Source organism: Patiria miniata, unplaced genomic scaffold (genome assembly GCF_015706575.1).
Source record: "Patiria miniata isolate m_02_andy unplaced genomic scaffold, ASM1570657v1 HiC_scaffold_13, whole genome shotgun sequence".
NCBI lineage: Eukaryota > Metazoa > Echinodermata > Asteroidea > Valvatida > Asterinidae > Patiria > Patiria miniata.
Genome location: NW_024037051.1, coordinates 14206058 through 14278146, shown reverse-complemented (window position 1 = coordinate 14278146; position 72089 = coordinate 14206058). Strand labels below are relative to the sequence as shown.

The following is a 72089-nucleotide window of genomic DNA, read 5'->3' as shown; positions in this document are numbered from 1 at the left end:
TTCATCCGCTTCAAAATGGTACCGAGTTTGTCCAGATCCATCCAGGTTAAGGTACCTTCAGGCTGCGATACATGGGAGCCATGTGGGTTGGCGATGACAGGCCTCCCTATGGGACTTACTGCACAAAAGCGAACGAAGGGCCATCCGCTGCTACTTCTGGGATTTTCTCCAAAATTGTCGGGTCTATCGACCTGCCGATCTGCATGCCGGTTGGCCCATTCATCCGCTTCAAAATGGTACCGAGTTTGTCCAGATCCATCCAGGTTAAGGTACCTTCAGGCTGCGATACATGGGAGCCATGCGGGTTGGCGCTGACAGGCCTCCCTATGGGACTTACTGCACAAAAGCGAACGAAGGGGCATCCGCTGCTACTTCTAGAATTTTCTCCAGAAGTTTCGGGTCTATCGACCTGCCGATTTGTATGCGGGTTGGCCCATTCATCCGCTTCAAAATGGTACCGAGTTTGTCCAGATCCATCGAGGTAAAGGTACCTTCAGGCTGCGATACATGGGAGCCATGCGGGTTGGCGCTGACAGGCCTCCCTATGGGACTTACTGCACAAAAGCGAACGAAGGGGCATCCGCTGCTACTTCTTGAATTTTCTCCAAAAGTTTCGGGTCTATCGACCTGCCGATTTGCATGCGGGTTGGCCCATTCATCCGCTTCAAAATGGTACCGAGTTTGTCCAGATCCATCCATGTTAAGGTACCTTCAGGCTGCGATACATGGGAGCCATGCTGGTTGGCGCTGACAGGCCTCCCTATGGGACTTACTGCACAAAGCGAACGAAGGGGCATCCGCTGCTACTTCTGGGATTTTCTCCAAAAGTTTCGGGTCTATCGACCTGCCGATTTGCATGCCGGTTGGCCCATTCATCCGCTTCAAAATGGTACCGAGTTTGTCCAGATCCATCCAGGTTAAGGTACCTTCAGGCTGCGATACATGGGAGCCATGCGGGTTGGCGCTGACAGGCCTCCCTATGGGACTTACTGCACAAAAGCGAAAGAAGGGGCATTCGCTGCTACTTCTAGGATTTTCTCCATAAGTTTCGGGTCTATCGACCTTCCGATTTGCATGCGGGTTGGCCCATTCATCCGCTTCAAAATGGTACCGAGTTTGTCCATATCCATCCAGGTTAAGGTACCTTCAGGCTGCGATACATGGCAGCCATGCGGGTTGGCGCTGACAGGCCTCCCTATGGGACTTACTGCACAAAAGCGAACGAAGGGGCATCCGCTGCTACTTCTGGAATTTTCTCCAAAAGTTTCGGGTCTATCGACCTGCCGATCTGCATGCCGGTTGGCCCATTCATCCGCTTCAAAATGGTACCGAGTTTGTCCAGATCCATCCAGGTTAAGGTACCTTCAGGCTGCGATACATGGGAGCCATGCGGGTTGGCGCTGACAGGCCTCCCTATGGGACTTACTGCACAAAAGCGAACGAAGGGGCATCCGCTGCTACTTCTAGAATTTTCTCCAGAAGTTTCGGGTCTATCGACCTGTCGATTTGTATGCGGGTTGGCCCATTCATCCGCTTCAAAATGGTACCGAGTTTGTCCAGATCCATCGAGGTAAAGGTACCTTCAGGCTGCGATACATGGGAGCCATGCGGGTTGGCGCTGACAGGCCTCCCTATGGGACTTACTGCACAAAAGCGAACGAAGGGGCATCCGCTGCTACTTCTTGAATTTTCTCCAAAAGTTTCGGGTCTATCGACCTGCCGATTTGCATGCGGGTTGGCCCATTCATCCGCTTCAAAATGGTACCGAGTTTGTCCAGATCCATCCATGTTAAGGTACCTTCAGGCTGCGATACATGGGAGCCATGCTGGTTGGCGCTGACAGGCCTCCCTATGGGACTTACTGCACAAAGCGAACGAAGGGGTATCCGCTGCTACTTCTGGGATTTTCTCCAAAAGTTTCGGGTCTATCGACCTGCCGATTTGCATGCCGGTTGGCCCATTCATCCGCTTCAAAATGGTACCGAGTTTGTCCAGATCCATCCAGGTTAAGGTACCTTCAGGCTGCGATACATGGGAGCCATGCGGGTTGGCGCTGACAGGCCTCCCTATGGGACTTACTGCACAAAAGCGAAAGAAGGGGCATCCGCTGCTACTTCTAGGATTTTCTCCATAAGTTTCGGGTCTATCGACCTTCCGATTTGCATGCGGGTTGGCCCATTCATCCGCTTCAAAATGGTACCGAGTTTGTCCAGATCCATCCAGGTTAAGGTACCTTCAGGCTGCGATACATGGCAGCCATGCGGGTTGGCGCTGACAGGCCTCCCTATGGGACTTACTGCACAAAAGCGAACGAAGGGGCATCCGCTGCTACTTCTGGATTTTCTCCAAAAGTTTCGGGTCTATCGACCTGCCGATCTGCATGCGGGTTGGCCCATTCATCTGCTTCAAAATGGTACCGAGTTTGTCCAGATCCATCCAGGTTAAGGTACCTTCAGGCTGCGATACATGGGAGCCATGCGGGTTGGCGCTGACAGGCCTCCCTATGGGACTTCCTGCACAAAAGCGAACGAAGGGGCATCCGCTGCTACTTCTGGGATTTTCTCCCAAAGTTTCGGGTCTATCGACCTGCCGATTTGCATGCGGGTTGGCCCATTCATCCGCTTCAAAATGGTACCGAGTTTGTCCAGATCCATCCAGGTTAAGGTACCTTCAGGCTGCGATACATGGGAGCCATGTGGGTTGGCGCTGACAGGCCTCCCTATGGGACTTACTGCACAAAAGCGAAAGAAGGGGCATCCGCTGCTACTTCTGGGATTTTCTCCAAAAGTTTCAAGTCTATCGACCTGCCGATTTGCATGCGGGTTGGCCCATTCATCCGCTTCAAAATGGTACCGAGTTTGTCCAGATCCATCTATGTTAAGGTACCTTCAGGCTGCGATACATGGGAGCCATGCGGGTTGGCGCTGACAGGCCTACCTATGGGACTTACTGCACAAAAGCGAAAGAAGGGGCATCCGCTGCTACTTCTGGGATTTTCTCCAAAAGTTTCGGGTCTATCGACCTGCCGATTTGCATGCGGGTTGGCCCATTCATCCGCTTCAAAATAGTACCGAGTTTGTCCAGATCCATCCAGGTTAAGGTATCTTCAGGCTGCGATACATGGGAGCCATGCGGGTTGGCGCTGACAGGCCTCCCTATGGGACTTACTGCACAAAAGCGAAAGAGGGGCATCCGCTGCTACTTCTGAAATTTTCTTCAAAAGTTTCGGGTCTATCGACCTGCCGATTTGCATGCGGGTTGGCCCATTCATCCGCTTCAAAATAGTACCGAGTTTGTCCAGATCCATCCAGGTTAAGGTACCTTCAGGCTGAGATACATGGGAGCCATGCGGGTTGGCGCTGACAGGCCTCCCTATGGGACTTACTGCACAAAAGCGAAAGAGGGGCATCCGCTGCTACTTCTGGGATTTTCTCCAAAATTTTCGGGTCTATCGACCTGCCGATTTGCATGCGGGTTGGCCAATTCATCCGCTTCAAAATGGTACCGAGTTTGTCGAGATCCATCCAGGTTAAGGTACCTTCAGGCTGCGATACATGGGAGCCATGCGGGTTGGCGATGACAGGACTCCCTATGGGACTTACTGTACAAAAGCGAACGAAGGGGCATCCGCTGCTACCTCTTGGATTTTCTCCAAAATTTTCGGGTCTATCCACCTGCCGATCTGCATGCCGCCTGGCCCATTCATCCGCTTCAAAATGGTACCGAGTTTGTCCAGATCCATCCAGGTTAAGGTACCTTCAGGCTGCGATACATGGGAGCCATGCGGGTTGGCGCTGACAGGCCTCCCTATGGGACTTACTGCACAAAAGCGAAAGAAGGGGCATCCGCTGCTACTTCTGGGATTTTCTCCAAAATTTTCGGGTCTATCGACCTGCCGATTTGCATGCCGGTTGGCCCATTCATCCGCTTCAAAATGGTACCGAGTTTGTCCAGATCCATCCATGTTAAGGTACCTTCAGGCTGCGATACATGGGAGCCATGCGGGTTGGCGCTGACAGGCCTCCCTATGGGACTTACTGCACAAAAGCGAACGAAGGGGCATCCGCTGCTACTTCTAGAATTTTCTCCAAAAGTTTCGGGTCTATCGACCTGTCGATTTGTATGCGGGTTGGCCCATTCATCCGCTTCAAAATGGTACCGAGTTTGTCCAGATCCATCGAGGTAAAGGTACCTTCAGGCTGCGATACATGGGAGCCATGCGGGTTGGCGCTGACAGGCCTCCCTATGGGACTTACTGCACAAAAGCGAACGAAGGGGCATGCGCTGCTACTTCTAGAATTTTCTCCATAAGTTTCGGGTCTATCGACCTGTCGATTTGTATGCGGGTTGGCCCATTCATCCGCTTCAAAATGGTACCGAGTTTGTCCAGATCCACCGAGGTAAAGGTACCTTCAGGCTGCGATACATGGGAGCCATGCGGGTTGGCGCTGACAGGCCTCCCTATGGGACTTACTGCACAAAAGCGAACGAAGGGGCATCCGCTGCTACTTCTGGAATTTTCTCCAAAAGTTTCGGGTCTATCGACCTGCCGATTTGCATGCAGGTTGGCCCATTCATCCGCTTCAAAATGGTACCGAGTTTGTCCAGATCCATCCATGTTAAGGTACCTTCAGGCTGCGATACATGGCAGCCATGCGGGTTGGCGCTGACAGGCCTCCCTATGGGACTTACTGCACAAAAGCGAAAGATGGGGCATCCGCTGCTACTTCTGAAATTTTCTCCAAAAGTTTCGGGTCTATCGACCTGTCGATTTGTATGCGGGTTGGCCCATTCATCCGCTTCAAAATGGTACCGAGTTTGTCCAGATCCATCGAGGTAAAGGTACCTTCAGGCTGCGATACATGGGAGCCATGCGGGTTGGCGCTGACAGGCCTCCCTATTGGACTTACTGCACAAAAGCGAACGAAGGGGCATCCGCTGCTACTTCTGGAATTTTCTCCAAAAGTTTCGGGTCTATCGACCTGCCGATTTGCATGCAGGTTGGCCCATTCATCCGCTTCAAAATGGTACCGAGTTTGTCCAGATCCATCCATGTTAAGGTACCTTCAGGCTGCGATACATGGGAGCCATGCGGGTTGGCGCTGACAGGCCTCCCTATGGGACTTACTGCACAAAAGCGAACGAAGGGGCATCCGCTGCTACTTCTAGAATTTTCTCCATAAGTTTCGGGTCTATCGACCTGCCCATTTGCATGCCGGTTGGCCCATTCATCCGCTTCAAAATGGTACCGAGTTTGGCCAGATCCAACCAGGTTAAGGTACCTTCAGGCTGAGATACATGGGAGCCATGCGGGTTGGCGCTGACAGGCCTCCCTATGGGACTTACTGCACAAAAGCGAACGAAGGGGCATCCGCTGCTACTTCTGGGATTTTCTCCAAAAGTTTTGGGTCTATCGACCTGCCGATTTGCATGCCGATTGGCCCATTCATCCGCTTCAAAATGGTACCGAGTTTGTCCAGATCCATAAAGGTTAAGGTACCTTCAGGCTGCGATACATGGCAGCCATGCGGGTTGGCGCTGACAGGCCTCCCTATGGGACTTACTGCACAAAAGCGAACGAAGGGGCATCCGCTGCTACTTCTGGGATTTTCTCCAAAAGTTTCGGGTCTATCGACCTGCCGATTTGCATGCCGGTTAGCCCATTCATCCGCTTCAAAATGGTACCGAGTTTGTCCAGATCCATAAAGGGTTAAGGTACCTTCAGGCTGCGATACATGGGAGCCATGTGGGTTGGCGCTGACAGGCCTCCCTATGGGACTTACTGCACAAAAGCGAACGAAGGGGCATCCGCTGCTACTTCTGGGATTTTCTCCAAAAGTTTCGGGTCTATCGACCTGCCGATTTGCATGCCGGTTGGCCCATTCATCCGCTTCAAAATGGTAACGAGTTTGTCCCGATCCATCCAGGTTAAGGTACCTTCAGGCTGCGATACATGGGAGCCATGCGGGTTGGCGCTGACAGGCCTCCCTATGGTTATAGTTTGTTGAAATCCATCTATGTTAAGGTACCTTTAGACCGCGACATATGAGAGCCATGTCGGCTGGAGCCGATAGCCCTTGCTATGGGACTTACTGCACAATAACAAAACTGGGGGCATCATGTACCTACGTCTGGAGCTCACTCCAAAAGTTTCAAGTCTGAATCCTTGCCGATTTGTCAGCTTGTTGGCCTATTCATCTGCTATCCAACAAGCTATAGTTTGTAAAAATCCATCTATGATAAGGTACCTTTAGACCGAGACACATGAGAGCCATGTCGGCTGGCGCAAACAGCCCTTGTTATAGGACTTACTGCACAAAAACGAAACTGGCGGCATCATGTACCTACGTCTGGGGCTCACTCCAAAAGTTTCGGGTTTGATGCCTTATGGACTTATGGGGGCATCATGTACCTACGTCTGGGGCTCATCCCAAAAGTTTCAAGTCTGAATCATTGGCGATTTGTCAGCTTGTTGGCCTATTCATCCGCTATCCAACAAGCTATAGTTTGTCAAAATCCATCTACGCTAAGGTACCTTTAGACCGAGACACATGAGAGCCATGTCGGCTGGCGCAAACAGCCCTTGTTATAGGACTTATTGCACAAAAACGAAACTGGGGGCATCATGTACCTACGTCTTGAACTCACTCCAAAAGTTTTAGGCCTGAAGCCTTGCCGACTTGTCAGCTTGTTGGCCTATTCATTCGCTATCTCACAAGCTATAGTTTGTCCAATTCCATCTATGTTAAGGTAGCATCAGACCGAGACACTTGAGAGCCATGTCGGCTGGCGCTGACAGCCCTTGCTATGTGACTTACTGCACAAAAACGAAACTGGGGGCATCATGTACCTACGTCTGGGGCTCACTCCAAAAGTTTCGGGTTTGATGCCTTGCCGATTTGTCAGCTTGTTGGCCTATTCATCCGCTATCCAACAAGCTATAGTTTGTCAAAATCCATCTACGCTAAGGTACCTTTAGACCGAGACACATGAGAGCCATGTCGGCTGGCGCTGACAGCCCTTGCTGTGGGACTTATTGCACAAAAACGAAACTGGGGGCATCATGTACCTACGTCTGGAGCTCACTCCAAAAGTTTCAAGTCTGAATCCTTGCCGATTTGTCAGCTTGTTGGCCTATTCATCTGCTATCCAACAAGCTATAGTTTGTAAAAATCCATCTATGCTAAGGTACCTTTAGACCGAGACACATGAGAGCCATGTCGGCTGGCGCAGACAGCCCTTGTTATAGGACTTACTGCACAAAAACGAAACTCTCGGCATCATGTACCTACGTCTGGGGCTCACTCCAAAAGTTTTGGGTTTGATGCCTTATGGACTTATGGGGGCATCATGTACCTACGTCTGGGGCTCATCCCAAAAGTTTCAAGTCTGAATCATTGGCGATTTGTCAGCTTGTTGGCCTATTCATCCGCTATCCAACAAGCTATAGTTTGTCAAAATCCATCTACGCTAAGGTAACTTTAGACCGAGACACATGAGAGCCATGTCGGCTGGCGCTGACAGCCCTTGCTGTGGGACTTATTGCACAAAAACAAAACTGGGGGCATCATGTACCTACGTCTGGAACTCACTCCAAAAGTTTTAGGTCTGAAGCCTTGCCGACTTGTCAGCTTGTTGGCCTATTCATTCGCTATCTCACAAGCTATAGTTTGTCCAAGTCCATCTATGTTTAGGTAGCATCAGACCGAGACACTTGAGAGCCATGTCGGCTGGCGCTGACAGCCCTTGCTATGTGACTTACTGCACAAAAACGAAACTGGGGGCATCATGTACCTACGTCTGGGGCTCACTCCAAAAGTTTCGGGTTTGATGCCTTGCCGATTTGTCAGCTTGTTGGCCTATTCATCCGCTATCGAACAAGCTATAGTTTGTCAAAATCCATCCATGTAAAGGTACCTTTATACCGCAACACATGAAAGCCATGTCGGCTGGCGCTGATAGCCCTTGCTATGGGACTTACTGCACAAAAACGAAACTGGTGGCATCATGTACGTATGTCTGGGGCTCACTCCAAAAGTTTCAAGTCTGAAGCCTTGCCGATTTGTCAGCTTGTTGGCCTATTCATCCGCCATCCAACAAGTTATAGTTTGTCCAAATCCATCCATGTTAAGGTACCTTTAGACCGCGACACATGAGAGCCATGTCGGCTGGCGCTGACACCCCTTGCTTTGGGACTTACTGCACAAAAACGAAACTGGGGGCATCATGTACATATGTCTGGGGCTTACTCCAATAGTTTTAAATCTGAACCCTTGCCGATTTGTCAGCTTGTTGGCCTATTCATCCGGTATATAACAAGTTATAGTTTGTCAAAATCCATCTATGTTAAGGTACCTTTAGAACGAGACACACGAGAGCAATGTCGTCTGGCGCTGACAGCCCTTGCTTTGTGACTTACTGCACAAAAACGAAACTGGGGGCATCATGTACCTACGTCTGCGGCTCACTCAAAAAGTTTCGGGTTTGATGCCTTATGGACTTATGGGGGCATCATGTACCTACGTCTGGGGCTCATCCCAAAAGTTTTAGGTCTGAAGCCTTGCCGACTTGTCAGCTTGTTGGCCTATTCATTCGCTATCTCACAAGCTATAGTTTGTCCAAATCCATCTATGTTAAGGTAGCATCAGACCGAGACACTTGAGAGCCATGTCGGCTGGCGCTGACAGCCCTTGCTATGTGACTTACTGCACAAAAACGAAACTGGGGGCATCATGTACCTACGTCTGGGGCTCACTCCAAAAGTTTCGGGTTTGATGCCTTGCCGATTTGTCAGCTTGTTGGCCTATTCATCCGCTATCCAACAAGCTATAGTTTGTCAAAATCCATCTACGCTAAGGTACCTTTAGACCGAGACACATGAGAGCCATGTCGGCTGGCGCTGACAGCCCTTGCTGTGGGACGTATTGCACAAAAACGAAACTGGGGGCATCATGTACCTACGTCTGGAGCTCACTCCAAAAGTTTCAAGTCTGAATCCTTGCCGATTTGTCAGCTTGTTGGCCTATTCATCTGCTATCCAACAAGCTATAGTTTGTAAAAATCCATCTATGCTAAGGTACCTTTAGACCGAGACACATGAGAGCCATGTCGGCTGGCGCAGACAGCCCTTGTTATAGGACTTACTGCACAAAAACGAAACTGGCGGCATCATGTACCTACGTCTGGGGCTCACTCAAAAAGTTTCGGGTTTGATGCCTTATGGACTTATGGGGGCATCATGTACCTACGTCTGGGGCTCATCCCAAAAGTTTCAAGTCTGAATCATTGGCGATTTGTCAGCTTGTTGGCCTATTCATCCGCTATCCAACAAGCTATAGTTTGTCAAAATCCATCTACGCTAAGGTACCTTTAGACCGAGACACATGAGAGCCATGTCGGCTGGCGCTGACAGCCCTTGCTGTGGGACTTATTGCACAAAAACAAAACTGGGGGCATCATGTACCTACGTCTGGAACTCACTCCAAAAGTTTTAGGTCTGAAGCCTTGCCGACTTGTCAGCTTGTTGGCCTATTCATTCGCTATCTCACAAGCTATAGTTTGTCCAAGTCCATCTATGTTAAGGTAGCATCAGACCGAGACACTTGAGAGCCATGTCGGCTGGCGCTGACAGCCCTTGCTATGTGACTTACTGCACAAAAACGAAACTGGGGGCATCATGTACCTACGTCTGGGGCTCACTCCAAAAGTTTCGGGTTTGATGCCTTGCCGATTTGTCAGCTTGTTGGCCTATTCATCCGCTATCGAACAAGCTATAGTTTGTCAAAATCCATCCATGTAAAGGTACCTTTATACCGCGACACATGAAAGCCATGTCAGCTGGCGCTGATAGCCCTTGCTATGGGACTTACTGCACAAAAACGAAACTGGGGGCATCATGTACGTATGTCTGGGGCTCACTCCAAAAGTTTCAAGTCTGAAGCCTTGCCGATTTGTCAGCTTGTTGGCCTATTCATCCGCTATATAACAAGTTATAGTTTGTCAAAATCCATCTATGTTAAGGTACCTTTAGACCGCGACACATGAGAGCCATGTCGGCTGGCGCTGACACCCCTTGCTATGGGACTTACTGCACAAAAACGAAACTGGGGGCATCATGTACATATGTCTGGGGCTTACTCCAATAGTTTTAAATCTGAACCCTTGCCGATTTGTCAGCTTGTTGGCCTATTCATCCGCTATATAACAAGTTATAGTTTGTCAAAATCCATCTATGTTAAGGTACCTTTAGACCGAGACACACGAGAGCAATGTCGTCTGGCGCTGACAGCCCTTGCTTTGTGACTTACTGCACAAAAACGAAACTGGGGGCATCATGTACCTACGTCTGGGGATCACTCCAAAATTTTCAAATCTGAAGCCTTGCCGATTAGTCAGCTTGTTGGCCTATTCATCCGCTATCCAACAAGCTATAGTCTGTCAAAATCTATTCATGTTAAGGTACCTTTAGACCAAGACACACGAGAGCCATGTCGGCTGGCGCTGACAGCCCTTGCTATGTGACTTACTGCACAAAAACGAAACTGGGGGCATCATGTACATACGTCTGAGGCTCACTCCGAAAGTTTCAAGTCTGAAGCCCTGCCGTTTTGAAAGCTTGTTGGGCTATTCATCCGCTATCCAACAAGCTATAGTTTGTCAAAATCCATTTATGTTAAGATACCTTTAGACCAAGACATATGAGAGCAATGTCGGCTGGCGCAGACAGCCCTTGCTAGGGGACTTACTGCACAAAAACGAAACTGGGGGCATCATGTACCTATGTCTGGGGCTCACTCCAAAAGTTTCAAGTCTGAAGCCTTGCCGATTTGTCAGCTTGTTGACCTATTAAACCGCTATCCAACAAACTATAGTTTGTCCAAATCCATCTATGCTAAGGTACCTTTAGACCGAGACATATGAGAGCCATGTCGGCTGGCGCAGACAGCCCTTGCTATAGGACTTACTGCACAAAAACGAAACTGGGGGCATCATGTACATACGTCTGGGGCTCACTCCGAAAGTTTCAAGTCTGAAGCCCTGCCGTTTTGAAAGCTTGTTGGGCTATTCATCCGCTATCCAACAAGCTATAGTTTGTCAAAATCCATTTATGTTAAGATACCTTTAGACCAAGACATATGAGAGCAATGTCGGCTGGCGCAGACAGCCCTTGCTAGGGGACTTACTGCACAAAAACGAAACTGGGAGCATCATGTACCTACGTCTGGGGCTCACTCCAAAATTTTCAAATCTGAAGCCTTGCCGATTTGTCAGCTTGTTGGCCTATTCATCCGCTATCCAACAAGCTATAGTCTGTCAAAATCTATTCATGTTAAGGTACCTTTAGACCAAGACACACGAGAGCCATGTCGGCTGGTGCTGATAGCCCTTGCTATGGGACTTACTGCACAAAAACGAAACTGGGGGCATCATGTACATACGTCTGGGGCTCACTCCGAAAGTTTCAAGTCTGAAGCCTTGCCGATTTGTCAGCTTGTTGGGCTATTCATCCGCTATCCAACAAGCTATAGTTTGTCAAAATCCATTTATGTTAAGATACCTTTAGACCAAGACATATGAGAGCAATGTCGGCTGGCGCAGACAGCCCTTGCTATAGGACTTACTGCACAAAAACGAAACTAGGGGCATCATGTACCTACGTCTGGGTCTCACTCCAATAGTTTTAAATCTGAACCCTTGCCGATTTGTCAGCTTGCTGGCCTATTCATCCGCTATATAACCAGCTATAGTTTGTCAAAATAAATCTATGTTAAGGTACCTTTAGACCGAGACACATGAGAGCCATGTCGGCTGGCGCTGAGAGCAATTGCTAAGGGACTTACTGCACAAAAACGAAACTGGGGGCATCATGTACCTACGTCTGGGGCTCACTCCACAAGTTTCAAGTCTGAAGCCATGCCGATTTGTCATCTTGGAGGCCTATTCATCCGCTATCCAACAAGCTATAGTTTGTCAAAATCCATCCATGTTAAGGTACCTTTAGACCAAACACATGAGAGCCAAGTCGACTGGCGCTGACAGCCGTTGCTATGTGAAAAACTGCACAAAAACGAAACTAGGGGCATCATGTACCTACGTCTGGGGCTCACTCCAAAAGTTTTAGGTCTGAAGCCTTGCCGACTTGTCAGCTTGTTGGCCTATTCATTCGCTATCTCACAAGCTATAGTTTGTCCAAATCCATCTATGTTAAGGTAGCATCAGACCGAGACACTTGAGAGCCATGTCGGCTGGCGCTGACAGCCCTTGCTGTGTGACTTACTGCACAAAAACGAAACTGGGGGCATCATGTACCTACGTCTGGGGCTCACTCCAAAAGTTTCGGGTTTGAGGCCTTGCCGATTTGTCAGCTTGTTGGCCTATTCATCCGCTATCGAACAAGCTATAGTTTGTCCAAATCCATCCATGTTAAGGTACCTTTATACCGCGACACATGAAAGCCATGTCGGCTGGCACTGATAGCCCTTGCTATGGGACTTACTGCACAAAAACGAAACTGGGGGCATCATGTACGTATGTCTGGGGCTCACTCCAAAAGTTTCAAGTCTGAAGCCTTGCCGATTTGTCAGCTTGTTGGCCTATTCATCCGCCATCCAACAAGTTATAGTTTGTCCAAATCCATCCATGTTAAGGTACCTTTATACCGCGACACATGAAAGCCATGTCGGCTGGCACTGATAGCCCTTGCTATGGGACTTACTGCACAAAAACGAAACTGGGGGCATCATGTACATATGTCTGGGGCTTACTCCAATAGTTTTAAATCTGAACCCTTGCCGATTTGTCAGCTTGTTGGCCTATTCATCCGCTATATAACAAGTTATAGTTTGTCAAAATCCATCTATGTTAAGTTACCTTTAGACCGAGACACACGAGAGCAATGTCGTCTGGCGCTGACAGCCCTTGCTATGGGACTTACTGCACAAAAACGAAACTGGGAGCATCATGTACCTACGTCTGGGGCTCACTCCAAAATTTTCAAATCTAAAGCCTTGCCGATTTGTCAGCTTGTTGGCCTATTCATCCGCTATCCAATAAGCTATAGTCTGTCAAAATCTATTCATGTTAAGGTACCTTTAGACCAAGACACACGAGAGCCATGTCGGCTGGTGCTGACAGCCCTCGCTATGGGACTTACTGCACAAAAGCGAAAGAAGGGGCATCCGCTGCTACTTCTGGGATTTTCTCCAAAAGTTTCGAGTCTATCGACCTGCCGATTTGCATGCGGGTTGGCCCATTCATCCGCTTCAAAATGGTACCGAGTTTGTCCAGATCCATCTATGTTAAGGTACCTTCAGGCTGCGATACATGGGAGCCATGCGGGTTGGCGCTGACAGGCCTCCCTATGGGACTTACTGCACAAAAGCGAAAGAGGGGGCATCCGCTGCTACTTCTGAAATTTTCTTCAAAATTTTCGGGTCTATCGACCTGCCGATTTGCATGCGGGTTGGCCCATTCATCCGCTTCAAAATAGTACCGAGTTTGTCCAGATCCATCCAGGTTAAGGTACCTTCAGGCTGAGATACATGGGAGCCATGCGGGTTGGCGCTGACAGGCCTCCCTATGTGACTTACTGCACAAAAGCGAAAGAGGGGGCATCCGCTGCTACTTCTGGGATTTTCTCCAAAATTTTCGGGTCTATCGACCTGCCGATTTGCATGCGGGTTGGCCCATTCATCCGCTTCAAAATGGTACCGAGTTTGTCGAGATCCATCCAGGTTAAGGTACCTTCAGGCTGCGATACATGGGAGCCATGCGGGTTGGCGATGTCAGGACTCCCTATGGGACTTACTGTACAAAAGCGAACGAAGGGGCATCCGCTGCTACCTCTTGGATTTTCTCCAAAATTTTCGGGTCTATCCACCTGCCGATCTGCATGCCGGCTGGCCCATTCATCCGCTTCAAAATGGTACCGAGTTTGTCCAGATCCATCCAGGTTAAGGTACCTTCAGGCTGCGATACATGGGAGCCATGCGGGTTGGCGCTGACAGGCCTCCCTATGGGACTTACTGCACAAAAGCGAAAGAAGGGGCATCCGCTGCTACTTCTGGGATTTTCTCCAAAATTTTCGGGTCTATCGACCTGCCGATTTGCATGCCGGTTGGCCCATTCATCCGCTTCAAAATGGTACCGAGTTTGTCCAGATCCATCCATGTTAAGGTACCTTCAGGCTGCGATACATGGGAGCCATGCGGGTTGGCGCTGACAGGCCTCCCTATGGGACTTACTGCACAAAAGCGAACGAAGGGGCATCCGCTGCTACTTCTAGAATTTTCTCCATAAGTTTCGGGTCTATCGACCTGTCGATTTGTATGCGGGTTGGCCCATTCATCCGCTTCAAAATGGTACCGAGTTTGTCCAGATCCACCGAGGTAAAGGTACCTTCAGGCTGCGATACATGAGAGCCATGCGGGTTGGCGCTGACAGGCCTCCCTATGGGACTTACTGCACAAAAGCGAACGAAGGGGCATCCGCTGCTACTTCTGGAATTTTCTCCAAAAGTTTCGGGTCTATCGACCTGCCGATTTGCATGCGGGTTGGCCCATTCATCCGCTTCAAAATGGTACCGAGTTTGTCCAGATCCATCCATGTTAAGGTACCTTCAGGCTGCGATACATGGCAGCCATGCGGGTTGGCGCTGACAGGCCTCCCTATGGGACTTACTGCACAAAAGCGAAAGATGGGGCATCCGCTGCTACTTCTGAAATTTTCTCCAAAAGTTTCGGGTCCATCGACCTGTCGATTTTTATGCGGGTTGGCCCATTCATCCGCTTCAAAATGGTACCGAGTTTGTCCAGATCCATCGAGGTAAAGGTACCTTCAGGCTGCGATACATGGGAGCCATGCGGGTTGGCGCTGACTGGCCTCCCTATGGGACTTACTGCACAAAAGCGAAAGAAGGGGCATCCGCTGCTACTTCTGGAATTTTCTCCAAAAGTTTCGGGTCTATCGACCTGCCGATTTGCATGCAGGTTGGCCCATTCATCCGCTTCAAAATGGTACCGAGTTTGTCCAGATCCATCCATGTAAAGGTACCTTCAGGCTGCGATACATGGGAGCCATGCGGGTTGGCGCTGACAGGCCTCCCTATGGGACTTACTGCACAAAGCGAACGAAGGGGCATCCGCTGCTACTTCTGGGATTTTCTCCAAAAGTTTCGGGTCTATCGACCTGCCGATTTGCATGCCGGTTGGCCCATTCATCCGCTTCAAAATGGTACCGAGTTTGTCCAGATCCATCCAGGTTAAGGTACCTTCAGGCTGCGATACATGGGAGCCATGCGGGTTGGCGCTGACATGCCTCCCTATGGGACTTACTGCACAAAAGCGAAAGAAGTGGCATCCGCTGCTACTTCTGGGATTTTCTCCAAAAGTTTCGGGTCTATCGACCTGCCGATTTGCATGCGGGTTGGCCCATTCATCCGCTTCAAAATAGTACCGAGTTTGTCCAGATCCATCCAGGTTAAGGTACCTTCAGTCTGCGATACATGGGAGCCATGCGGGTTGGCGCTGACAGGCCTCCCTATGGGACTTACTGCACAAAAGCGAAAGAGGGGGCATCCGCTGCTACTTCTAAAATTTTCTTCAAAAGTTTTGGGTCTATCGACCTGCCGATTTGCATGCGGGTTGGCCCATTCATCCGCTTCAAAATAGTACCGAGTTTGTCCAGATCCATCCAGGTTAAGGTACCTTCAGGCTGAGATACATGGGAGCCATGCGGGTTGGCGCTGACAGGCCTCCCTATGGGACTTACTGCACAAAAGCGAAAGAGGGGGCATCCGCTGCTACTTCTGGGATTTTCTCCAAAAGTTTCGGGTCTATCGACCTGCCGATTTGCATGCGGGTTGGCCCATTCATCCGCTTCAAAATGGTACCGAGTTTGTCCAGATCCATCCAGGTTAAGGTACCTTCAGGCTGCGATACATGGGAGCCATGCGGGTTGGCGATGACAGGACTCCCTATGGGACTTACTGTACAAAAGCGAAAGAAGGGGCATCCGCTGCTACCTCTGGGATTTTCTCCAAAAGTTTCGGGTCTATCGACCTGCCGATTTGCATGCCGGTTAGCCCATTCATCCGCTTCAAAATGGTACCGAGTTTGTCCAGATCCATAAAGGGTTAAGGTACCTTCAGGCTGCGATACATGGGAGCCATGTGGGTTGGCGCTGACAGGCCTCCCTATGGGACTTACTGCACAAAAGCGAACGAAGGGGCATCCGCTGCTACTTCTGGGATTTTCTCCAAAAGTTTCGGGTCTATCGACCTGCCGATTTGCATGCCGGTTGGCCCATTCATCCGCTTCAAAATGGTAACGAGTTTGTCCCGATCCATCCAGGTTAAGGTACCTTCAGGCTGCGATAAATGGGAGCCATGCGGGTTAGCGCTGACAGGCCTCCCTATGGTTATAGTTTGTTGAAATCCATCTATGTTAAGGTACCTTTAGACCGCGACATATGAGAGCCATGTCGGCTGGAGCCGATAGCCCTTGCTATGGGACTTACTGCACAATAACAAAACTGGGGGCATCAGGTACATATGTCTGGCGCTCACTCCAAAAGTTTCACGTCTGAAACCTTGCCGATTTGTCAGCTTGTTGGCCTATTCATCCGCAATCCAACAAGTTATAGTTTGTCAAAATCCATCCATGTTAAGGTACCTTTAGACCGCGACACATGAGAGCCATGTCGGCTGGCGCTGACAGCCCTTGCTATTGGACTTACTGCACAAAAACGAAACTGGGGGCATCATGTACCTTTGTCTGGAGCTCACTCCAAAAGTTTCAAGTCTGAAGCCTTGCCGATTTGTCAGCTTGTTGGCCTATTCATCCGCCATCCAACTGGTTATAGTTTGTCAAAATCCATGCATGTTAAGGTACCTTTAGACCGCGACACATGAGAGCCATGTCGGGTAGCGCTGACAGCCCTTGCTATGGGACCTACTGCACAAAAACGAAACTGGGGGCATCATGTACATATGTCTGGACCTCACTCCAAAAGTTTCAAGTCTGAAGCCTTGCAGATTTGTCAGCTTGTTGGCCTATTCATCCGCCATCCAACAAGTTATAGTTTGTCAAAATCTATCCATGTTAAGGTACCTTTAGACCGCGACACATGAGAGCCATGTCGGCTGGCGCTGACAGCCCTTGCTATGGGACTTACTGCACAAAAACGAAACTGGGCGCATCATGTACCTATGTCTGCGGCTCACTCCGAAAATTTCACGTCTAAAGACTTGCCGATTTGTCAGCTTGTTGGCCTATTCATCCACCATCCAACAAGTTATAGTTTGTCAAAATCCATCCATGTTAAGGTACCTTTAGACCGCGACACATGAGAGCCATGTCGGCTGGCGCTGACAGCCCTTGCTATGGGACTTACTGCACAAAAACGAAACTGGGGGAATCATGTACCTATGTCTGCGGCTCACTCCGAAAATTTCACGTCTGAAGCCTTGCCGATTTGTCAGCTTGTTAGGCCAATTCATCCGCCATCCAACAAGTTATAGTTTGTCAAAATCCATCCATGTTAAGATACCTTTAGACCGCGACACATGAGAGCCATGTCGGCTGGCGCTGACAGCCCTTGCTGGGGGACTTACTGCACAAAAACGAAACTGGGGGCATCATGTACCTATGTCTGCGGCTAACTCCGAAAATTTCACGTCTGAAGCCTTGCCGATTTGTCAGCTTTTTGGCCTATTCATTCGCCATCCAACAAGTTATAGTTTGTCAAAATCCATCTATGTTAAGGTACCTTTAGACCGCGACACATGAGAGCCATGTCGGCTGGCGCTGACAGCAATTGCTATGGGACCTACTGCACAAAAACGAAACTCAGGGCATCATGTCCGGACCTCACTCCAAAAGTTTCAAGTCTGAAGCCTTGCCGATTGTTCAGCTTGTTGGCCTATTCATCCGCCATCCAACTAGTTATAGTTTGTCAAAATCCATGCATGTTAAGGTACCTTTAGACCGCGACACATGAGAGCCATGTCGGCTGGCGCTGACAGCCCTTGCTATGGGACTTACTGCACAAAAACGAAACTTGGGGCATCATGTACCTATGTCTGGGGCTCACTCCAAAAGTTTCACGTCTGAAGCCTTGCCGATTTGTCAGCTTGTTGGCCTATTCATCCGCCATCCAACAAGTTATAGTTTGTCAAAATCCATGCATGTTAAGGTACCTTTAGACCGCGACACATGAGAGCCATGTCGGCTGGCGCTGACAGCCCTTGCTATGGGACTTACTGCACAAAAACGAAACTTGGGGCATCATGTACCTATGTCTGGGGCTCACTCCAAAAGTTTCACGTCTGAAGCCTTGCCGATTTGTCAGCTTGTTGGCCTATTCATCCGCCATCCAACAAGTTATAGTTTGTCAAAATCAATCCATGTTAAGGTACCTTTAGACCGCGACACATGAGAGCCATGTCGGGTGGCGCTGACAGCCCTTGCTATGGGACTTACGGCAAAAAAACGAAAACGGGAGCACCATGTCTGGACCTCACTCCAAAAGTTTCAAGTCTAAAGCCTTGCCGATTTGTCAGCTTGTTGGCCTATTCATCCGCCATCCAACTAGTTATAGTTTGTCAAAATCCATCCATGTTAAGGTACCTTTAGACCGCGACACATGAGAGCCATGACGGCTGGCGCTGACAGCCCTTGCTATGGGACTTACTACACAAAAACGAAACTGGGGGCATCATGTACCTATGTCTGGGGCTCACTCCAAAAGTTTCAAGTCTGAAGCCTTGCCGATTTGTCAGCTTGTTGGCCTATTCATCCGCCATCCAACAAGTTATAGTTTGTCAAAATCAATCCATGTTAAGGTACCTTTAGACAGCGACACATGAGAGCCATGTCGGGTGGCGCCTACAGCCCTTGCTATGGGACTAACTGGACAAAAACGAAACTGGGGGCATCATGTACCTATGTCTGAAACCCACTCCAAAAGTTTCAAGTCTGAAGCCTTGCAGATTTGTCAGCTTGTTGGCCTATTCATCCGCCATCCAACAAGTTATAGTTTGTCAAAATCCATCCATGTTAAGGTACCTTTAGACCGCGACACATGAGAGCCATGTCGGCTGGCGCTGACAGCCCTTGCTATGGGACTTACTGCACAAAAACGTAACTGGGGGCATCATGTACCTATGTCTGCGGCTCACTACGAAAATTTCAAGTATGAAGCTTTGCCGGTTTGTCAGCTTTTTGGCCTATTCATTCGCCATCCAACAAGTTATAGTTTGTCAAAATCCATCCATGTTAAGGTACCTTTAGACCGCGACACATGAGAGCCATGTCGGCTGGAGCTGACAGCCCTTGCTATGGGATTTACTGCACAAAAACGAAACTGGGGGCATCATGTACCTATGTCTGGAGCTCACTCCAAAAGTTTCAAGTCTGAAGCCTTGCCGATTTGTCAGCTTGTTGGCCTATTCATTCGCCATCCAACAAGTTATAGTTTGTCAAAATCCATCCATGTTAAGGTACCTTTAGACCGCGACACATGAGAGCCATGTCGGCTGGCGCTGACAGCCCTTGCTATGGGACTTACTGCACAAAAACGAAACTGGGGGCATCATGTACCTATGTCTGGAGCTCACTCAAAAAGTTTCAAGTCTGAAGCCTTGCCGATTTGTCAGCTTGTTGGCCTATTCATCCGCCATCCAACAAGTTATAGTTTGTCAAAATCAATCTTTGTTAAGGTACCTTTAGACCGCGACACATGAGAGCCATGTCGGCTGGCGCTGACAGCCCTTGCTATGGGACTTACTGCACAAAAACGTAACTGGGGGAATCATGTACCTATGTCTGCGGCTCACTCCGACAATTTCACGTCTGAAGCCTTGCCGATTTGTCAGCTTGTTGGCCTATTCATCTGCCATCCAACAAGTTATAGTTTGTCAAAATCCATCTATGTTAAGGTACCTTTAGACCGCGACACATGAGAGCCATGTCGGCTGGCGCTGACAGCCCTTGCTATGGGACTTACTACACAAAAACGAAACTGGGGGCATCATGTACCTATGCCTGGGGCTCACTCCAAAAGTTTCAAGTCTGAAGCCTTGCCGATTTGTCAGCTTGTTGGCCTATTCATCCGCCATCCAACAATTAATAGTTTGTCAAAATCAATCCATGTTAAGGTACCTTTAGACAGCGACACATGAGAGCCATGTCGGGTGGCGCCTACAGCCCTTGCTATGGGACTAACTGCACTAAAACGAAACTGGGGGCATCATGTACCTATGTCTGAAACTCACATCAAAAGTTTCATGTCTGAAGCCTTGCAGATTTGTCAGCTTGTTGGCCTATTCATCCGCCATCCAACAAGTTATAGTTTGTCAAAATCCATCTATGTGAAGGTACCTTTAGACCGCGACACATGAGAGCCATGTCGGCTGGCGCTGACAGCCCTTGCTATGGGACTTACTGCACAAAAACGTAACTGGGGGCATCATGTACCTATGTCTGCGGCTCACTCCGAAAATTTCACGTATGAAGCCTTGCCGATTTGTCAGCTTTTTGGCCTATTCATTCGCCATCCAACAAGTTATAGTTTGTCAAAATCCATCCATGTTAAGGTACCTTTAGACCGCGACACATGAGAGCCATGTCGGCTGGCGCTGACAGCCCTTGCTATGGGACTTACTACACAAAAACGAAACTGGGGGCATCATGTACCTATGTCTGGGGCTCACTCCAAAAGTTTCAAGTCTGAAGCCTTGCCGATTTGTCAGCTTGTTGGCCTATTCATCCGCCATCCAACAAGTTATAGTTTGTCAAAATCAATCCATGTTAAGGTACCTTTAGACAGCGACACATGAGAGCCATGTCGGGTGGCGCCTACAGCCCTTGCTATGGGACTTACTGCACAAAAACGAAACTGGGGGCATCATGTACCTATGTCTGAAACTCACTCCAAAAGTTTCAAGTCTGAAGCCTTGCAGATTTGTAAGCTTGTTGGCCTATTCATCCGCCATCCAACAAGTTATAGTTTGTCAAAATCCATCTATGTTAAGGTACCTTTAGACCGCGACACATGAGAGCCATGTCGGCTGGCGCTGACAGCCCTTGCTATGGGACTTACTGCACAAAAACGTAAATGGGGGCATCATGTACCTATGTCTGCGGCTCACTACGAAAATTTCAAGTATGAAGCCTTGCCGATTTGTCAGCTTTTTGGCCTATTCATTCGCCATCCAACAAGTTATAGTTTGTCAAAATCCATCCATGTTAAGGTACCTTCAGACCGCGACACATGAGAGCCATGTCGGCTGGAGCTGACAGCCCTTGCTATGGGACTTACTGCACAAAAACGAAACTGGGGGCATCATGTACCTATGTCTGGAGCTCACTCCAAAAGTTTCAAGTCTGAAGCCTTGCCGATTTGTCAGCTTGTTGGCCTTTTCATCCGCCATCCAACAAGTTATAGTTTGTCAAAATCCATCTATGTTAAGGTACCTTTAGACCGCGACACATGAGAGCCATGTCGGCTGGCGCTGACAGCCCTTGCTATGTGACTTACTGCACAAAAACGAAACTGGGGGAATCATGTACCTATGTCTGCGGCTCACTCAAAAAGTTTCATGTCTGAAGCCTTGCCGATTTGTCAGCTTGTTGGCCTATTCATCCGCCATCCAACAAGTTATAGTTTGTCAAAATCCATCCATGTTAAGGTACCTTTAGACCGCGACACATGAGAGCCATGTCGGCTGGCGCTGACAGCCCTTGCTATTGGACTTACTGCACAAAAACGAAACTGGGGGCATCATGTACCTTTGTCTGGAGCTCACTCCAAAAGTTTCAAGTCTGAAGCCTTGCCGATTTGTCAGCTTGTTGGCCTATTCATCCGCCATCCAACTGGTTATAGTTTGTCAAAATCCATGCATGTTAAGGTACCTTTAGACCGCGACACATGAGAGCCATGTCGGGTAGCGCTGACAGCCCTTGCTATGGGACCTACTGCACAAAAACGAAACTGGGGGCATCATGTACATATGTCTGGACCTCACTACAAAAGTTTCAAGTCTGAAGCCTTGCAGATTTGTCAGCTTGTTGGCCTATTCATCCGCCATCCAACAAGTTATAGTTTGTCAAAATCTATCCATGTTAAGGTACCTTTAGACCGCGACACATGAGAGCCATGTCGGCTGGCGCTGACAGCCCTTGCTATGGGACTTACTGCACAAAAACGAAACTGGGCGCATCATGTACCTATGTCTGCGGCTCACTCCGAAAATTTCACGTCTAAAGACTTGCCGATTTGTCAGCTTGTTGGCCTATTCATCCACCATCCAACAAGTTATAGTTTGTCAAAATCCATCCATGTTAAGGTACCTTTAGACCGCGACACATGAGAGCCATGTCGGCTGGCGCTGACAGCCCTTGCTATGGGACTTACTGCACAAAAACGAAACTGGGGGAATCATGTACCTATGTCTGCGGCTCACTCCGAAAATTTCACGTCTGAAGCCTTGCCGATTTGTCAGCTTGTTAGGCCAATTCATCCGCCATCCAACAAGTTATAGTTTGTCAAAATCCATCCATGTTAAGATACCTTTAGACCGCGACACATGAGTGCCATGTCGGCTGGCGCTGACAGCCCTTGCTGGGGGACTTACTGCACAAAAACGAAACTGGGGGCATCATGTACCTATGTCTGCGGCTAACTCCGAAAATTTCACGTCTGAAGCCTTGCCGATTTGTCAGCTTTTTGGCCTATTCATTCGCCATCCAACAAGTTATAGTTTGTCAAAATCCATCTATGTTAAGGTACCTTTAGACCGCGACACATGAGAGCCATGTCGGCTGGCGCTGACTGCAATTGCTATGGGACCTACTGCACAAAAACGAAACTCAGGGCATCATGTCCGGACCTCACTCCAAAAGTTTCAAGTCTGAAGCCTTGCCGATTGTTCAGCTTGTTGGCCTATTCATCCGCCATCCAACTAGTTATAGTTTGTCAAAATCCATGCATGTTAAGGTACCTTTAGACCGCGACACATGAGAGCCATGTCGGCTGGCGCTGACAGCCCTTGCTATGGGACTTACTGCACAAAAACGAAACTGGGGGCATCATGTACCTATGTCTGGGGCTCACTCCAAAAGTTTCACGTCTGAAGCCTTGCCGATTTGTCAGCTTGTTGGCCTATTCATCCGCCATCCAACAAGTTATAGTTTGTCAAAATCAATCCATGTTAAGGTACCTTTAGACAGCGACACATGAGAGCCATGTCGGGTGGCGCTGACAGCCCTTGCTATGGGACTTACGGCAAAAAAACGAAAACGGGAGCATCATGTCTGGACCTCACTCCAAAAGTTTCAAGTCTAAAGCCTTGCCGATTTGTCAGCTTGTTGGCCTATTCATCCGCCATCCAACTAGTTATAGTTTGTCAAAATCCATCCATGTTAAGGTACCTTTAGACCGCGACACATGAGAGCCATGACGGCTGGCGCTGACAGCCCTTGCTATGGGACTTACTACACAAAAACGAAACTGGGGGCATCATGTACCTATGTCTGGGGCTCACTCCAAAAGTTTCAAGTCTGAAGCCTTGCCGATTTGTCAGCTTGTTGGCCTATTCATCCGCCATCCAACAAGTTATAGTTTGTCAAAATCAATCCATGTTAAGGTACCTTTAGACAGCGACACATGAGAGCCATGTCGGGTGGCGCCTACAGCCCTTGCTATGGGACTAACTGGACAAAAACGAAACTGGGGGCATCATGTACCTATGTCTGAAACCCACTCCAAAAGTTTCAAGTCTGAAGCCTTGCAGATTTGTCAGCTTGTTGGCCTATTCATCCGCCATCCAACAAGTTATAGTTTGTCAAAATCCATCCATGTTAAGGTACCTTTAGACCGCGACACATGAGAGCCATGTCGGCTGGCGCTGACAGCCCTTGCTATGGGACTTACTGCACAAAAACGTAACTGGGGGCATCATGTACCTATGTCTGCGGCTCACTACGAAAATTTCAAGTATGAAGCTTTGCCGGTTTGTCAGCTTTTTGGCCTATTCATTCGCCATCCAACAAGTTATAGTTTGTCAAAATCCATCCATGTTAAGGTACCTTTAGACCGCGACACATGAGAGCCATGTCGGCTGGAGCTGACAGCCCTTGCTATGGGATTTACTGCACAAAAACGAAACTGGGGGCATCATGTACCTATGTCTGGAGCTCACTCCAAAAGTTTCAAGTCTGAAGCCTTGCCGATTTGTCAGCTTGTTGGCCTATTCATTCGCCATCCAACAAGTTATAGTTTGTCAAAATCCATCCATGTTAAGGTACCTTTAGACCGCGACACATGAGAGCCATGTCGGCTGGAGCTGACAGCCCTTGCTATGGGACTTACTGCACAAAAACGAAACTGGGGGCATCATGTACCTATGTCTGGAGCTCACTCCAAAAGTTTCAAGTCTGAAGCCTTGCCGATTTGTCAGCTTGTTGGCCTATTCATCCGCCATCCAACAAGTTATAGTTTGTCAAAATCCATCTATGTTAAGGTACCTTTAGACCGCGACACATGAGAGCCATGTCGGCTGGCGCTGACAGCCCTTGCTATGGGACTTACTGCACAAAAACGAAACTGGGGGAATCATGTACCTATGTCTGCGGCTCACTCAAAAAGTTTCATGTCTGAAGCCTTGCCGATTTGTCAGCTTGTTGGCCTATTCATCCGCCATCCAACAAGTTATAGTTTGTCCAAATCAATCTTTGTTAAGGTACCTTTAGACCGCGACACATGAGAGCCTTGTCGGCTGGCGCTGACAGCCCTTGCTATGGGACTTACTGCACAAAAACGTAACTGGGGGAATCATGTACCTATGTCTGCGGCTCACTCCGACAATTTCACGTCTGAAGCCTTGCCGATTTGTCAGCTTGTTGGCCTATTCATCTGCCATCCAACAAGTTATAGTTTGTCAAAATCCATCTATGTTAAGGTACCTTTAGACCGCGACACATGAGAGCCATGTCGGCTGGCGCTGACAGCCCTTGCTATGGGACTTACTACACAAAAACGAAACTGGGGGCATCATGTACCTATGCCTGGGGCTCACTCCAAAAGTTTCAAGTCTGAAGCCTTGCCGATTTGTCAGCTTGTTGGCCTATTCATCCGCCATCCAACAAGTTATAGTTTGTCAAAATCAATCCATGTTAAGGTACCTTTAGACAGCGACACATGAGAGCCATGTCGGGTGGCGCCTACAGCCCTTGCTATGGGACTAACTGCACTAAAACGAAACTGGGGGCATCATGTACCTATGTCTGAAACTCACTCCAAAAGTTTCAAGTCTGAAGCCTTGCAGATTTGTTAGCTTGTTGGCCTATTCATCCGCCATCCAACAAGTTATAGTTTGTCAAAATCCATCCATGTTAAGGTACCTTTAGACCGCGACACATGAGAGCCATGTCGGCTGGCGCTGACAGCCCTTGCTATGGGACTTACTGCACAAAAACGTATCTGGGGGCATCATGTACCTATGTCTGCGGCTCACTCCGAAAATTTCACGTATGAAGCCTTGCCGATTTGTCAGCTTTTTGGCCTATTCATTCGCCATCCAACAAGTTATAGTTTGTCAAAATCCATCCATGTTAAGGTACCTTTAGACCGCGACACATGAGAGCCATGTCGGCTGGAGCTGACAGCCCTTGCTATGGGACTTACTGCACAAAAACGAAACTGGGGGCATCATGTACCTATGTCTGGGGCTCACTACAAAAGTTTCAAGTCTGAAGCCTTGCCGATTTGTCAGCTTGTTGGCCTATTCATCTGCCATCCAACAAGTTATAGTTTGTCAAAATCCATCCATGTTAAGTTACCTTTAGACCGCGACACATGAGAGCCATTTCGGCTGGCGCTGACAGCCCTTGCTATGGGACTTACTGCACAAAAACGAAACTGGGGGAATCATGTACCTATGTCTGCAGCTCACTCCGAAAATTTCACGTCTGAAGCCTTGCCGATTTGTCAGCTTGTTGGCCTATTCATCCGCCATCCAACAAGTTATAGTTTGTCAAAATCCATCCATGTTAAGGTACCTTTAGACCGCGACACATGAGAGCCATGTCGGCTGACGCTGACAGCCCTTGCTATGGGACTTACTGCACAAAAACGAAACTGGGGGCATCATGTACCTATGTCTGGGGCTCACTCTTAAAGTTTCAAGTCTGAAGCCTTGCCGATTTGTCAGCTTGTTGGCCTATTCATCCGCCATCCAACAAGTTATAGTTTGTCAAAATCAATCCATGTTAAGGTACCTTTAGACAGCGACACATGAGAGCCATGTCGGGTGGCGCTGACAGCCCTTGCTAAGGGACTTACGGCACAAAAATGAAAACGGGGGCATCATGTCTGGACCTCACTCCAAAAGTTTCAAGTCTAAAGCCTTGCCGACTTGTCAGCTTGTTGGCCTATTCATCCGCCATCAACTAGTTATAGTTTGTCAAAATCCATCTATGTTAAGGTACCTTTAGACCGCGACACATGAGAGCCATGTCTGCTGGCGCTGACAGCCCTTGCTAGGGGACTTACTGCACAAAAACGAAACTGGGGGCATCATGTACCTATGTCTGGGGCTCACTCCAAAAGTTTCAAGTCTGAAGCCTTGCCGATTTGTCAGCTTGTTGGCCTATTCATCCGCCATCCAACAAGTTATAGTTTGTCAAAATCAATCCATGTTAAGGTACCTTTAGACAGCGACACATGAGAGCCATGTAGGGTGGCGCTGACAGCCCTTGCTATGGGACTAACTGCACAAAAACGAAACTGGGGGCATCATGTACCTATGTCTGAAACTCACTCCAAAAGTTTCAAGTCCAAAGCCTTGCTGATTTGTCAGCTTGTTGGCCTATTCATCCGCCATCCAACAAGTTATAGTTTGTCAAAATCAATCCATGTTAAGGTACCTTTAGACAGCGACACATGAGAGCCATGTCGGGTGGCGCCTACAGCCCTTGCTATGGGACTAACTGCACAAAAACGAAACTGGGGGCATCATGTACCTATGTCTGAAACTCACTCCAAAAGTTTCAAGTCTGAAGCCTTGCAGATTTGTAAGCTTGTTGGCCTATTCATCCGCCATCCAACAAGTTATAGTTTGTCAAAATCCATCTATGTTAAGGTACCTTTAGACCGCGACACATGAGAGCCATGTCGGCTGGCGCTGACAGCCCTTGCTATGGGACTTACTGCACAAAAACGTAAATGGGGGCATCATGTACCTATGTCTGCGGCTCACTACGAAAATTTCAAGTATGAAGCCTTGCCGATTTGTCAGCTTTTTGGCCTATTCATTCGCCATCCAACAAGTTATAGTTTGTCAAAATCCATCCATGTTAAGGTACCTTTAGACCGCGACACATGAGAGCCATGTCGGCTGGAGCTGACAGCCCTTGCTATGGGACTTACTGCACAAAAACGAAACTGGGGGCATCATGTACCTATGTCTGGAGCTCACTCCAAAAGTTTCAAGTCTGAAGCCTTGCCGATTTGTCAGCTTGTTGGCCTTTTCATCCGCCATCCAACAAGTTATAGTTTGTCAAAATCCATCTATGTTAAGGTACCTTTAGACCGCGACACATGAGAGCCATGTCGGCTGGCGCTGACAGCCCTTGCTATGTGACTTACTGCACAAAAACGAAACTGGGGGAATCATGTACCTATGTCTGCGGCTCACTCAAAAAGTTTCATGTCTGAAGCCTTGCCGATTTGTCAGCTTGTTGGCCTATTCATCCGCCATCCAACAAGTTATAGTTTGTCAAAATCCATCCATGTTAAGGTACCTTTAGACCGCGACACATGAGAGCCATGTCGGCTGGCGCTGACAGCCCTTGCTATTGGACTTACTGCACAAACACGAAACTGGGGGAATCATGTACCTTTGTCTGGAGCTCACTCCAAAAGTTTCAAGTCTGAAGCCTTGCCGATTTGTCAGCTTGTTGGCCTATTCATCCGCCATCCAACTGGTTATAGTTTGTCAAAATCCATGCATGTTAAGGTACCTTTAGACCGCGACACATGAGAGCCATGTCGGGTAGCGCTGACAGCCCTTGCTATGGGACCTACTGCACAAAAACGAAACTGGGGGCATCATGTACATATGTCTGGACCTCACTACAAAAGTTTCAAGTCTGAAGCCTTGCAGATTTGTCAGCTTGTTGGCCTATTCATCCGCCATCCAACAAGTTATAGTTTGTCAAAATCTATCCATGTTAAGGTACCTTTAGACCGCGACACATGAGAGCCATGTCGGCTGGCGCTGACAGCCCTTGCTATGGGACTTACTGCACAAAAACGAAACTGGGCGCATCATGTACCTATGTCTGCGGCTCACTCCGAAAATTTCACGTCTAAAGACTTGCCGATTTGTCAGCTTGTTGGCCTATTCATCCACCATCCAACAAGTTATAGTTTGTCAAAATCCATCCATGTTAAGGTACCTTTAGACCGCGACACATGAGAGCCATGTCGGCTGGCGCTGACAGCCCTTGCTATGGGACTTACTGCACAAAAACGAAACTGGGGGAATCATGTACCTATGTCTGCGGCTCACTCCGAAAATTTCACGTCTGAAGCCTTGCCGATTTGTCAGCTTGTTAGGCCAATTCATCCGCCATCCAACAAGTTATAGTTTGTCAAAATCCATCCATGTTAAGATACCTTTAGACCGCGACACATGAGAGCCATGTCGGCTGGCGCTGACAGCCCTTGCTGGGGGACTTACTGCACAAAAACGAAACTGGGGGCATCATGTACCTATGTCTGCGGCTAACTCCGAAAATTTCACGTCTGAAGCCTTGCCGATTTGTCAGCTTTTTGGCCTATTCATTCGCCATCCAACAAGTTATAGTTTGTCAAAATCCATCTATGTTAAGGTACCTTTAGACCGCGACACATGAGAGCCATGTCGGCTGGCGCTGACAGCAATTGCTATGGGACCTACTGCACAAAAACGAAACTCAGGGCATCATGTCCGGACCTCACTCCAAAAGTTTCAAGTCTGAAGCCTTGCCGATTGTTCAGCTTGTTGGCATATTCATCCGCCATCCAACTAGTTATAGTTTGTCAAAATCCATGCATGTTAAGGTACCTTTAGACCGCGACACATGAGAGCCATGTCGGCTGGCGCTGACAGCCCTTGCTATGGGACTTACTGCACAAAAACGAAACTGGGGGCATCATGTACCTATGTCTGGGGCTCACTCCAAAAGTTTCACGTCTGAAGCCTTGCCGATTTGTCAGCTTGTTGGCCTATTCATCCGCCATCCAACAAGTTATAGTTTGTCAAAATCAATCCATGTTAAGGTACCTTTAGACAGCGACACATGAGAGCCATGTCGGGTGGCGCTGACAGCCCTTGCTATGGGACTTACGGCAAAAAAACGAAAACGGGAGCATCATGTCTGGACCTCACTCCAAAAGTTTCAAGTCTAAAGCCTTGCCGATTTGTCAGCTTGTTGGCCTATTCATCCGCCATCCAACTAGTTATAGTTTGTCAAAATCCATCCATGTTAAGGTACCTTTAGACCGCGACACATGAGAGCCATGACGGCTGGCGCTGACAGCCCTTGCTATGGGACTTACTACACAAAAACGAAACTGGGGGCATCATGTACCTATGTCTGGGGCTCACTCCAAAAGTTTCAAGTCTGAAGCCTTGCCGATTTGTCAGCTTGTTGGCCTATTCATCCGCCATCCAACAAGTTATAGTTTGTCAAAATCAATCCATGTTAAGGTACCTTTAGACAGCGACACATGAGAGCCATGTCGGGTGGCGCCTACAGCCCTTGCTATGGGACTAACTGGACAAAAACGAAACTGGGGGCATCATGTACCTATGTCTGAAACCCACTCCAAAAGTTTCAAGTCTGAAGCCTTGCAGATTTGTCAGCTTGTTGGCCTATTCATCCGCCATCCAACAAGTTATAGTTTGTCAAAATCCATCCATGTTAAGGTACCTTTAGACCGCGACACATGAGAGCCATGTCGGCTGGCGCTGACAGCCCTTGCTATGGGACTTACTGCACAAAAACGTAACTGGGGGCATCATGTACCTATGTCTTCGGCTCACTACGAAAATTTCAAGTATGAAGCTTTGCCGGTTTGTCAGCTTTTTGGCCTATTCATTCGCCATCCAACAAGTTATAGTTTGTCAAAATCCATCCATGTTAAGGTACCTTTAGACCGCGACACATGAGAGCCATGTCGGCTGGAGCTGACAGCCCTTGCTATGGGATTTACTGCACAAAAACGAAACTGGGGGCATCATGTACCTATGTCTGGAGCTCACTCCAAAAGTTTCAAGTCTGAAGCCTTGCCGATTTGTCAGCTTGTTGGCCTATTCATTCGCCATCCAACAAGTTATAGTTTGTCAAAATCCATCCATGTTAAGGTACCTTTAGACCGCGACACATGAGAGCCATGTCGGCTGGAGCTGACAGCCCTTGCTATGGGACTTACTGCACAAAAACGAAACTGGGGGCATCATGTACCTATGTCTGGAGCTCACTCCAAAAGTTTCAAGTCTGAAGCCTTGCCGATTTGTCAGCTTGTTGGCCTATTCATCCGCCATCCAACAAGTTATAGTTTGTCAAAATCCATCTATGTTAAGGTACCTTTAGACCGCGACACATGAGAGCCATGTCGGCTGGCGCTGACAGCCCTTGCTATGGGACTTACTGCACAAAAACGAAACTGGGGGAATCATGTACCTATGTCTGCGGCTCACTCAAAAAGTTTCATGTCTGAAGCCTTGCCGATTTGTCAGCTTGTTGGCCTATTCATCCGCCATCCAACAAGTTATAGTTTGTCCAAATCAATCTTTGTTAAGGTACCTTTAGACCGCGACACATGAGAGCCTTGTCGGCTGGCGCTGACAGCCCTTGCTATGGGACTTACTGCACAAAAACGTAACTGGGGGAATCATGTACCTATGTCTGCGGCTCACTCCGACAATTTCACGTCTGAAGCCTTGCCGATTTGTCAGCTTGTTGGCCTATTCATCTGCCATCCAACAAGTTATAGTTTGTCAAAATCCATCTATGTTAAGGTACCTTTAGACCGCGACACATGAGAGCCATGTCGGCTGGCGCTGACAGCCCTTGCTATGGGACTTACTACACAAAAACGAAACTGGGGGCATCATGTACCTATGCCTGGGGCTCACTCCAAAAGTTTCAAGTCTGAAGCCTTGCCGATTTGTCAGCTTGTTGGCCTATTCATCCGCCATCCAACAAGTTATAGTTTGTCAAAATCAATCCATGTTAAGGTACCTTTAGACAGCGACACATGAGAGCCATGTCGGGTGGCGCCTACAGCCCTTGCTATGGGACTAACTGCACTAAAACGAAACTGGGGGCATCATGTACCTATGTCTGAAACTCACTCCAAAAGTTTCAAGTCTGAAGCCTTGCAGATTTGTTAGCTTGTTGGCCTATTCATCCGCCATCCAACAAGTTATAGTTTGTCAAAATCCATCCATGTTAAGGTACCTTTAGACCGCGACACATGAGAGCCATGTCGGCTGGCGCTGACAGCCCTTGCTATGGGACTTACTGCACAAAAACGTATCTGGGGGCATCATGTACCTATGTCTGCGGCTCACTCCGAAAATTTCACGTATGAAGCCTTGCCGATTTGTCAGCTTTTTGGCCTATTCATTCGCCATCCAACAAGTTATAGTTTGTCAAAATCCATCCATGTTAAGGTACCTTTAGACCGCGACACATGAGAGCCATGTCGGCTGGAGCTGACAGCCCTTGCTATGGGACTTACTGCACAAAAACGAAACTGGGGGCATCATGTACCTATGTCTGGGGCTCACTACAAAAGTTTCAAGTCTGAAGCCTTGCCGATTTGTCAGCTTGTTGGCCTATTCATCTGCCATCCAACAAGTTATAGTTTGTCAAAATCCATCCATGTTAAGTTACCTTTAGACCGCGACACATGAGAGCCATGTCGGCTGGCGCTGACAGCCCTTGCTATGGGACTTACTGCACAAAAACGAAACTGGGGGAATCATGTACCTATGTCTGCAGCTCACTCCGAAAATTTCACGTCTGAAGCCTTGCCGATTTGTCAGCTTGTTGGCCTATTCATCCGCCATCCAACAAGTTATAGTTTGTCAAAATCCATCCATGTTAAGGTACCTTTAGACCGCGACACATGAGAGCCATGTCGGCTGACGCTGACAGCCCTTGCTATGGGACTTACTGCACAAAAACGAAACTGGGGGCATCATGTACCTATGTCTGGGGCTCACTCTTAAAGTTTCAAGTCTGAAGCCTTGCCGATTTGTCAGCTTGTTGGCCTATTCATCCGCCATCCAACAAGTTATAGTTTGTCAAAATCAATCCATGTTAAGGTACCTTTAGACAGCGACACATGAGAGCCATGTCGGGTGGCGCTGACAGCCCTTGCTAAGGGACTTACGGCACAAAAATGAAAACGGGGGCATCATGTCTGGACCTCACTCCAAAAGTTTCAAGTCTAAAGCCTTGCCGACTTGTCAGCTTGTTGGCCTATTCATCCGCCATCAACTAGTTATAGTTTGTCAAAATCCATCTATGTTAAGGTACCTTTAGACCGCGACACATGAGAGCCATGTCTGCTGGCGCTGACAGCCCTTGCTAGGGGACTTACTGCACAAAAACGAAACTGGGGGCATCATGTACCTATGTCTGGGGCTCACTCCAAAAGTTTCAAGTCTGAAGCCTTGCCGATTTGTCAGCTTGTTGGCCTATTCATCCGCCATCCAACAAGTAATAGTTTGTCAAAATCAATCCATGTTAAGGTACCTTTAGACAGCGACACATGAGAGCCATGTAGGGTGGCGCTGACAGCCCTTGCTATGGGACTAACTGCACAAAAACGAAACTGGGGGCATCATGTACCTATGTCTGAAACTCACTCCAAAAGTTTCAAGTCCAAAGCCTTGCTGATTTGACAGCTTGTTGGCCTATTCATCCGCCATCCAACAAGTTATAGTTTGTCAAAATCCATCCATGTTAAGGTACCTTTAGACCGCGACACATGAGAGCCATGTCGGCTGGCGCTGACAGCCCTTGCTATGGGACTTACTGCACAAAAACGTAACTGGGGGCATCATGTACCTATGTCTGCGGCTCACTCCGAAAAATTTCACGTATGAAGCCTTGCCGATTCGTCAGCTTTTTGGCCTATTCATTCGCCATCCAACAAGTTATAGTTTGTCAAAATCCATCCATGTTAAGGTACCTTTAGACCGCGACACATGAGAGCCATGTCGGCTGGAGCTGACAGCCCTTGCTATGGGACTTACTGCACAAAAACGAAACTGGGGGCATCATGTACTTATGTCTGGGGCTCACTCCAAAGATTTCAAGTCTGAAGCCTTGCCGATTTGTCAGCTTGTTGGCCTATTCATCCGCCATCCAACAAGTTATAGTTTGTCAAAATCCATCCATGTTATGGTACCTTTAGACCGCGACATATGAGAGCCATGTCGGCTGGCGCTGATAGCCCTTGCTATGGGACTTACTGCACAAAAACGAAACTGGGGGCATCATGTACCTATGTCTGGGGCTCACTCTTAAAGTTTCAAGTCTGAAGCCTTGCCGATTTGTCAGCTTGTTGGCCTATTCATCCGCCATCCAACAAGTTATAGTTTGTCAAAATCAATCCATGTTAAGGTACCTTTAGACAGCGACACATGAGAGCCATGTCGGGTGGCGCTGACAGCCCTTGCTAAGGGACTTACGGCACAAAAATGAAAACGGGGGCATCATGTCTGGACCTCACTCCAAAAGTTTCAAGTCTAAAGCCTTGCCGACTTGTCAGCTTGTTGGCCTATTCATCCGCCATCAACTAGTTATAGTTTGTCAAAATCCATCTATGTTAAGGTACCTTTAGACCGCGACACATGAGAGCCATGTCTGCTGGCGCTGACAGCCCTTGCTATGGGACTTACTGCACTAAAACGAAACTGGGGGCATCATGTACCTATGTCTGGGGCTCACTCCAAAAGTTTCAAGTCTGAAGCCTTGCCGATTTGTCAGCTTGTTGGCCTATTCATCCGCCATCCAACAAGTTATAGTTTGTCAAAATCAATCCATGTTAAGGTACCTTTAGACAGCGACACATGAGAGCCATGTAGGGTGGCGCTGACAGCCCTTGCTATGGGACTAACTGCACAAAAACGAAACTGGGGGCATCATGTACCTATGTCTGAAACTCACTCCAAAAGTTTCAAGTCCAAAGCCTTGCTGATTTGACAGCTTGTTGGCCTATTCATCCGCCATCCAACAAGTTATAGTTTGTCAAAATCCATCCATGTTAAGGTACCTTTAGACCGCGACACATGAGAGCCATGTCGGCTGGCGCTGACAGCCCTTGCTATGGGACTTACTGCACAAAAACGTAACTGGGGGCATCATGTACCTATGTCTGCGGCTCACTCCGAAAAATTTCACGTATGAAGCCTTGCCGATTCGTCAGCTTTTTGGCCTATTCATTCGCCATCCAACAAGTTATAGTTTGTCAAAATCCATCCATGTTAAGGTACCTTTAGACCGCGACACATGAGAGCCATGTCGGCTGGAGCTGACAGCCCTTGCTATGGGACTTACTGCACAAAAACGAAACTGGGGGCATCATGTACTTATGTCTGGGGCTCACTCCAAAGATTTCAAGTCTGAAGCCTTGCCGATTTGTCAGCTTGTTGGCCTATTCATCCGCCATCCAACAAGTTATAGTTTGTCAAAATCCATCCATGTTATGGTACCTTTAGACCGCGACATATGAGAGCCATGTCGGCTGGCGCTGATAGCCCTTGCTATGGGACTTACTGCACAAAAACGAAACTGGGGGCATCATGTACCTATGTCTGGGGCTCACTCCAAAAGTTTCACGTCTGAAGCCTTGCCGATTTGTCAGCTTGTTGGCCTATTCATCCGCCATCCAACAAGTTATAGTTTGTCAAAATCCATCCATGTTAAGGTACCTTTAGACAGCGACACATGAGAGCCATGTTGGGTGGCGCTGACAGCCCTTGCTATGGGACCTACTGCACAAAAACGAAAACGGGAGCATCATGTCTGGACCTCACTCCAAAAGTTTCAAGTCTGAAGCCTTGCCGATTCGTCAGCTTGTTGACCTATTCATCCGCCATCCAACAAGTTATAGTTTGTCAAAATCCATCCATGTTAAGGTACCTTTAGACCGCGACACATGAGAGCCATGTCGGCTGGCGCTGACAGCCCTTGCTATGGGACTTACTGCACAAAAACGAAACTGGGAAAATCATGTACCTATGTCTGGGGCTCACTCCAAAAGTTTCAAGTCTGAAGCCTTGCCGATATGTCAGCTTGTTGGCTTATTCATCCGACATCCAACAAGTTATAGTTTGTCAAAATCAATCCATGTTAAGGTACCTTTAGACAGCGAGAAATGAGAGCCATGTCGGGTGGCGCTGACAACACTTGCTATGGGACTAACTGCACAAAAACGAAACTGGGGGCATCATGTACCTATGTCTGAAACTCACTCCAAAAGTTTCAAGTCTGAAGCCTTGCCGATTTGTCAGCTTGTTGGCCTATTCATCCGCCATCCAACAAGTTAAAGTTTGTCAAAATCAAACCATGTTAAGGTACCTTTAGACCGCGACACATGAGAGCCATGTCCGCTGGCGCTGACAGCCCTTGCTATGGGACTTACTGCACAAAAACGAAACTGGGGGCATCATGTACATATGTCTGAAGCTCACTCCAAAAGTTTCAAGTCCAAAGCCTTGCCGATTTGTCAGCTTGTTGGCCTATTCATCCGCCAACCAACAAGTTATAGTTTGTCAAAATCCATCCATGTTAAGGTACCTTTAGACCGCGACACATGAGAGCCATGTCGGCTGACGCTGACAGCCCTTGCTATGGGACTTACTGCACAAAAACGAAACTGGGGGCATCATGTAGCTATGTCTGGGGCTCACTCCAAAAGTTTCAAGTCTGAAGCCTTGCCGATATGTCAGCTTGTTGGCTAATTCATCTGCCATCCAACAAGTTATAGTTTGTCAAAATCCATCCATGTTAAGGTACCTTTAGACCGCGACACATGAGAGCCATGTCGGCTGACGCTGACAGCCCTTGCTATGGGACTTACTGCACAAAAACGAAACTGGGGGCATCATGTAGCTATGTCTGGGGCTCACTCCAAAAGTTTCAAGTCTGAAGCCTTGCCGATTTGTCAGCTTGTTGGCCTATTCATGCGCCATACAACAAGTTATAGTTTGTCAAAATCCATCCATGTTAAGGTACCTTTAGACCGCGACACATGAGAGCCATGTCGGCTGGCGCTGACAGCCCTTGCTATGGGACTTAATGCACAAAACCGAAACTGGGGGCATCATGTACCTATGTCTGGAGCTCACTCCAAAAGTTTTACGTCTGAAGCCTTGCCAATTTGTCAGCTTGTTGGCCTATTCATCCGCCATCCAACAAGTTATAGTTTGTAGAAATCCATCTATGTTAAGGTACCTTTAGACCGCGACACATGAGAGCCATGTCGGCTGGCGCTGACAGCCCTTGCTATGGGACTTAATGCACAAAACCGAAACTGGGGGCATCATGTACCTATGTCTGGGGCTCACTCCAAAAGTTTCACGTCTGAAGCCTTGCCGATTTGTCAGCTTGTTGGCCTATTCATCCGCCATCCAACAAGTTATAGTTTGTCAAAATCCATCTATGTTAAGGTACCTTTAGACCGCGACACATGAGAGCCATGTCGGCTGACGCTGACAGCCCTTGCTATGGGACTTACTGCACAAAAACGAAACTGGGGGCATCATGTAGCTATGTCTGGGGCTCACTCCAAAAGTTTCAAGTCTGAAGCCTTGCCGATATGTCAGCTTGTTGGCTAATTCATCTGCCATCCAACAAGTTATAGTTTGTCAAAATCCATCCATGTTAAGGTACCTTTAGACCGCGACACATGAGAGCCATGTCGGCTGACGCTGACAGCCCTTGCTATGGGACTTACTGCACAAAAACGAAACTGGGGGCATCATGTAGCTATGTCTGGGGCTCACTCCAAAAGTTTCAAGTCTGAAGCCTTGCCGATTTGTCAGCTTGTTGGCCTATTCATGCGCCATACAACAAGTTATAGTTTGTCAAAATCCATCCATGTTAAGGTACCTTTAGACCGCGACACATGAGAGCCATGTCGGCTGGCGCTGACAGCCCTTGCTATGGGACTTAATGCACAAAACCGAAACTGGGGGCATCATGTACCTATGTCTGGAGCTCACTCCAAAAGTTTTACGTCTGAAGCCTTGCCAATTTGTCAGCTTGTTGGCCTATTCATCCGCCATCCAACAAGTTATAGTTTGTAGAAATCCATCTATGTTAAGGTACCTTTAGACCGCGACACATGAGAGCCCTGTCGGCTGACGCTGACAGCCCTTGCTATGGGACTTACTGCACAAAAACGAAACTGGGGGCATCATGTACCTATGTCTGGGGCTCATTCTTAAAGTTTCAAGTCTGAAGCCTTGCCGATTTGTCAGCTTGCTGGCCTATTCATTCGCCATCCAACAAGTTATAGTTTGTCAAAATCCATCCATGTTAAGGTACCTTTAGACCGCGACACATGAGAGCCATGTCGGCTGGCGCTGACAGCCCTTGCTATGGGACTTACTTCACAAAAACAAAACTGGGGGCATCATGTACCTATGTCTGCAACACACTCCGAAAATTTCACTTCTGAAGCCTTGCCGATTTGTCAGCTTGTTGGCCTATTCATCCGCCATCCAACAAGTTATAGTTTGTCAAAATCCATCAATGTTAAGGTACCTTTAGACCGCGACACATGAGAGCCATGTCGGCTGGCGCTGTCAGCCCTTGCTATGGGACTTACTGCACAAAAACGAAACTGGAGGCATCATGTACCTAAGTATGGGGCTCACTCCGAAAGTTTCATGTCCAAAGCCTTGCCGATTTGTCAGCTTGTTGGCCTATTCATGCGCCATACAACAAGTTATAGTTTGTCAAAATCCATCCATGTTAAGGTACCTTTAGACCGCGACACATGAGAGCCATGTCGGCTGGCGCTGACAGCCCTTGCTATGGGACTTAATGCACAAAACCGAAACTGGGGGCATCATGTACCTATGTCTGGGGCTCACTCCAAAAGTTTCACGTCTGAAGCATTGCCAATTTGTCAGCTTGTTGGCCTATTCATCCGCCATCCAACAAGTTATAGTTTGTCGAAATCCATCTATGTAAAGGTACCTTTAGACCGCGACACATGAGAGCCATGTCGGCTGACGCTGACAGCCCTTGCTATGGGACTTACTGCACAAAAACGAAACTGGGGGCATCATGTACCTATGTCTGGGGCTCACTCTTAAAGTTGCAAGTCTGAAGCCTTGCCGATTTGTCAGCTTGCTGGCCTATTCATTCGCCATCCAACAAGTTATAGTTTGTCAAAATCCATCCATGTTAAGGTACCTTTAGACCGCGACACATGAGAGCCATGTCGGCTGGCGCTGACAGCCCTTGCTATGGGACTTACTTCACAAAACAAAACTGGGGGCATCAGGTACCTATGTCTGGGGCTCACTCCAAAAGTTTCAAGTCTGAAGCCTTGCCGATTTGTCAGCTTGTTGGCCTATTCATCCGCCATCCAACAAGTTATAGTTTGTCGAAATCCATCTATGTTAAGGTACCTTTAGACCGCGACACATGAGAGCCATGTCGGCTGACGCTGACAGCCCTTGCTATGGGACTTACTGCACAAAAACGAAACTGGGGGCATCATGTACCTATGTCTGGGGCTCACTCTAAAAGTTTCAAGTCTGAAGCCTTGCCGATTTGTCAGCTTGTTGGCCTATTCATCCGCCATCCAACAAGTTATAGTTTGTCAAAATCAATCCATGTTCAGGTACCTTAAGACCGCGACACATGAGAGCCATGTCGGCTGGTGCTGACAGCCCTTGCTATGGGACTTACTGCACAAAAACAAAACCTTGGGCATCATGTACCTATGTCTGGGGCTCACTCCAAAAGTTTCATGTCTGAAGCCTTGCCGATTTGTCTGCTTGTTGGCCTATTCATCCGCCATCCAACAAGTTATAGTTTGTCAAAATCCATCCATGTTAAGGTACCTTTAGACCGCGACACATGAGAGCCATGTCGGCTGGCGCTGACAGCCCTTGCTATGGGACTTACTGCACAAAAACGAAACTGGGGGAATCATGTACCTATATCTGCGGCTCACTCCGAAAATTTCACGTCTGAAGCCTTGCCGATATGTCAGCTTGTTGGCTAATTCATCTGCCATCCAACAAGTTATAGTTTGTCAAAATCCATCCATGTTAAGGTACCTTTAGACCGCGACACATGAGAGCCATGTCGGCTGGCGCTGACAGCCCTTGCTATGGGACTTACTGCACAAAAACGAAACTGGGGGAATCATGTACCTATATCTGCGGCTCACTCCGAAAATGTCACGTCTGAAGCCTTGCCGATATGTCAGCTTGTTGGCTAATTCATCTGCCATCCAACAAGTTATAGTTTGTCAAAATCCATCCATGTTAAGGTACCTTTAGACCGCGACACATGAGAGCCATGTCGGCTGGCGCTGACAGCCCTTGCTATGGGACTTACTGCACAAAAACGAAATTGGGGGCATCATGTACCTATGTCTGCGGCTAACTCCGAAAATTTCACGTCTGAAGCCTTGCCGATTTGTCAGCTTTTTGGCCTATTCATTCGCCATCCAACAAGTTATAGTTTGTCAAAATCCATCCATGTTAAGGTACCTTTAGACGGCGACACATGAGAGCCATGTCGGCTGGCGCTGTCAGCCCTTGCTATGGGACTTACTGCACAAAAACGAAACTGGGGGCATCGTGTACCTATGTATGGGGCTCACTCCAAAAGTTTCACGTATGAAGCCTTGCCGATATGTCAGCTTGTTGGCCTATTCATCCGCCATCCAACAAGTTATAGTTTGTCAAAATCCGTCCATGTTAAGGTACCTTTAGACCGAGACACATGAGAGCCATGTCGGCTGGCGCTGACAGCCCTTGCTATGGGACTTACTGCACAAAAACGAAACTGGGGGCATCATGTACCTATGTATGGAGCTCACTCCAAAAGTTTCAAGTCTGAAGCCTTGCCGATTTGTCAGCTTGTTGGCCTATTCATCCGCCATCCAACAAGTTATAGTTTGTCAAAATCCATCCATGTTAAGGTACCTTTAGACCGCGACACATGAGAGCCATGTCGGCTGGCGCTGACAGCCCTTGCTATGGGACTTACTGCACAAAAACGAAACTGGGGGAATCATGTACCTATATCTGCGGCTCACTCCGAAAATTTCACGTCTGAAGCCTTGCCGATATGTCAGCTTGTTGGCCTATTCATCCGCCATCCAACAAGTTATAGTTTGTCAAAATCCATCCATGTTAAGGTACCTTTAGACCGCGACACATGAGAGCCATGTCGGCTGGCGCTGTCAGCCCTTGCTATGGGACTTACTGCACAAAAACGAAACTGGGGGCATCGTGTACCTATGTATGGGGCTCACTCCAAAAGTTTCACGTATGAAGCCTTGCCGATTTGTCAGCTTGTTGGCCTATTCATCCGCCACCCAACAAGTTATAGTTTGTTAAAATCCATCCATGTTAAGGTACCTTTAGACCGCGACACATGAGAGCCATGTCGGCTGGCGCTGTCAGCCCTTGTTATGGGACTTACTGCACAAAAACGAAACTGGAGGCATCATGTACCTATGTATGGGGCTCACTCCAAAAGTTTCAAGTCCAAAGCCTTGCCGATATGTCAGCTTGTTGGCCTATTCATCTGCCATCCAACAAGTTATAGTTTGTCAAAATCCGTCCATGTTAAGGTACCTTTAGACCGAGACACATGAGAGCCATGTCGGCTGGCGCTGACAGCCCTTGCTATGGGACTTACTGCAGAAAAACCAAACCTCTTACAGTTTAAAATTTTTCATAAATATTTCTTTTTGCCCAATTTTGCTAGAAACACAAGGTTAAGCCCTAACAATCTGCAATTTCCAGAATCATCAGTGTTTTTTCCCAATGTCGCCTAAAAAATGCAAGTTAAACCCTTAATAATTTGAAATATTTCATAAACATCTACATTTGCAATTTTTCACTAAAAAAGCAAGGATCATCCCTCTCATCTGAAATTTTCCAGAAACATCTGATTTTGCCCATTTTTGCTAAAATGCAAGATTTACCCTTACAATTTGAAATTTCCCATAAACATCTGATTTTGCCCTGTTTTGCCAAAAAAGAATGCATGCTGAACCCCTTCCAATTTGAAATTTTTCATAAACATCTAATTTTTACCAAATTGCACTAAAAAAAAAGTAGGCCTAAGGTTAATTCCTTGCATCGGATTTTTTTTCAGAAACATCTGATTTTGCCCAAAGTTGCTAATATATGCAAGGTTCACCCCTTTCAATTTGAGATTTTTCATAAAAATCTCATTTTGCCCAATTTTGCTCAAAATGCAAGGTTAACCCCTTTCAATCTGCAATTTTCCAGAAACATCCGATTTTGCCCTAATTTGGCAAAGGTTAACCCCTTACAATTTTTGATTTTCATACAAATCTGATTTTTCCCAATTTTTGTAAAAATGCAGGGTGAACCCTTTACGATCTGAAATTTTTCACGAACACCTGGTTTTGCCCAATTTGGCTAACAAATGCAAGGTTAACCGCTAACAATTTCAAATTTTTCATGCACATTAAAATTTGCCCAATTTTACTAAAAACAAGGTTAACCCCCTTACATCTGAAAATTTCAGATGTAAGGGGGTTAACCTTGCTATTTTAGTGCCCAAATTTGGCAAAGGTTAACCCCTTACAATTTTTGATTTTTCATACAAATCTGATTTTTCCCAATTTTGCTAAAAAAGCAAGGTTAACCCCCTTACATCTTAAATTTTCCAGAAACATCAGATTTAAATATATAGTTTACGAAAATATTATTTTCTTTCTTAACTTTACAAGCAATTAAGTTTCAGATATTAACTACACTACATGACATCCAAACCCTAAAAAGAACCTACCTGTGCGAAATGTGCACCTTTATTTCATGCCAAGGACACTTAGTAAACTGTGATATCGATGTACAAAAAAACTGTACATGTAGTACGTGAGGTTGGCTCACAACAGAACAATCGGATTAGAAAGGGAATTCCCCTATTCATGGCTTGTCAACAGAGGGCGCTGTTTTTCTTACTCAGCCGCTGCTTTCCGATCACCTGGCCGGCGAAAATGAACACTACCGGTCAACAGAGGGCGCTACTCCCCAGCAGCGAGTAAAACTCCCGAATAGCAAAATCTGCATCGTTTTGACAAAGATGCACGTACTAATGAATTTGGAAAATATTTTACATGGTAAATGATTGCATTTGAATTCGCTTTCAATGATATTTTTGATGATAATTCAAGAATATTGATGATGTCTGGGTCAAATATGGTTTTAAACCACTGTGCATTTGCCCTTCTATCTTCTAGATTTAAATGACGATCCTGGTTTTCTTAGGCCAAAACAAATTCTCCGGTTTCTGGTATGCGCGCGCGTCGCCGTAGCCATGCGCGTCGGCAAAATGAAAAAGTTTTTTTTTCAATGAAAGATGATGTCTCAAAACCGCCAAACTCACTGGTTTGACTGGAATCCTGCTGCTGCACAATTTTAACGTGTTTTTAGATTGGGTAACGGTCGAGTATAAGCTTTATGTGGCCTCTCTGGACTCCCATATATTTGCACTAAGTTTAGTCGGGCACCATTTGTAGTCATCAGCCGAAATTTGAAGCAAAAAATTCAGGTAAAAAAAAAAAAAAAAGCCGCGTCGCCGCATCACTTTTTGGGCAAGCTCCATACCAGAAACCGGAAACTTTTTTTTGTTGGCCTTATATCTCTGACCTTTTTCTCAATGAGGCCCTAACTTGATCTTAAACATGCTTCATTTCAGTAACATGTGCTTGTTTTTATGCAAAAAAAGGGATCAAAATATGGTCATTTGTGGCTGCTGCTATGTAGCCGTATCTTGTGGGAAATAGTATTAAGCATTTTCAAATTGGAACAAAGAAACACAGACAAACAAAGTAATCACATGAACCGGTTTCGAATTCCTTTGCTTACATTTCACAAATGTTGTTGCGAATTCAAATTCCCAAACTGACCCAACGTGAATTAGCTCCTGCAAATTTGAATAATGATAAAAATGTGATGTTTAGCCCAGAAAACAAAAAACGGGGAAAGAGGTGTCTATATAATTGGGCTAAAAAGCAGGTGGGTGCCTAAAAGTTCAAAGGAAATTCCAAAATTAATGGTAAGAAAACATTTTGACGTATAGGGCAAAACCTATAATTTGACAGGATTATTGTAAGCAACAATAATCCTTTATTTTGTTCGTTAGGCAACCCGTCGCCTACTGTTTAGCCAAATTTACCATGAACACCACATTTTCCCCGCCCCCCGGTATTTTGAAATATGATCAAGAATTTTTCATATTTTCACAAAATTCACCGTTTATTTTTGTTAGTAGATAGAAGTTTGTGCCAGTAGATAGAAGTTTGTGAATTTGAAGCTCATCAATACTGACCTTTGTCGAGAATGTATGAGTAAAAGGTATTTGCGCGCAACTTAATTTAAGGTATTAATAATAGCCATTTTGTATCTTTATGATGTCCTTATCCGGTCTCTGATATTGATTTCCTTTAGAAAATGTTATTCAAACAAGGAAATGTAGGTAGAATTCCAAATTCTGTTGCAGTTTGTATGCGTGAGTTTCACTTTAAAAATAAAAGTATTTTGCCTGGACTATAATTAACGAGACGGGAGATCCGTGCACAGTCCACTATACAGTACGCAGTACCTTTACAGATTTGCGTGTATATCAAGTGTGTTTGTGCAGGGTCACATTGATATTTAGTTATGCAAATGGAGGTAGAATTTCATCCTCAATTAATGCACGTTAAATTTCTACTTCTATGCAAGCCATAAGGTTCATTGTACCATTTAGTTTGTGCGTTGGTGCATATGTTATTTAGTTTGTTTGCATAGAAAAAAAACACTTCCCAAGGACGAAAGCCAATGCTTTCACGATGGAAATAACCAAGTCTGTTCAACCGTGGGCGGAGGTGACCATATCGCGATCGCCACTACTTATTCGTGTCCTCGCCATAAAAAAAAACACTCTACTCTCTTATCAGTGTGACTGGATAGCGTACAGAGAGCCGATGAAAAAAAGACAGCTATTTGGAGCCCCTCGTGGAGATCGGTTGGTGTTTAGTAAAGCGCAAGTTGCCGCCTTATTATTGAGACTTACTTTTGTAACATCGTGGTAAGTTCATCTGGTTTCCTTTTCTTTCCACTGGACCTCCAGCTCTATTGACCAAGAACCGTTCAGAGGTTTTCAAACGTAAATATATGTATCTGAACTGAACTGAACGTCGTGGTTTTTGCAATGCCGTACAATTTCAAACCTGCACTGTAATAAAAAAAAAGTTGGGCAAAAGGGTTGATTATTCGACCAACGATTGGCGAATAGTTAACACGTTTAACTATTGGGCAACATTGCCTAATACATATTGCGTTGTTTATATTTCGCCCAACGAATTATTTGTCAAACATTTTTACATTGTAGTTTGGAGTTTAATTAACGTATGATTCAGGAACGGGTCAATGTATATTAGCCTACCATTGCTGGCCCTCATGCACACATTAGCAACACGACGACAAGGCCTAATGTCCTGCTAATCCCCAGAGCTTACGGCGACTTAAAGGACTGTACAGATAGGTTTCGGGGTAAGAAGAACATGTGTTTCAATGGATAACTTTCGTTTTGGGTGTCCCTGTTCCAAATTAACCTTTCAAAAACTCAGACGAGATTGAAAATATGAACTCGTTCCCATTACTTCAGTCAGGTTGGCGTAGCAGTACTGTCCTCGCCTTCCACCGCTGTGACCCGGGTCCGAGTTCCACATGGGCCAACATACACGTGGCCGAGTTTCTCCCTGCCTCATTCGGTTGCTTTTCCCTTTGAAATATTCTGTCTTCTCCTCTAAAACTGTAATTAGCTGTTTCGGTGACACACCGAAACAGCTCTTGTTTTCGTTAAGATTTTTTTTTTTTTTTAGCTGTTTCGGTGTACACACCGAAACAGCTCTTGTTTTCGTTAAGATTTTTTTTTTTCTTTTTTTTTCTTTTTTTTTTCAGACTTTTTCTCCATAGGTTTAACACACGTTTCTTCCACCAGTCCACTTTGGCACTTTTTTTTAAATCCGATTGATTTCAGACTTGGTACATACTTAGACCACCACCCACAGATGGTCCTAGAAGAAATTCGTAACCGTGACGTTATCAGGTGTCGGGTTACGTCACATTAAAGATGTATTTTTTCCCATATGTTTTGTACACGTTTTAAAACACTCCACTTTGGCCTCTTCGTAAATCCGATCGACCTCAGACTTGATACACTCTTAGACCACCACCTACAGATGGTCCTAGAAGAAATTCGTGATCGTGACGTCATTAGGTGTCGGGTTACGTCACATTAAAGATGCATTTTTCCCCATATGTTTTGTACACGTTTTAAAACACTCCACTTTGGCCTCTTCGTAAATCCGATCGACCTCAGACTTGATAGACCCTTAGACCACCACCTACAGATGGTCCTAGAAGAAATTTGTGACTGTGACATCCTCAGGTGTCAGGTTACGTCACATTAAAGATGTATTTTCCCCATAGGGTTTGTACACGTTTTAAAACACTCTACTTTGGCACTTCCGTAAATTTGATGGACTTTAGACTTAGCACACATTTAGACCATCACCCACAGATGGTCCTAGAAGAAATTCGTGACCGTGACGTCATCAGGTGTCGGGTTACGTCACATTAAAGATGTATTTTTTCCCATATGTTTTGTACACGTTTTAAAACACTCCACTTTGGCCTCTTCGTAAATCCGATCGACCTCAGACTTGACACACTCTTAGACCACCACCTACAGATGGTCCTAGAAGAAATTCGTGATCGTGACGTCATTAGGTGTCGGGTTACGTCACATTAAAGATGCATTTTTCCCCATATGTTTTGTACACGTTTTAAAACACTCCACTTTGGCCTCTTCGTAAATCCGATCGACCTCAGACTTGATACACCCTTAGACCACCACCTACAGATGGTCCTAGAAGAAATTTGTGACTATGACATCCTCAGGTGTCAGGTTACGTCACATTAAAGATGTATTTTCCCCATAGGGTTTGTACACGTTTTAAAACACTCTACTTTGGCACTTCCGTAAATTTGATGGACTTTAGACTTAGCACACACTTAGACCATCACCCACAGATGGTCCTAGAAGAAATATGTGATCGTGACGTCATCAGGTGTCGGGTTACGTCACATTAAAGATGCATTTTTTCCCCGTAGGGTTTGTACACGTTTTAAAACATTCTACTTTGGCACTTTCGTAAATCCGATCGACGTTAGACTTGGTACACACTTAGACTACCACCCACAGATGGTCCTAGAAGAAATTCGTGATCTTGACATCATCAGGTGTAAGGTTACTTCACATTAAAGATCCATTTTCCCCATAGGTTTTGTACATGTTTTTCTTCAAACCATGTACTTTGGCACTGTATGTCTGATTGACTTTTCACTTGGCAGATGACATTCGAAGTGACTTCATCAAGTGTTCATCACGTGCACAGAGTATTTCAAATATCCGAAACAGCTTGTGTTTGTCCACAAACACATTTCTAGTTTTTTTTTTTTTCCTTCTCCTTTTTCAGACTTTTTCTCCATAGGTTTAACACACGTTTCTTCCACCAATCCACTTTGCCACTTTTTTAAATCCGATCGATTTCAGACTTGGTACATACTTAGACCACCACCCACAGATGGTCCTAGAGGAAATTCGTGACCGTGACGTCATCAGGTGTCGGGTTACGTCACATTAAAGATGCATTTTTCCCCATATGTTTTGTACACGTTTTAAAACACTCCACTTTAGCCTCTTCGTAAATCCGATCGACCTCCGACTTGATACATACTTAGACCATCACCCACAGATGTTCCTCGAAGAAATTCGTCATCGTGACGTTATTAGGTGTCAGGTTACGTCACATTAAAGATGCATTTCCCCCAAAGGGTTTGTACACGTTTTAAACACTCCACTTTGGCACTTTCGTAAATTCGAGGTACTTTAGACTTGTCACACATTTAGACCATCACCCACAGCTGGTCCTAGAAGAAATTTGTGATCAAGACGTCATCAGGTGTTGGGTTACGTCACATTTAAGATGCATTTTTTCCTCATAGGGTTTGTACACGTTTTAAAACACTCCATTCTGGCCTCTTCGTAAATCAGATCGACCTCAGACTTGATACATACTTAGACCACCACCCACAGATGATCCTAGAAGAAATTCGTGACCGTGACGTCATCAGGTGTTGGGTTACGTCACATTTAAGATGCATTTTTCCTCATAGGGTTTGTACACGTTTTAAAACATTCTACTTTGGCACTTTCGTAAATCCGATCAACGTTAGACTTCGTACACACTTAGACTACCACCCACAGATGGTCCTAGAAGAAATTCGTGATCGTGACATCGTCAGGTGTAAGGTTACTTCACATTAAAGATGCATTTTTCCCCATAGGTTTTGTACACGTTTTTCTTCAATGCATACTTTGGCACTATATGTCTGATTCACTTTTCTCTTGGCAGATGACATTCGAAGTGACTTCATCAAGTGTTCATCACGTGCACAGAGTATTTCAAATATCCGAAACAGCTTGTGTTTGTCCACAAACACATTTCTAGTTACTACTCACTATTATCCTTTATGCAGGTTTCTTAACGCTTGCAAGCTACAGTACCTTTAGGGCGGTCTTTGGGAATCTTTTGTATACTAATTATAATAACTATTATTATAATAAGGTATAATAAAAAAAAACCAAGACCGAATCCCTTATCCTATAGTGTTTATATCAACACAGGCAATCTTATGTGACCAGTAATCCTCTAATCCATAATTCTAAAGCGCCAACCACAAACGTAGCTTTTATGCGCCAAAGTAGTGCCCCATCCAACCTGCCTCTTTTGTTTGTTAGACCCTAACATATTCAAGAACCGGTCGTAAAACTTTTGCAAAGAAGTAAGGTGAAGCATTTAACCCAAATGGAAGTCTGGTCCAGCAAAAACAATTATGATTCCATTTAAACCCTAGGAAGGTTTGATGAGATGCACAAACAGGCACATGATAAAACCCATCCTTGAGATCAATCGTAATTAACTGGTCCTTTCTCTTCACTAATGAATAAACATCAATTTTCTCGTTAGAAAACTTGGGAGCGTCAATGTAAGAATGAACAGCAAGAAGATCAATAATAAGTCTCCACTTATTTTTGCCCTTCTTCGGTACCACATTCAGTGGAGAGACAACTCTAGGTTTAAAAGCACATCTGGCAATAATACCTTTCTGAAGCAAGTTCTTAAGCTCAGTATTCAAAAAGTTTTTTGATCACTTGAAAAATGTCTGTTAGGCAATTCAATCACCGGTGGGTCAGTGGTAAACGGTAGTGTAACACCACATTGAAGCCAACTAATAACAGTAGGAGACGCACCTATTTCTTGCCATTTGGAATAGTTAGAGAGTGGCATGATTGAGAACTATTCTCCTCCATATTGAGGTTGGTTGGGAGGATAGTTGGCTGCTTAGCCATGGAACACATCCGTTCTACCTTGACCACGACCACCTACACCTCTACCATAATTTCTATAAGTATAAGTACCCCTGCCTCTGGGGGGGATATGAACGTGCCCCTGATGTTGGTTTTCTTGAAGCTGCGGATAGTTCCGCTGCTAATTTTAGCTGGTTCACCCCTCGATCAGAGAAGCAAACATTGTTTTTCTGAAAGCTGTGAACCAACTTGGAGGTATCCTCGTCGAATTGTGATGCCACAATAACTGCCTCGTACTCACGCTGATTGTAGTCCAAGTTGGCTTTCAAAGTTAGAGCCAGCTGGTCCAAGAATGCTGGATCCACACTCTCATTCTCGTGAAGGTCGCTGTACGCTAGCTGAAGCACTTTCAGAACTGTTTCTACGTAGCGACTGCTCTATTTTAGCAGAAAGTAAAGTGCCCTCTCAGTTTTATTATTGATACCTGTTGGGGCCCTCACACAGCCTGAGTGAAGAGTCCAGATGTACTCGTGAGACGGTATCCTTTACCGCGCTGCATTCCTTTTGGATGTCTTCTTTACTGATGGCGGCCGCACCGGTGTCAGTGGCTTGTGTGTTTGCCTGATTATCACAGGCGCAATCGGGCCTGTCGTGTTGTGTCGTTTCGACCACTAGTACAGGCAATATAAGGTTTGACTTCAAACAAATTGCAACAGAATTTTTTTTTTACCATAGTGCATTTCTATAAGGTCCCTAAAATGACATACTAAAAGTCTTTAAAAATCCAGGTGGTGGAAATATGCCTAATTTATGTTAGGACTTTTCATTGATTTGTTCATATTTCTCATACTAGGTAGATTTTGGAGGTATTTTAAATGACAGTTTTAGTCCTTTTACATTGATATTACCATTATTCTAGTCCTAGGTGAATTTCAAGGTCCCTATGTTTCCGAAATTTTCCAAATGCCGTATAATTTGCATAAATGCCGTATATCAATTTGCCTAAATTAAAGTTAAAATAATGGATGCCATGTGTGGACATGTACCAAATGACTTTTCCCTCTAAATTTGGACTCGAATGTCGTACGAAGTCAATTTCGGTGGCAACCCCATACATTTGATACCTTAATCTTAATGACCTATTGATGATGATGTATCCCAGATGGATGGCAGCCATCTAGGATTTGTCAAAATAGCTGCCATCTTGGATTTCATTTATAATAACATTGCACCTGCCCCCCCCCCCCCCAGTGAATACCTCTCTCATAATGAAATGTGTAAAAGAGGCGGTATATATTAGCAGTTGGTTCAAATATGGAAAATACCGTTCAGTTTGGTGGTAAAATCTTGTAAATTGGCATGTTTAGTCGAAATGAGCTGAAAATAATTTTAAGGGATGGACCCATCTTGGAACTTGCCCATTTTGGGGGCGGAGCTTGATCAGTTAAAAAGGGGAGTGCAAACAAATAAAAATTTAGAAAAGCTGTATTTATCATCCATTTTCCTTTGTTCTTCATGCATTTAAATACACAGAGACATGATAAAAAAATTTCAAACATTCTAACACTTGTTATTTTTTACCCTTTTGTGGGCGTGGCCTAAATATGAAAAGGGGGCCGCACATTGAAGCAGCTTCATTCAACACCTTTGCTGGTAAAACACAAATTCTGCATTGGTTAACTTTGTCTGCCATACACTGTAAAGATCAGTTTAAAATGGTTGCAAGGATTTTGCCTTTTTAGGGGTGGAGCTACAATTTAAAATAGGGGGTTGAATATTCTAGAAGATTAAATATTTCATATTTAATTTAGTGTGATTGGCTACATGTAACATAGGTTACAGCAGCTGCTGCATTTCCTTGTTTGTAAACACTACTGGCATCACGGGGGGGGGGGGCGGCTTAACGGTGGACTTCACCTATTCGTGCAAGTGCTTTTCATGTATATATGGGCATGTATACATGAAAATAATAAAAATATGCGCAGAGTATACGTCAATTCCTTGCAGTGTGTACTGCTGGATTTATTTCATATGGATGTTTGGACTTGGAAAGTAAAATCTTGATGTTTGAAAAGGTGGGATTAATTTTTTGGAAAAATTATGTAGCTTCTTAAAAAATGTGCTCGCATAAACAATTCCAAAATATACAAACTTCATGTAGGAATGAATAAATGTATGTATTGAAAGCACAGTCTGTTTACCTCACAGCAACAATGTAGCTGATAACATTATTTGTGCCACGAACATTGCCACTTGATACGAATTAATACAAGACTTATATCTGTGGATCGCATGTGTCACCGATATATATTGTGTTCTTAAAAAAAATGTTTTTTGACATTTTGTGCATTTTTAAACAACGACCTCAAATGACCCCTACATGACTTTTTCCTCCAATTTTGGAAGCGTTGTGATGAACCACAACCAAAGGATCACTCCATCCAACTTCTAAGTGACATTATAATCCTTCAAATTCTGTACTAGACAAAGAAAAATTTGAAACATATTTGACAATGACCTCTAATGAGCCCTAGATGACCTTTGACCTCAGTAATTCCATGAAAAATTGTGTCTTCTCATGCACCCAAGGGTCACTGCATCTAAGTTTCATCAAAATCCATGAAAGCATGTAGAATGTTGTAAGCTTTCCCCAAAAACTGTTAGTTACATCATGATTAACCTCAGTTGACCGTTGACCCATGACATTTGATCTAAAATATATCGCACATTATCTTTGCTACCCAATGACCCTTGTGTCCAAGTTTTATGTAATTTGGGCAAATATTTAGGAAACGAGAGAAATTCCAAAACTTTAACATCCATGCGAGACTTTAAGGGTCTAAGGGTCTACGGGTCTAATCATTTTCTAAATCTCGCTATGACAACTTCCGGTTTGATGACGTTACGCTCCTAAACCTCACAAATTCATAATTTTACGGTGTTTTCCATAGAATATCCAAGGGTAAGTTTGGTAAAAGTTTGATGAATGGTTTTTAAATAGTACAATAGGGGAGGGGGGGCTCTTTCAGGTGATGACAATACCATTCATTTTTTTGTAAGCCCCGTATTAAAGTTAAGGTCTAGTGACTTCACGTACTTGACAAAATATTTATTGTCAATTAATGGTCTATCTGATTACAAAATATCAACATGGGTTTTATTTTGTTCAAGACTTCGTTCAAGCGATGGCCACTTTTGAAGATGTCGGAGGGTAAATATTTGTTCAAAGTTTCATGTTACAAGGTACTGTTTAGAAGAAAAGAAGCGGAGCATCATCTAGAAAAAAAAAATAAAAGGATACATAAGGGCAAAAGAAAAATTGTGACCATTTCAAAATTGTGATTGGGTTGTACCCACAGAGCTATATGAAATCACCAGAGCGCTAACTCCTCACTTTTTTACGCAGAAAAGCCCTGAAGGTGTTCTGGGCTAACGTTTTGAATTCATGTGGGTGTTTGTAAAACAAAATGGAATTAGATGGGGTGAATTTCGAAAGTGCACTCTAAATGTGGTGTCTACCAAAATGACATCATATACAGTACTGGCCAACCAACATTCATGCCAAATATTAGGAAAATCACGCAAAAAAAAAGGAATTACAATGGGGGAGTGAGGGGGAACAGCAATTCGGTCTTTAGCAGATCCAAAACACCCCAGTCCTGATAGTGATAGGGTTAACTTTCAATAGACTGTAGTCCTATCAATGAAGAGAGAATCCACAGCCATTGACTCTGACTTGGCATATTCAATGCTTCAATATTTACACATAGGGCCAAAAAAATAATGATTCTGCTTCCGGTTACCCCACCTACCCTATTTTGACAGCCCCTACCCTAATTTTGTTTTGGGAACAATAAAAAAAATAAACAAAAACCATCAATTACCACCTTTTACCATGGACTACACACAGACACCTACATATGATCAACACTAAAAGAATGCACTTACTTTCCTACCCTATTTTCAAATGCCATGTTAACGGAAGCAGAACTATTTTTTGGCCTAGGCTGTATGTACCAGTACATCTAAGGACATGAAACCACTTTGAGTGAGTATACCCAGTAGAAATATGACCACAGCAATATTACCACCTTTTACCTTTCTATGCCAATATTCAACCCCCTACTTTAAAATGTAGCTCCACCCCTAAAAGGGCAAAATCCTTGCAACCTTTTAAACTTATCTTTACTTTACAGTGTATGGCAAACATAGTTACCAATGTAGAATTTGTGTTTTACCAGCAAAAGTGCTGCATTTTCCCTCGTTTGAATGAAGCTGCTTTAATGTGCGGCCTCCTTTTCAAATTTAGGCCACGCCCACAAAAGGGTAAAAAATAACAAGTGTTAGAATGTTTGAATTTTTTTATCATGTCTCTGTGTATTTAAAACATGAAGAACAAAGGAAAATGGATGTTAAATACAGCTTTTCTAAATTTGTATTTGTTTGCACTCCCCTTTTTAACTCATCAAGCTCCGCCCCCAAAATGGGCAAGATCCAAGATGGAACCATCCCTTAAAATGATTTTCAGCTCATTTCGACTAAACTTGCCAATTTACAAGATTTTACGATCAAACTGAATGGTATTTTCCATATTTGGCCAAACTGCTAATATATACCGCCTCTTTTACACATTTAGGCCACGCCCACAAAATGGGTGGAAAATAACAGGTGTTAACAAGCTGGAATGTCTTATTTTATGTTTAAGCTTACTTCAACGCAAAGAAAAAATGAGGGAAATGGATGTTAAATACAGTTTTTATTGTTTGCACCCCCTTTTCAAAAAATCAAGCCCCTAAAATGGGCAAAATCCAGGATGGGTCCCGATCTTAAAATGATTTTTAGCCCATTTTGACCCCACATACCGATTTTCATGCTTTTACCACAAAGTGCACGATTTTGGCCAAAAATGGACCTAAGCAGCTCCACTACATAGAGCTATATTAAATTACTAGAGTGCTAACTCCTTATTCTTGCGCGTGTTTGTAGAACACATTCAAAATAGATGGATTGAATTTTAAATGTGTACTCTAAAAATGCAACACGCAAGTAGAAGATACGCAAATAACTTAAGCGCGTCATGACGGTTCAAAAAACGTCACGGCAAAAAGCATCTGCAGCGGAGGGACGAGCATACGTTGCGCTGTTTGCGTAGAGCAAAATGAAACGCTCATTTGCTGATCGTGCGTTTCGGTTTTGAGCGTATCGGCTTCGATGACACACCGGTATGGAATACAAACGCATTAACGCCCTGGTTACCGTGCGCACGACGCTTGCGGTGTTAATATGGAGGTCTTCTGAAAAAAAGTTCGACTACAAACAGAAAAGGGACAACAGGACGTTCAAGGTGGGAGGTCGATGCTCGACTATCAGCCTGCACGTATGCAGTATACTGTTCCTCCCTGGGGATCTCAAAAGTGGTCAAAATGTGCCATCTATACTGACATGTACAAAGCCCATAACCATTATTGTTTTTTTAGCATTTGGTACTGCATCCCCAATACATTCTTTGGAGTTCAGGGTTAAAGAAGCATATTTCCTGGCTCTTATTTTTTTTAATTCAGTGAAAATTGTACTTCATCCCATTGTTAGGCATTTTGCAACCCACTAAAAAAAGGGCGTTTTGCCTAAATTAAACACTCACTGACAAATTGTCTAGCAGCTAATAATTCAAGTTTTGTGAAGAAATAATTAAAATAACTAAATGTCGCTTTTTGACAAAATCTCATTCAAAAAAATGAGTAGGTTTTGCATTTAATTTTGACAAAATAAGCAAATAAAATTCTGCTATACCTGTTTTATTACTGCTTTAACAAAAGGACATCTCTTTGTGGAGAGTGAGCGTGCGACTTTTAAGAGATTCACAACAGAAATATCAGATGAAGCCAAACTGCCAAACACACTGTGTCACATGGTCACACGGACCTACCTTGATTTGTCATGGCCAAATTGCCAAACTTGTGCAAATATTTGAAAATAGAGTAAATATGCAATTCTTTGCCATGCGGAGTTGGTGTGTGTTCTTGGTTAATTTAAGCACACCCTTAAAGGTATCCTTAATCAGTGTAAAGACGATGGACAACATGAAACAAAAGTTACAAACAAAACAATCCCCCTTCCTTCCTGAAAGTCTGTGAAATGTTCACGAAAAATAGCACATTCATTTGTATAATTTCAGGCAGTTGTAGTTGGAAGAATAGTCTCTGCTATTTCAGACATTGACATTTGCTTGTAGTAATTTAAATCGGAATAGTTTGGTACAGTCCAACTCTGAAACGCCATGTCTGGAAAAGGTACGTGTTAACCCATGCATCCCTGTACCGCGTCAGTCTGCAGAAAACAACTGCTACTCTTTGTAAGGTACTGCCCCAAACCACGGAAAGTTCCTTTTATTATCATTTTCAGCAGGGAATCTTCTTAAATGTAGTATAATGTAATATAAGCGTAAAAGTTAATTCTGTCTCTCCCTGTCGGAGTGCAGTAAAGAGGGGAGATGAACCAGAAGCCGTGCCAGCTCAGAGGGGTACTGAAGAGCTTACCCGCGACTACCCACCGCCCAAACAAATGGACTTGCAGACGCTTCAAGAACTTGACGCCGATGATGAAAGTCTGGTCAAGTACAAGCCAGCTCTACTGGGTAACACTGCAGATTTTTTAGGTACTGTGTTAATACATTCAAACCAAAAAAGAAGAACAAGACAAAGTCTATATCTGTCTAAGAACAGAATATATAGGACCTTTCAGTGTTTTGATTTTGTTACTGGTTTATGCTTTTCTGTGGAAGTGTATATGCGTGTAAATGATCGAAATATATAAAGAAAGTCATGTTTTGGATGACATTATAACGAGTCACAACTTTCTAACACAATTGGGCTGATAGTTGTGACTATCAATTTTGAGTTGAGCATGTTGTGTTCGTGAAATATGATTATAATCTTCAAAATTTCAAAAATCACATTATGACGTCATAATAATCTCATTTAAATTTTCGTCTATAACACATCCCTGTCCATGTACCTTCAAGGTTTCAACCCAATCGAACTTGTAGTACTCTAGATATAAAACTTAAAATCTTCTTTAAGATGACGTCACCTGTTTGGTTTCTGTTAATTCGAAAGCGCCCGCCTATGTGCGGCTGTGCGCTATATTTCTTTTGTTACTGGCACAAAATGGATAAGCCAGTTAAATACGTATACATGTGCTTTAGATGACCTTTTTAATTCCTTAAATTTCAGATGAAGGCGGTCAAAATGTACTATTGAAGGCCATGGTATTTGCTCCAGTAGACCACAAGGAAACTGTTCTGGATCTGACAGGTAAACGCAAAAACAGGGCAGTTCCACAGTTATATTTAGAGGGGGTCTTTCGTAAGCTCTGTGTTGTCATTCTATAAATTCAAAGCATTTAGGGTTGATTTTTCGGGGACGTCTCTACAGTCCGAAGTCGCATTGGTCCGAAGTCCCATTGGTCCGAAGTCCCATTGGTCCGAAGTCCCATTGGTCCGAAGTCTCATCGGTCTATACGTTCCATTGGTATAAACGTCCCATTGGTCCGACGTCCCATTGGTCCGAAGTACCATTGGTCCGAAGTCCCATTGGTCCGAAGTCCTATTGGTCCGACGCCCCATAGGATTAGGGTTAGGGTTAGAGTCAGTCAACCTGAACAAGTGGAACTACACAGTATTGTGACGAAACAGGGGTACATGTATATGAAGACTTGTATAGGAGTCTAAGTCCTATGAATTATTTATGCGCGTGATCTAGGACATTTGGTGCGTGCTTATAATGCCAAAGTGCCCGTGGACCAATCAGCAATAAATTGTTCTGCGTGATCAGGAGATTAATAATTCATGGTGTACAGTGACCAATCAGCAACGCGTATTGTGAAGGCTGTTCGAGAATTAGCATGCTTTAGCGTGGGGTCTTGAGATCATCTCGTGAGTTCGCAAGATGGCGTCAATGCAGTAGGAACGCGTTCTGGGGCTGTTGCCAAGTTGCAAGAAGCCAAGCTTCGGGGTTCAGGGACGAGTCAAGTAAGCAGTAAACTAAGTGTTATCTAATATATCATTGAGTGAAGTTGTAGCTCAAGGTCTGTTATTCAGTGTCGACTGTCTACTGTGATTTAGATGGAATCTAGTAGGGAAATTAAGACTGATTATTGTGTCTTGATTAATGCTAGAACAGAAGGACCAGGAGTTGTAGAACTTGGTTTGAGAGGCTAGTGAGACTGTGATTCGGTGGTAGATTGCTTGTCGTGGGTTGGACACCATTCGGTGGGGTTTTACGACTGAGGCAATCATTGCCGTAATCATTGGATTAGCTTGCCTAACGAGTTTACTCTTTGCCGTGTTCTGAGCACTTGTGATGGTTACCTGTTTCATGTGAGATTTACTGCACGTAAGGTTTATATTGTATAACTCACTGTGAGCGTTACTGGTTTCCTGTGAGGGTTAATTATTAGGACCGCTCAGATCGTGTGAGGGTTATTTGGATTACATAGTACAGCCTGCTCTGACGATAAATCGTGTTGAGGGTAACCTCTCTTGTGCGAGGGCTATATGTACATCGGGCTCATAGTGTAAATTGGGTTGAGGGTTACCTTTCCTCTGTGAGGGTTATTGGGACAGCTCAATCTGTGTTAGGTATTGGAACTGTAATAATAACAGGGATTATACTTGTATAAGTTTATAATCATGTGGTGCAGTTGACCACGTGAGGGTTACCTAAGGCTAAGTTTGCTGCAAAGGATGCAGTAACTGCAGTTGACCCTTGTTATAACTATTCTTGAATAAATCCTATTGATAATCGTCTTTGGAATAACTCGTCTATTTGAGGTTTACTCAGGTTCACCTTGAGGGTTACTAGGTTCACTGTGATGGTTACCAAGTTCACTGAGGGTTTATACCTAGGTCTGTTAAGAGGGTTACTTGAGTTCACTTTGAGGCCTATCGTCGCTACTTGTCTTGCTCTAATTACATTCAATGAATTACTCAATCACTAAACGGTGGTAAATTTCCACCAAACGAACAGCCCCTAGGCTTAGTCCACCGTTCGTTAATTGTCCCCCCCCCCCTTTCGTATGGGTAGCCGCTTCCCCGTTCGTTAGGCTAATAGATATTTTTTGTGGGGTAATTGGTGTGGGTTGGAGTCCTGGGATAAAAAAGACCAGTCCCCTCGGGTTCCCGTCAACACCCGCCGGTTCCGTTACAAATGGTGTCAGGATCGGTTTCGCCACAGTATTCTGTTTCGGACCAATGGGACTTCGGACCAATGGGACTTTGGACCAATGGGACTTCGGACCAATGGGACTTCGGACCAATTGGACTTCGGACCAATGGGACTTCGGACCAATGGGACTTCGGACCCATGGTACTTCGGAATATTTTTCTCACAGAAAATCTTTTGAAATTAGGCGCACATTCTACAGAAAGGGCAACAAAACCAACTTCTGTTGGTCTGGCAATATTTTTTTTGTCATTAGTAGGCAAAACGCACGCTACCAGAAAAGGACAAGGCAAAACAATTATGAACGTTGCACCACACTGCCCCATGAATGGCGAAGTGGTTGTCGACTAAGTGGTTGTCGGCGAAGTGACCGACACCCGGGTGTCGGTCGGGTGTCGGGTGTCATGTGCAAGCTACCAGTTCAATTATCAAAAAAAAAAACAACAACAAAAAACAATCGTAAAGTTTCTAGAGGGATATTAATATTGGTAACTCACGTTATGGTAGGTATCTCACAATGCAGTCTGTCCACGTTGGTAAATATATAATATTTTGTTTGTAACTATATTCCCAAAATTGGTATAGCGAGGACACGAACGACAAATGCATTACAATGCGCCCTGAAAATCGCCACGTTTGCATAATCGTCGGTTTTGAAGACCGCCCGAATTGGAAGATGGGAAAACCAGCCCCCTCCCCCACCATTTTCTGATATTACGGATGCCAAAAAATGTCCGGAAAAAAAGTGTCTACATTCCAGCATGGATGTGCGAGTGTCCCGTGTTGCCCCCCCCCACATCAACAAAAACAATACTAAAAGCCAACCCCCAAAAAGGCTATTCGCATTAAAAAAATTGAACCTTACTTCTTTGCCTTAAAAAAAGAAACTCACATTACATGTAACACTTTGTATGTGAAAAAGGTGCCTAAATAACTTCCTAACAGCCATCATTTTTTTAACAACCATCCCCTTCCCCCCAAAAAAAATTGTTTTAAACAAAAATGCACTTAACCATATTCTCACTTCAGTCCCCCCTTAAAAAATAGTGAACCCGCAGGTGCCTGCCTAGACGTTTAACCCTAGTTACGCCACTGGTTAGGACTTAGCCTTGGCATGATCGCAACAAACAATTTTCTCGAATACTCGGGCACTCCCTGTGACCTATGGGTTCTATGTACAACAAATTCTACGAGGTGCATTTTGACGGTTGAAAATATACAGTTGTTTTTTGGGGGGATGGGTTGATTTTTTTTATTATTTTTTTGCAGCAAGATGTTCACAAAGGATTTGATAGCTCAGAATCAAACGATGTCTGCTATTACTTAACAGACTTTAAGTTGGTCCATTTCATAAACAACAACAAATGCAAGTGATCCTATGTGGCTTTAAACTGAAGGTTGTCTTCTTTTGAAATTGTTTTGTTTTCCCAATTGTCACTTGCATTGTCACACTTTTTTCATCCTCTTTGCTTTGTTCAAAGGTGATATTTCTCAATTGAAGCATAAACCAATTGTGGTTAAGGAAGGCGCCGACTACAGGATTAAACTCAAATTCAGGGTGAGTTGATTCTAATTTATATTGTCAGTGCCTGCCTTTCAAGAATTGCATCATTGGAAATGCAACAGCCACATTATGGATCCCGCTATTGTGCGTAGCATGAAGATTAAAATCAAATTTAGGATTAATAAAATCAAATTCAAGGTGAGTAGATTCTATTATATCGGAGCCTGCGTTTGAGATATTGAATCATGGAAAACACACCAACCAGAAAATTTTGGGGATCATGTTCTTGCTAATGTGCACACCAAGGGGCATGCTTGGAATTTCTAAAAGGGAATATATACACCTTAATCATTTGCAACATAAACAAAATTAAAATTATAGTCAAGGGCCCATGCGTCATATGTGAAATCATTGCACCTGGTGTGCTGTCATTTTCAAGAAAAGTGGATTATTTTGTACTGCCCATCAGTAGAAAAAAAATACTATTTTGGTTCAAATACTGCCCCCATTTTAACAAGTTTAATAAGTCCACATTTTGTTTGAAGTTACACATCCGTGAACGGGTGGAGACCAGTTGATTCAGTTCCCTGACCTGACAATTCCCCGTCCTCTATAAATTGGTCTGTTTCGTCTGAAGTAAGGTCAGGCAACTAGACTACAAGAACAGCTTTCGTTTTTTCTTTCTTTCAGCATCTGCATGTATAAACACAAACTTTAACTCTTTCAGTGCCCGCGAAATTTGAAAAGTTTAACCCTAAAGCGCCCAACTTCGAGCGTTTTTGTTAATTGTTCAAAATTCTGTAAACAAAAAAGTAAATAAGTTTTACTCACTAAATTTGTTGTTGTTACTCTCTGGTATATCCTTGATATATTTGAAAGTCAAAAGTAGTCACAAACATAGTGATACACCCTGAAACACTGGCCTGAACACAGGGAGATTCCGCACTTTTTGCAGAAAATACGAGATTTAGTGCTGCGCCCTCTCTCAAGAACTCGAATGAAAAAATAAATACAGGTCGTACATGCATGAAAATGGTACCATTAGAAAGAGCAAGAGCGCCCCCTTTTGATAACATATTTACTCTACCTCGTACATGTACGAGGTTTGGCAATTTTAAGTACGAACATTTACGAACATTACCTCGTACATGTACGAGGTTGGCGCTATTGGACTAACAAATATACCTCGTACATGTACGAGTTTGGCACTGAAAGAGCCAGGTCAGTTCAATGACGATATTTGCTGCAATATGCTCCGCCCAACTACATCCTTTCTGAAAAGTACAGCAAAAGCAAAAGTTGTGTATTTCCTTTAACTCCCAATGCCGAGATAACGCCCTTTACCTTTCAGGCGGCTTGGCTGCACTTGCCATGAATTAGCTGCTTTGCCATCAAATAGGCATCAAATGGTCATCAAAAAGGCATCACATTCTTTTAGGCATCATTGGACATCAAAAGAGTAGCAATTTGAGCAAAGTTTATAAAGAAAAACATTAAAGGCGTACATTAATCAGTCATCAAGAAACATATAATGGATGTAAAAATTATGACTGCTGATGTTCATCTGAAGCTCACGGCATTGTTTAGGCATCAATATAAGGTATCGGGAAGGCATCAGAAGTCCTCACTGAGCATCAGTCATCACAGGCAGTTATCAAACAGGCATCAAACGGGCATCAAACAGGCATCAGAAGTCATCACTGACTGTCAGGCATCAAAGGGGCATCAAAGAGGCATCAGGAAGGCATCATTAGTCATGACTGACCATCGAGCACTGAGGAATAAAGAGGCATCATAAAACCTGACTGGCCTTCGAGCATTGAGGCATCAACGAGGCAGCAGCAAGGCATCAAAATTAAGTCATCACTAGCCATCAGGCATCAAAGGGGCATCAAAGAGGCATCAGGAAATCATTGAAAGTTATGACTGAACATCGAGGAATTGAGGCATCAAAGAGGCATCGATCAGCAAGGAATCAGAATTAAGTCATCACTTGCCATCAGGCATCAAACGTGTATCAACGAGGCACCAGAAAGGCAGCACAAAGGCAGTGGAAGTCATGACTAACCATCGAGCGTTGAGTCATCAAAGAGGCATCAGCAACACAATAGCATTAAGTCATCACTAGCCATCAGGCATCAAAGCGGCATCAATGAAGCACCAGGAAGGCATTTGGTTGTCATGACGGACCACTCAGGCATCAGAAAGGCATCACGAAGGCATCACGAAGGGATCATAAGTTATGACTGACCATCGAGCATTGAGGCATCAAAGAGGCATCACCAAGTCATCAGAATTAAGTCATCACTGCCATTAGGCATGAAAGAAGCACCAGGAAGGCATTAGAAGCTACGACTGACCATCGAACATTGAGGCATCCAAGAGGCATCAGCAACGAAACGAAATTAAGTCATAACTAGACTTATGTTTGTGGACAAACACAGGGCTGTTTCGGTAACTTTTTGTGACATGTGACATGTAAAGTTTTAGGTATAAGTTCCATCCAGGTAGGATGTGTAGTTCTGTTTATAATAAATGGTGGCATATAATGTGTGATTACATTCTCATAGGGCTTTGAATTGCATATAATACGTGATTACATTGCATATAATATGTGATCACATTCTCATAGGGCTTTGAATTATGACACAACATGTCACGTGATGACGTCATGATGACGTCACATCAATGTTCATCTATATTAATTGTTTTGTAAATGACAATTAAGGCAGAGCATACATCGTTGAAAGCAAGTTCACTATCGATTCTCGAAAAAGTCATCTTCAGGTCTGTCACGGTTGATTTTATATTTATTTTCAAAGATTAAATCTATTTATCTTAAACGTGACGTCACGTGACCCATGATGACGTCATCATGATGCCACTTCATTTTTCATCTATAACACATCCCGTTCTAGGTACATACCAACTTTCAACCCAATCGGACCTGTCGTTCTGTAGATATAGGCCTTCAAAGCATATGACGTCACTTGTCACGTGATGACGTCATCATGACGTCACGTACATTGTCATCTATAACACATCCAGGTTTAGGTACGCACCAAGCTTCAACCCAATCGGACCTGTCGTTATGATGATGAATTCTGCACTCAGGCGTGCGGTCCGAACAGAATAGATTTAATAGTAAGGTTTTTCGTGATTCTTGAATTGTTGTCTTTGGGTTTTTTTGGTCTGTATCCAATAAAGGTCCAACGTCAGATTGTCTCTGGACTGCGGTTTTTTTACGTTGTTTCCAGAAAGGGCATCAGAGGTGAGTGAATGTACGGTGTTGCATTTTGATTTTAGTCACACAATATCCAGTCCAGTCCCAAGGCCTTTCACAAGCTGTTGAAATGACCTCTGACTATTAAATGCATTCTTTTGTTATAAGTCATCCTCTACTACTTATGACCAGATTTTTAAAATGTATTTGTGATTTTTTTGTGAATGGACTTGTAATGTACTGAACTTGAATAGAACACTGCATGGGTGCGCCTTTTTGTGAGAAAACACCCGTAGTACAGGGTAACCATCTGACACATTTTTTCTGGACCCCCCTCCAAAAAAAGTCTCAATGTGACGCGACATGGTGCCCTAATTAATAGCTGCCTTTTCTTTGTTTGTGCTGAGGAACCATCGCGGTACATTGTTTAGGGATGCAAAATCTATGATCACTTGTAAATCTACTTTAATTAATGCTGAAAATGGATAGAACAAAATAGGGTGTAGGGAATTTCTAGAAATGCTTGAATTTTAAGTTCTAAATAGGCTAGAATATGGGCACTTTTTTTGGAGACGGGGGGGGGGGGCAGGGGGCATGACCTCCGCCCCCCCCCCCCCCTCCGACTGCAAAAAAGAAGTGATGCCAGAACCACCACTGTTCAAAACAAATTATGAAATGAAGAATTTAACCCAAATACAGATAAAACTCATCATCAAACCAAAGTATTGCTTTCACACATAGCTACAGTCAGTGATGCACTAAGACAAAGTAACATCAGCAGATCAACGGGATGTAGTGAGAGACTGTAGCATTTAGATTAAGGATGAAAATAGCGTGGCGAAACCGATCCCGCTTATACTTCTAATACCATTTGTGGCGGAATCGGCGGGTTGGCGGAACCCAGGTGGATTATTTATCCCAGGACTCAACCAACACCTATTATCCCCCCCAAATTTTTTATTGGCCTCGCGCAAGGATGACCTCAATTACCCTTGTTATTGCCTGAACATCCTTTTATCCTTGTCAGTGTGTTGCAAATTCAAACTTGTTGAGAAATTTATTATCCGCTCCGTTCGCAAGTACCCCGTCATCAGCAAAGACCATACAGTTTGGGGTGACCAACCGACGCCATCTTGCCTGACTGCAATTTTGCCGCAAAGCGCAGCCACTGCGTTCCGTGTACATAGTTCAATTGATCCTGATTTCATCAAACTCTTCGTAACTTACGATGCATCGGAGCGCTGCGACGCGTCGTATCCCTACGATGCATCGCAGCTACGACGCGTCCTGCGATCCATTTCACAAAACACGTCGTTAGTGCGACGCGTCGCATGTGTATTTATAGCACAACTCGGTGACTGTTTTATGTATTCAGTAGTCAGCGTACAGTAAATAGTCGTCTGATATTCAACAAAGAGTCGTCGGATCTCAGCTCGAAATTTGTTAAAGCTTAAAACAAAATGGCGGTCGTGAGATGCAATTTTGAAGGAAAACAAGCTGTAAGTGGACTGTATAGCTACTTTGAATTTTCAAATCAATATTCCAGTCTAATTCATATTTATTCAATGAATTTTCTATTTACAATTTTACACACATTGCCTCAGTATTATAATCTACTTTATGTAATGTTTTTGGCATAAAACTGGCTAAAAAAAGGACTCTTCTTATTTTGCGATGACTACTAGACACGTCGTAATTTGCGACGTGTTTTAAGCCGTTGTCAAGGAACTTACGACCATCCCCAAGAACACATCACGACAGGTGATCGACAAATGGAAAATAACAAACCTATGAGCTTGCATACTTAAGCAGGGCTCGAAAGGTTCACGGCTGGTCAGTTGGACATTGCAGTCAGGCAGTCCAATTAATCATTTTCAGTCGAGCTGGTAATAAAGCTGGTCAGTCGGTCGGTCGGTTGGCTGGCTCTTCAAATCCAGGAAATGCAAATAACATGTACAGTTTGACTCAAAAAAAAAGCGGAACGCCAACCCCCAAAAACATATTTCATATTTTAAATAGTATGTAGCACCGAAACTAATAATGACTGGAAAGCTTGTTTCATAGAAGGCACTTTTAGATTTAAAAAAATTGCTCAAACATTTTTCAAAGAATATTACCATTTAAATACGGTGACCATAAAACTTAAAATGCGATTTCAAGAATAGTCGTCACATTTGTCTACAAACATCATCAGCGATAAAACCTAATTTTAAAACTTTAAAATGTTTCACAAGGTTCTTTTGAAGGCCCGTCTTCTTTGTTTTATTTTAAAGTGGATTGTAGAAGTGATATTGTTTGCCTAAGAAGGGTTGTTAGTAAAGATATTATGTACTAAAGTTGTTGACAGTTGTTAAAACAAGTTTTCCGTGTCATTATCTTTGTTGTTCCAAACAGGACACAATATATTGCTCTCTTTTTTTGGACGAAACGCTTTTTAGGGTCATTGCGTTTAAATGGTGATATAGGCCTATTCTTCGAACGGATTATGCAATTTCATTTTATTTTTTTTTTATCTAAAAGCAGTTTCTGAAATTGGCTTTCCAGTCATTATTATTTTCGGTGCTACACATTTTTACTATATATATTGGGGGGGTTGGATTCCGCTTTTTTGGACTCACCCTGCATAAGCCAGAGTTGTAATGAGTCACTAATTTTAGTGACTCGAGTCGAGTCGAGTCATTTGAAAGAAGTGACTCGAGTCGAGTCAAGTCATTAGGTCAAGACGGTCGAATTGAGTCGAGTCGAGTCACAGTGTGTGGTCGAGTCGAGTCAAAGTATTTAGCTCGAGTCACAGATATTTGAGCACTGCATACACTATACAATAAATAAACACAAGAGAGAAGTCATTTTTGGCTTTTTAATTTTTACATTCGGGCTACTACTAAGTGGGTGCCAGCTGATCGTCATTCAACTAATGGGGACACTGATCGAGCCACGTATGTATATGTATACATTATTCGCCAACGTCATTGCAAATATTTTTCGCAAAGTTTTGCTTATATTTTTGGGACTCGAGTCTCAATAGCCTTCCTCGAGTCGAGTCGAGTCATTCTGATGAGGGACTCGAGTCGAGTCGAGTAATTTGCTCGCAAGGACTCGAGTCGAGTCGAGTCATTTGCCCTTAGGGACTCGAGTTGAGTCGGGTCACCAAAATATGTGACTCGATTCGGACTCGAGTCGAGTCATTGACTCGAGTCATTACAACTCTGGTATAACCTCAATCAACCACTTGTTCTTTGCAGTGGACAACGCAAATGCTATGGTTGGGAGTTACGGACCCAAAACGGAAGAGCAGATCTTCCAGACTCCTGTGGATGAGTTACCCGCGGGTATGATAAGCCGTGGTGTCTACATTGTCAAGGGTAAATTCTTAGACGATGACAAGAATATCTACTTGGAGTGGGAGTGGAGTTACTCCGTTAAGAAAGATTGGGAATAAGATTAGAGTGATGATTTCCTACAAAGGAAATTGGTATATTGGAAGTGCGGTTTACTTGTAGATGATGCTGTTGGTTTTTGAGGGGGTACATCATGAATGTGAAATTCTTAATAGAATTTATGTTATCATGGTTCAGCAAGTATAGGGATTATGTTAGTTAAATGTATGCCACAACATATACAATGAACATGTAATTGATTTTTTTCCCAAAGTGGCACTTTTTTTTGAAGGAATTAATTGTGGCATAAGTCATCAGCATTGCCAGTGATGACCTTTTTTAGTCTCTCAGAAAAAGGAACTGCATGTTTTCCACAAAAAATGTGTACATGTATAGGCCTATGGATCCATCATCCATGTACAGAACAAAACAAATGACGTATATACTTGTTTTGTATGAACATTGCCTTTTCTCAAAGTTTATCGGAGCAACTTGTACAACTCTTTGTGGAAGTCTATAAAACAACGCATTTATTAGAAAATACATTTTGATGATGCTATTTAATGTAATCGCTTATTAAATTACTTTTGGGAATTAATGATACATGTTGGTTGTATAGCAGGCTTTGTTTTATCTTATTTTTATCTTTATTTTAGGCTGTAATTAGACTATTCTGCCATAGATATAGATATTTTCTTTTGTTATATTTTAATTGCTAAAGGTTTGGTTTAATATGTGGTTTTGCTTTAAGTGCATAATATAATGTTATATTTCCGCAATGATGTATGGCTTGTTTGCCATAGTAGTGACCTGGTGTCTTCTATATTGTCATCTAATTAATGGAGATTTTGACCAAGCGCTTTGGGAACTTGGTAACATAAAGCCACCAGTATTACGACAATTGCATGCCTACCATCCGACAAGCTATTTTTGTCAGCACTAGAATGTAGTTTCTTTAATGAAAAAATGAAATACATTACCTCATCAAATAACGATCAGCCCATGTTGGCATAAATCTCAAGATGAAGGCAAAAAACGAGGACCAAAATGACACGTTATTTGAAAGCATCTGTGTACTTTAACAATGTAGTAGTTTCCATTTTGGATTGGCGAAGCCCCCTATACCTTGGAAGTGGGCCAGAGGCATGCGTATTGATTTTTGTGAAGCCCCTTCAAAGAAGTCGTTTGTTAATGGTAATTGTCTATAAGCCATTTGCATTCTGCACACAAATGGTAATGTTATATATTTCACTAGGTTAGTTTTGAATCAATATCAGGTACAATGTAGAATCATTCCACATTGATACTTTGTCTTCCATGTCTATATAGAAAGCAATCTTGATTCTATAGTTTAGCATACTCAGGAACAAGTCGGTTAGGGTCGGTAATGAGTAGCAGTTCAACTTTCAGGGATGTTTTGTTTTGTTTGTTTACCTTGTGCTTCCCGTCTACGTCATTGAACTTTAACCAAGTTGAAAAAAGTCGAACATTCCATTTTCAAAGTGCTGACTCAGTATCAGTACGAAATCCAATCAACACCTGCAAAATGTAACGTTATCCAATGATATTTAAAAAGTACAAAAGTCTATGTTACACAAGGCTCTATACAGGGAAATATCACCATCGTGCGCTTAACAAAAACAACTTACAAAACTGTCATACTTTTTATATCAAGTTATCCATATTGGGCCTTTTAGTTTTGAAAATAATTTCAACTGGATTCAAGTTTTCTGTGCCTCTTCTGTTAGATTAGCCTATATGACTTAATTGGATGCAGTCGCAATTGAAAAGAAAGTCAATGTCTACCTTATACTCGTAATCATGTTTCAGTTTGGTACAGGAATGGATAGGTAAATAAATAAATAATGCTTATATCTTTTTGTGAGAGAGTGTTTTAATTTGTTCCATATAAGGTCTGCAAACATCTATTTAAAATCTGCTATTTGGGGACGCTAGTTTGGTGCACTAACAGCAACACCTCCTGCCCCTACATTATCGATGCTGATAGTGGCGGGTATAATTACGGTCTACCCTACGAGAACTGACCCGCTTACCGTGGTCAACGTTGACCGTTGGCTTCGCGACCGTCGGACCGTTGGTCTGGCGAAATATTAAACGTTGGATATGTTGGTTCGACAATTCTTTTGGACGTTTGGCCATCAACGTTGGATTAACAAAAAACAAGTTGGCGCAACGTTATTTCGCCAACTTTGGGCGACGTATCCCCCCATCCTGCCAATTACGCTCATATATACGACGCATTGGAGTAACGTCGGCCCGACCAATTTTTGACGTTAGGCCAAATTCGAATACGTGCAAACTGTTTCGTCTGAACAATGTTGGAAGCCGACGTCAAATATTACTAATAACTTCTGAACAACAACGTTGGCAAACCAACTTTATACTAGTATGTAAACCGATCGTCAACGATGGCATATAATAATAGCAGGCCGACGTCGAATATTAGGCCTACAGACTTTTTACTAACTATATTGAACAACGTTGGCAGGCAAACCTCAAAATACAAACTGATCGTCAGTGTCGGCACAATTAACGTACGTTGGCAGGCTGTCCTCGAAACTGTTTACCGTAGTCACCGGCAGCTGCCAGCCGGCCAGCGTCATTACCGATCACCAAGTGTTAGCCAGAACGGGCAGGCCAGGCCGACGTCGGCAAAACGTTTGCATGCGACGTCTTCAGTTAACGTAAGTACAACGTTGTCAGGCCGACATCAAAACATATACACACCCGACCGATCGTCGACCTCAAAATATATTAACACCCGACAGATCGTCAAAGTCGGCAATAATATTACGCGGAACTAAAAACAGACCAGGGGTGTCAATCGCTTCTCAAAAGTTGGGGATATACCTTGATCAGAACTAATGCGAGCGCGAAGCGCGAAGCCCCTACAGCGTGGGGGGGGGGGCAAGTGCCGCGAAAAAATTGGTTCTTGACACTCTGCGTTGTGCGATCTGAGGCAATTTCTGACAACTTTATTTTTTTTGTCTGCAAAAGATAATCGTTTAAACCACATTTTCGAGTTTGGAGTCATTGAATCAGCTATATTCTGTGCTATAGACGTGGGGTTCGGGGCAAGCGCTTAAAAGGGTCCTGTAGGTCCTGAAATCCCCGGAAAACTGTTTTGGGTCGTTTACTCATCCTAATTCGAACATCTTGTTCAAAAGAAAACAACCTCATGTCTTACCGTTCCCGAGAAAAGACGATAAAACCCCGGGTGTTTACAGCGGACCCTACGGAGTACACTCTAAAAAAGCATTAGTCAGTTTCGACTAGAAACCAGTGAAATTTGACTAGATATTCAGGGTCAGCTGGGTGCAACTGAAAATCAGGCAGTATAACTAGATACTTCCAGTCAGTATTATTGACTTTGGAAAAATAGTTATGCAAATAATTGAAATTGGAATCGAACCTACTTTTTCTAGTCATAGTATGAAACTTTGCATGTTTAATTACATTCCTAGTCAATTTTCAATAACTAGGAAAACCAGTCACTATTTTGACTAGGTAGTTTTTAGAGTGTAAGAATACGCTTTTCCTGTCGTTTGATCAATGTACTTAGTACGTTACACGTTGTGTGTGTCAATACAGCACCGTGCTCGCGAGCAGTGACCAATCACCAATGCACAAAATGAGGTTTCTATGGTCCGCAAAAGGCGAACACTTTTTTTTAACATTTAATATTGTGTCCCCCATTCTTCAAAAAGTAGGAGGACATGTCCCCCTGTCCCCCAAGGATTGACGCCCATGATGCAGACTGTTGGCGTACCATTCCGACTTGTAAGTTTACACAACGTTATCAGGCCGGGAAAAATCAAACAAACCATACCGTCACCAACGCCGCGTCGGCACAACATTGGCAGGCTGTCGTCGAATATACACTGTTTACCAACGACGGACCAACGATGTCGGGTCGACTTCAATGGACCGATATGTCGAATATGCCTTCTTTAATATGTTTACCAACGTCAGGTGTACACCGATCGCCAGCGTCGGCATATGCGCATATTACGTTTGCAAGCCGACTGCGACCGTTCCAACATTAACCGATTGGGCGAACGTATAAAAGTCGAAATAGCTGAAGAGGGAGGTGAGAATCTATATGTGCCCAGATACAAAGAGTAGAAATCTACGCGTCTGCCTTTTGAAAATACACAATTGCGGTGTTCATTGTTGCGTAATGATCCGCCTAGCACACGACTGTTTTGCACATTAGGCTGTGTTATGCAGCTTCCGAACAAACCAAACACACTGGGCTCATTATATCGACTTGTTTTTACCCATTAAGGTAAAGCAAATGGACCCAGTAATCTTCCTGGCGCGTTTGCTCACCTATAAAGATAACTTTTCTCAGTTTAAGGAAAATTCTAAGGTAACGAAATGGCCGAGTGGTTACGATTCGTCGTCCAGGGTTAGCGGGGTCCCGGGTTCGAATCCCGCTGGTGTCTTTTTGGTTTTTAACGAATGAGTTCAATTATTCACTATACGAGATTTAATTTCCCGTCGAAAAGTACCAACAGTACCTTAGCTTAATCGGTAAGCACTGCTGCTGGTACTGTCCGCGAGTTCCAGGTTGGCGCCTTCGTACAGGTTCAGGGCATGTGGTCCACTCGGAGGATCAGGGCTTAGGGGCCGCCCTGTTCCTCCCTTAGCTCTTTGCTTTTACATGGTGCCTGGCCCTCCGGGGTTATATGGATGGATAGGGAAGGAAGTGTGTATTGGTCGGGGACGCCGAGACCCCGGAAGAGAACTAAGGGATCGGCTGGGGCATTGTTATGGCTCAGACCGATCCCTGAAAGCTTGACTAGCACATAACTTTTTGATTTTTTTACCCTCTATCTTTTATACTTTGGTTTAGTTTGATATCTACAGCTGCTCGGCAGGTCTACGGGTAGTATCAAAATTGAAACAAAGGTGTATGTCATTAATCAATGATTATTTCATAATTGACTATAATCAAAACGGAGTTTCGTTTGATCAATTTGACTATCATTATATAATGACGCGATTGCCAATTGACGTAAGAAACGCCATAAATTATACCGGGAAAGAATAAAGATGTACATTGTAATATAAATATTATTTATACATCTTTAAAGATGTACATTGTAATATAAATATTATTTATACATCTTTAAAGATGTACATTGTAATATAAATATTATTTATACATCTTTCAAATAACGTGTCTTTAATTGTGAGCATTCCAAACAATACAGTAATTCGCAATGGTATTAAAATAGTTTATGAAAGCACGATCAATGCGTCTCTATTAAATTTAAAAATATATAATTTAGGCCCCTATGTGTGAAATATTCTTTGATTGACTATGAGCATTCCATACGAATGAGTTAATTCGCAAAATATTGCAACAACAAAAGAGAACGGAAAAAGAGAAAATTCCTTTACCCTAAAAACTGGAAAAATAATTTGTTTAAAAAAGTCACTGGGAAACTTCATGTGTTGATTTAACAGTTTGCAAGGAGTTAGCCTTACATTTTAGCAAAATTGGGAAAAATCAGATGTTTCTGGATAATTGCAGCTTGTAAGGGGTTAACCTTGCATTTTTAGTAAAATTTAGATGTTTATGAAACATTTCAAATAGTAAGGGGTGAACCTTGCATTTTTTAGCGAAATTGGGCAAAATCAGATCTTTCTGGAAAATTTCAGGGGTTAACCTTGCTTTTGTAGTAAAATTTGGCAAAATAAGATGTGTATGGAAAATTTAGGATTGTGAGGGGTTAATTTTGCATTTTAAGCAAAATTGGGCAAAATCGGATATGTATGAAAAATCAAAAATTGTAAGAGGTTAACCTTGCCAAATTAGGGCAAAATCAGATGTTTCTGGAAAATTGCAGATTGAAAGGGGTTAACCTTGCTTTTTTAGCATAACTGGGCAATATCAGATTTATATGAAAAATCTCAAATTGTAAGGGGTGAACTTTGTATTTTTAGCGAAATTGGGCAGATTCAGGTCTTTCTGGAAAATTGCAGATTGTAAGGGGTTAACCTTGCTTTTTT

At 44.4% G+C, this 72089-nt stretch overlaps 1 protein-coding gene across 1 annotated transcript; it reads left to right on the top strand.

Annotated features, from left to right (window-relative positions):
- The first annotated feature begins 54999 nt into the window (after positions 1-54999).
- Positions 55000-67480, top strand: LOC119721602 (rho GDP-dissociation inhibitor 1-like). Its single transcript, XM_038191683.1, has 6 exons — positions 55000-55012; positions 55201-55356; positions 55955-56035; positions 59425-59501; positions 62655-62718; positions 65913-67480. Exons 1-6 carry the CDS (start codon positions 55000-55002, stop codon positions 66107-66109), a joined length of 588 nt encoding a protein of 195 aa, XP_038047611.1. The 3' UTR covers positions 66110-67480.
- The last annotated feature ends 4609 nt before the right edge of the window (positions 67481-72089 follow it).

What these genes read in the sequence shown, in the direction of transcription:
- LOC119721602 (XM_038191683.1), top strand. An exon ending in GGATTAAACTCAAATTCAGG is followed by an intron (nt 59,502 to 62,654) that starts GTGAGTTGATTC and finishes TATCCAATAAAG; the next exon opens with GTCCAACGTCAGATTGTCTC. An exon ending in TTCCAGAAAGGGCATCAGAG is followed by an intron (nt 62,719 to 65,912) that starts GTGAGTGAATGT and finishes TGTTCTTTGCAG; the next exon opens with TGGACAACGCAAATGCTATG.